The following is a 65,897-nucleotide window of genomic DNA, read 5'->3' as shown; positions in this document are numbered from 1 at the left end:
TGCAGGATCTGAAAATCCACTTGTGTGCAGAAAGTGGGAAATTATGTTCGGTGACAAATGAATACCAAAGCTCTGGCTGAGAGGACAACCCTGAATTTCTGGTATGTGGTAGAAGATGAGGGCAACTTGAGCTCCAGCCCAGCCCAGGTGGCTAATCCAGCCATGGTGTGTGGTCAGCAGCCCTGCTCTGCTGCAGGACTGAGCGCAGGAATACGGCTCCAATTATCAGAGCTATTTATGTGCACTTGCTTTTGGCAGTCCTGCTTTGGAATGCTGCTTGTAAAAGGTTTCATACTTTTCTCTTAAGCTTCTTAAAGGGCCATTGTGCATTCACAAACATCCATATCCATCTGGTAAGGAATGTCTCCCAACTCAATTAACACCACATCCACACCAATCGCTGCCATTCTGGAGTGTGATTCAGTATTCCAATTGTGCTTCCATATTAAGAGAGGAGGTTAGGAAAGACTGGGAAAACAGTACAAATTACAAGAAAAGCATAAAGAATAATAGTTTAAAAAGGATTTTAAAAATAATTCTTTTCACAATAGGCTTTTTGGACATTGGAATTTCTGAGTTTTAAGGAAGCAGCTACATTTTCTTCTTTCAGGCCTGATACCATAAGATTCAGAAGCAGGTAGGGCCCTTTAAAAGCAATAATATTTTCTTGAATAATTTCTGCTATGCTTAACAGCAAGTAAGATTTGCAAATACATATAATTTTTATTTTCATTCCTGTAATTCTACCGCTTTAAAATGTTTTCTTTATTGACATTTGCTGCTGTTGCTGTATATGGTATTTTGGTTATATAGCACTTCAATTTAACACTGAAGGTTTTTCTTTCCAAAAGTAACAAGACAGATGATATAAACAGGCCTGATGTCTTAAAAACATGATGACCGCTAAGAATGTATAGGGAGTGCAAAAGCAAAATCCAGAATTCCTGGAAAAACCAAAGACATTAGAAAGAGAGGGAAGAAGGCATCTGCCTGGCAGAAGAGAAGATCAGTTTCTAAAACATTTTTAAGTTAGAGGCAGATATGAGCTCTCCGAAGGATTTTTAAGGAAACAATACATAATAGTAAATGACACAAAAATTTCAAATGGTTTGAAGTGGGAAATGAAATTAAAGTGGGAATAAGGGGACAGAAAATAATAGATGCAACTTTCTGCTTGTAAGGCAACAGGGACAGAAATTTGTTTTTAGAGAAGGAATTCAGGAATAAGATGGAAGTGTGTTAGAGTTTATCTGAGCTGCAGGATTATTGATATTAGCAGAATGTTGCACAGCTGTTAGTGATAATTGAATTTGTTGGCTCTTCATGTTAGTATTTCTACCGATGGACTTCCGATCTTGGCCACAAAATATGACTTCACTTAAATCCTCTACAAAATTAGTTCAAGCCACTGTATAGTTTATTTTTAAATCAGAGTTCATGTAAGAAAAAAGTTCTCATTTATTATTTGGATTTTTTTTCCTCTGTAAAGACAGGGAATTGGCCATTTAAAATACAAGTTAGTAAGTAATTGGAATCACTAGCTGTTCATGGAACCTTCTCTATCAGGCTACTGTTGGCATTCCGATTGGATTCCATGTAAGCAAGTGATAGGGATGAAATGCAAGAGGCAAAGCAACATTTTGTCTATTTTAAGCATTTATTATATAATGAGATTCTTATTTTAATCATTGTCTTTTGGATTATAAATCACTATTTTCCTTTTTTGCTACAAGGGAATAAACTCCCAAGCAATGAAATATGGGTTAGGTTATTATGTCTTTTTAATTCACTGCCTGAATGATAGCACATAACCCGTCAGCTTGCTGGAAATCCTCGCCATTAAGTTGATTAATAAGGGAAATAATAAAGCAATAACTACTTTGATTTTGCACCATCCATATATTGTCACAAGATGGGAGAGTCATGCAGAAAAATGCATTGATAAACTGGTTTTACCTTGTTGGAGCATCAGTAAGATTGCTGAGGGGCTGCCACACCTGAGTTATAAAGGAAAGAGCAGGGTTTGCTCTGCCTGGGGAAGAGGAGGCAAAGGGAGGATCTTAATGCTGTCTTCAATTATCCCATGGGTAGTTGGATGGCAGATGGGAAAGATAAACTTTTTTTTCAGAGGTCCACAGCAAAAGAAGAAGAGGGAATAGATACAATCTGCAGCAAGGGCAATTATTCTAAGAGCAAAGGAAAAACCAGTCCTTTGCAGCATGGATGGCCAAACTAAAGGGAAATCCTCTTCAGTGCAGTGATTCAAAATACCACTGGACAAGCCCTGGGCAACCAAATGTACTTTTGGAGCTGTTTTAATTCGGAGCTTGGACCAGGTGATGTCCAGAGCTTCTGTCAGACAGAAATCATCCTGGCATTATCTGACCACATTACAACCCTAAACTCCATTAATGACTACTATAAAGTGTATTTAAAGTCCATTAATGAAGTTACAGAATCATACAATCATAGAAGGGTTATGGTTGGAAGGGACTTTAAAGATCATTCAGTTCTAACCCCTCTGTCATGGGCACAAGTACATGTTGCTTTTGCTGCTGATATCTGACCCTTGCCATCTTCTGACTTTAGAATACCCACTTACCATTTTCTCTCATCTGCAATGAAGAGAGTGACTAATCTGACACCTCTAAAAACACAGAGGAGGGTATTAAGAGATCTTTATAATTCAGGAAGGTGTGGAAAAGACTCATTTGACCTTCTTAATGCAGGGAGATGACAAAGAGAAAAAATATTTTTCTGTGATAGGAAAATAAAACTTGAGCTATCTCTCTACCTGAAAAAAGTCTGTTTTCAGGGTGCTACATTTTTCTTTTTTCTCTCCCTTTTTCCCTGATGCAAAGCATGCTGGTAAATCAGTCAGAATTCTCATGTGTCTTAGGAATGAAAAACACTGAGAAGCACTGGCATGTGTACATCAACATCCAAAAATATGTCCTCCCAGTGTATCTTGGAACCACGTGTGTGAGAAAGAGGGTGGCTCTCCTGAAAGCCCTGCATTCCTGCAGGAATACATGCCGGGGTCTGTGGGAGAGAAGGCAGCTGCCATCCCTTCTGCACTTTCTGCTCTGACTTCTGCAGGACACCATTTCAATTTTCAGTGCTGTTTTGCAGTCTGAACCTTGCCCCTTGTGAGACCTCAGAAGGTACAAAGTCAAAAAAAAAGCTGCTTCTCCTTTGGCTGACCATTCAAAAGTGTTGTTATTCTGCTACTGCACAAGTAAATAAAACAGCATGAAGAGATGAAGGCTAGAACATTATAATATATGTGCCATCAGCAGGATTTCTGAACAGTTTCAATATGTTCTCTGAAGCAGCAGAGGGACCTGGCAACAGCTGGAGGTGTATTTGCTGGTCATCAGAAATTTACACTGACATGTACTCCCTTCTAGGTATGATTTTCCTGGGGGAAGGGGACTTTGTATTATTTGGCAATAACCCTGCAGTATTCATTGGAGGAAAACTTGCTTCAGTATTGAGAAATATCAAACACTTGAGTTTTTTCCCTTCAAATATAATTTCTTTCTCTGTTGATATTTTTGTGATAATTATTCCCCTCCTCACTGATAGCTTATTATTATTTGCTTATGATTTCAGAGCAATAGTTTTAGTTTTGACCAGAATTTTACATCGGTCTCTGCTAAGAGCAAATAAAGCCACATTTTGTATAAGAGGTCTCTAACTTCAAGGACTTCCTTACTTCAATGAATAGTTCAATGCAACTTTTTGGAAACCTGGTGCCCTGCGAGGACTGAAGTGCTCAAACCCCTTTTGATTTCAGTTATTATATATAAATGTGAATATGCTGAAGAAATGTAAGCAGTAGGGAAGCAATGCAATGATATTTGAAGGTTTCTTACAGCACAATTTCTTAACATAAAACCAGTACAGAGGTGTTTCTGATTGTGCTGATGCAGAATAGCAGATATGGAAATCCTGTTTTGACAGTTCTTTCTAGCACAGTATTGTTCCTCCAGTATATGATTCCCTGCTCTAATTACTCCAGTCCAGAATTACTCAGTTTCCACATTTCCTTAAGAGACAGCTCAGTCTGTTAAATAACACCAGGATGGTTTTGCTCAGAGTCTGTTTCTGCACTCAGTTTTATCCAGTGATTGGTAGCCAACCTGAACAACTTTGCTTCTCTTGTTTTATTCTCTGTGTTTTGATATCACCAGTGCCTTACATGATCCTATTTATGGACCAGGACTACCTCACCTCTAATACTGATGTATTATTAGTTCATTGTGTGTGAAGGTAAAATTTTTGGGGTCCTTTCTACATGACTGTTGTACTGCATATTTTTATCCATTCTTCTGTCTTTCCTCTATCACCTTTCACATAATATCTTTTTATAGGATTCCGAGCATCCCAGTGGAAGCACATTCTGGATTGTTTTTCCTCTCAGTTACTTTATCTATCTTTTTTCTACATCAAATAATTTCTTGGTTTGTTTTTTTAATCATTCAGTTGCAAAGGCTTAAAGACACTTGTGCTATGCTGATGTGATGAGTAGCATTAGATACAGTCAGTCATGATGGAATAAAAGTGATGGGAACTGAGGTGATGGAGGAAATGGAGTAAATGATGCATTGTTTTACTACTATCAATAAGGTGTCAATGTTCAAGGAATTAGAGGGCTGATAGAATGCCAACTTCTGGATAAGAAATGAAACAAAAGCCATGACCAAAACCTGTTTGTGGTTATTCAAGTTTCCATGGCTCTATTCCAATACTAACATGCAATTTTGAAATCCTGACAAAATTCAAATTCACTTATTTACATTCTGCCTCCCCATATTTCCTATTATTGTATAACACATTCTTGTTACTTAATTGCTGTGCAATGTCCTGTGATGCTTAGCAGGTGCTGCTGCTTTTTTGGGCTTGGGAACGTGATCTAAATGAAATGTAAACCTGTAGTTCAGTGAGTCACCTGTCTCTCTAACCTTCGATTCCTTTTTATGTTGTTCATATTCATTCAGACTAATATTATTTTAGCGTTATATTCCTAAATTAATTTACATTCCCTTTTAACACTTACACATTTAGCCACAGGATAAAATTTGTCTCAAGTACTGTAATAAGGTCCTGGTGTATGGATATACAGATAGATCTATGAAAAAAGCTTCAAGCTTTTGATGCTTGGAAAAAAAATATAAAGAAAATAGGCACATTTAGTAATTTTCTTACTTCCTTGATCTAAGAAAATGAATCCCTCAGTTCTATGATTTAATCAAATAACTAAAGCAAGAATTTAACTGTAAATAAATCTTAAAATTAGAAATTTTTTCATGTTTCAAATGAACCTCTGGTCTTGTTTCTGTCAGCCAGAAACTTCATGTAATCACAACTTGGCATTTTAGGACTTCTCAAGTGTTTCTTAAGATCCTGTTTGGCTTTGTGTGAAAAGGTAGACCAGCACATATCCCATTTTGATTCCTGACTAAACCAAGACAGAAAACTCTAAGGAGAGATATCCTAAAGTGTGTCCTTTCAATGTAGGTGGGCAATAACTTTGAGCTAGATTTAGAAAGATTTAGGAGAAATTAAAGGGTATAAGTTCAAATATTAATTAGAAAAATTTCTCCATTCTGTTTAACATCACAGACACCTAAATTCTCCAAGTATCTTTGACTTCACAATAAACTCACAATTCTCTCTTTGCACACACCAACCCCCAGCTAAGGAGCTCATGACCTCTCCATGCTGTCTGCAGTGTCAGTGTCCAGAGGTGCTACCCCAGCTGTAGGCACACAGTCTGTCCAAAACCGGCACTTTGGAACCCAAACACAGCGCAATGTTGGCTGCTTGTCATATCAAAGTGCCACAAGTTTCTTTCTTCCCTTCTTACAAGGGAATCTAGGATTGTAGTGCTGTCCTAAGCCATGGGAAATTCAGTTGTTTGCGTATCATGAGTGGGTGGAAGTTGTATCTTTCAGAGTCTGTGAAAATGACCAGCTACTGCCAGCATTAAACGTTCTGCTGTGCTGGCTGGTGACAGCTGAAGCAGCATTGAGCTCTCTAGGTGCTCCAGTCCTTTCTTAGTTGACTGGGGAATTGTTTAGACTGTGAGATCTCAGGGCAGGAACCATCATCTGTGCTTTTAAATTGTCTAAATTTCGATGTTCTTGATATTTGTAGATGTCAGTGAGAAAAATTGAAGATGGTTGAACTTTTTGTGTTTATGTGTAATAAAGCAAGAAGAAAGATGCATTAGGAAATGGAGGGGAGTTCCCTCTTATTTTTTGCTCTAATGTTTTGAATAATTCCTTTTCTGCCTTTATTCTAGAATTTGATAGATGGCTTCAATGTGAATGCAAACCTTCTTATTCCCTAATGAAACAGTATTTAAAAAAAAGCTTTCAGCATCAGTGAGGTAGGAAAAAATGTTAAAATTCTGGTAGCATATGTTTAAGTGCTGAGTTTGACTGAAAAATTCCATTTCTTCTCAGCAAGGCTAACTCTGAACAAAATCTATGCTACCATCTTAATAAATGCATATTCTTCACTTGCACTTTCAAAAACAGTGTGGATGTGACAGAATTTTTCAAAGCTAAAAGAGCATTTTCAAAATTAAATACATTGGGTTTCTTTATGATAAATAACATCATGCAACCATAGCAATGTTGAGTGGTGTCATGAAATACAATCCATTTTGCTGCCTGCCAGTAAGCCTTACACAACTTTGCTTTTAAAAATAAAAGAGTAGAGGTTGTAATATTTATGATTTTTTAAATCAACAACTGTTCAGAAAAAGATTGTTACAGAAAAATTTCCTATTACCCTTGCATTTCACGAGGCCACTACCCCTTCTATCACTTATTAATACTATGGTGCCTAAAGGCTCCAATTAGGTATTAGAACAGTGATAACAGGCACTGTAAATGTGCAAGACAAATCTTCCCTAAGGGGCTATAATAAAATATTATTTTATAAAACCCAAGTAATTTCTTAAAATAGCTTTATAGCTATGGCAGACTATTACTAACTTTGGCCTAGATCCTGCAGTGAAGTTGTGCATTGTGAGTCTCCATCCAGTAAGTGAAGGCAAGGAACCTGCTCTTTTAGTAAAGGGCCATTAAAAATGGAAATTGCTGGTACAATACGGATTTCTTTTGTTCACTTGCAGCAAAAAAAAAAAAAAAGAAAAAAAAAAAAGAAAAAGAAAAAAACCCCCAACCAAACAAACACAAAACCCCAACAGGGTAGCTTGTAGTTAATGCTGAAAATCTACCCTAGAAGTTACTAGTCAGATCAGAAAATACTATTGAGAATGCTCCAAAGCCACCGAGTGCCATAGAGGACAGAGATGTACAAGTAGAAAAGTAACGCGCTCGTTGACCTGGACGATGAAGCGTCTTTGACTACTGATCAAACCTTTGCTTTAGGTCATGTTCACAGCATTATCTGAGGTGTCTGAAGCCAGCTAACCGTAGGGACCCTTCCCGGCGGCAGTGGCTGGACTGTCCTGTCTCTTGGTCCGCACTGACCCTTGCCCAAGTCCCGAAGCTCCTTTCCCACAGCCATAGGTGCGAACAGCACTGAGCACACGTGCTCCTCAAGAGCGGTAGCAAAGGTGGCTGTTTTCAAAACTACATTCCCGACCCACACGATTTTCCCAGCTCCCGATTTCCTGCCCTGTGCCCGGGCTGGCCGCGCCTCTCCGGTCTGCGGCGCGTCCTTGGCGCATCTGTCCGGTTTCCCCCGGGGCGCGGACCCCGGCCGGGGCGGGCAGCGCCGCGGGGCACCGAGCGCAGGTAGCGGCGCTCCGGGCGCTCCGGGGCCGCGGCTGCCGGGCCCGGGGGGGCGCGCCCGGTGAGCGAGGGCGGCGGGAGGGGGGGCCCGCTGAGCGCCGCGGGGTCCGCCCAGCGCCGCGGCCGCACGGGCTGCGGCAGGAAAGGAGCGGCGGCTCCTCGGAGAAAGGAGGAGGAGGAAGGGGGGGGTCCCTGGGAGCGGAGCCGGCCGCAGCGAGAGAGGCGGGGCGGGGTGGGCGCGGGAGGCGTGGAGGGGCCCGCGGAGCGGCGCGGACGGGCGCGTGCCATGCGCGGCGCGGCAGCCGGCGGCTCCCGCTCGCTGGCTCAGCATGCGCGGGCTGTGCCCCCGCCTCTGCCTGCTGGCCGCCGCGCTGGGGCTCTGCGGGGGCAGCAGGAACTGCCCCGACCTCATCGTGGACCGCTGCCTCTGCGCCGCCGAGCGCGCCAAGGGGCCCGGCCGCCCGGCCCTCCGCATCAAAGTGGTCTGCACCGGCGGAGACTTGGTGGAAACTTTGCAGCCCGCCGTGCTGCCCAACCGCACCGTGTCCCTGTGAGTACGGCCCGCGGGCGGCGCGCACCTGGCGCGGGCGGGGGGTGCCGGGGAGACGCGGGGCTCGAGGGGACCCCGCGCCCGCCGCTCCGGAGCCGCTGAACCGCTCCGTGCCCGCTGCGGCCCCGAGCCCGCTGTTAAAAAGTCTGCGCGAGTTTGGGGGTGTTTGTTTATTTATTTATTTAATTCTTTTCATGTTCAGTTGGGAAACTCCTGCTGGCGTTCGGGTCCAAGTGGGGGAGCTGGGCTCTCCCTGGTGTAAATTGCACGCTGCTGCGGGCGGCGGTGTGGGAAATGTCAGTGGCAGCAGAACTGATGGAGCTCTCTGCTGTACCTCTCCGGCGGCAACGGGACGGGCTCGCACCGTCCGGGCGATAAATGAATGGTATCGGTAATGCTGAACTGCCTCCTAGAGTGCTGTGTCATTAACTGGTTTTCCCTTTCTCTCTTGTCTCCTCTAAATAAAGTTTGGAATTTGATGTCTCCTTTTTTAAGATGAGTTTCTACACAACGGTATGAAACTCTCAAATCTCCCATATCGTTCAGAGTTGTCTGGTAATCTAAAATGATTCGGGGTATGGTGTTCGGTGGCTTTTTTTTTTTTAACAATGAATTAGGTTATGCTAGTTTGTTGCCTGTTGCACATAGCTAAACTTGAATAAATAGTATGTTGTAAGTAAGGTAGTAGAACTTTCTGTGATTGTATCCTCAAGTACAGCTGTATGTCCCTGTAATGCACCCAAGCAGTAATAGCTCTGTGACATTTACCCTTTAGATCACACGCATATCAACAGATCTTTTACTGTTGAATTTAGTTCTGTTGACAATTCCTGCTATGAACATCTCCACTGTTCAGTGCATTTTCTTTAAGTCAACACTTTCAGGAGGCAACTGGTAAAGATAGTAATTCATAACATCTGGGGAGCTTGTGCTTGTAAATGTACAGATGTGCTGTGTATGCTCCAGTTCAGTTTTAGCTATAACTGTTGAGTGACTTGATGCTGATTATCTGTATGCTGATTATTTATTTAGGAAACTTCTGCTTCTATACAAGAGACAATAATTGCACTTCCTCCTAAATTTTAATAGGCTGGTTTAGAATATTACATTACTTACCAACATAAGCTTTAACCTCAGTGATAAATTCACTGCTATTTCTATAGTTTGTATAACTGGCTATGGAGTTAGAGGTGGTACTCACCAGAATTATCAAATGTCAGCATCTTGGGGAGGCAGGAACTACTTTTTCCTCTTGGTTAAAGAGCTATAGAAACTCTCACACTCAGCATGTCTGCAAAGGTTTTTCCTCTTAAGCATTGACTTGCAGAGACTTATTTAGGTGTTTAAAAAACTTTTGCTGAGGTAAGTACCAGTCAAGGAATCCAGCTGACCATGAGATCAACAGAAGTATGTATTCACTGCAGTGAAAAGAAATTGAATTGGAAACAGAAGTGAGAAAAGATGAACAGGGGAGGTGGTGTGTTTGAAGTGGTAGGTGGGAGGATTTGCTCACTTACACGTATGATTTAAGGCACCAGTAGCAAACTTGATCCTATCAACTGAAACACATTCATTTCGGGTAACACTTGCTCAAAATTAATGAGAAAGATACTGTACTAGTTTTTTAAAACTTAATAGCAAATACCTCTTGACCTGAGAGCTGATTAGTTGGCCTTAGTTGATACAAAAGTATCATATTTTGCAGGTTTTTTTGTATTTCATATGAACAAGTATAGTACTCTGTATCACATAAACATATCTCTTTTCCTCATACAGTCTCTCATCTCATTTTTGAGAATTTTTTTTTTTTCTTTCTCAGAAGTAAATTTAAGGTTAAATATTGAAGGTAAAAAAGAAAAAAAAATAAAATCTGTATTAGAAGTTTTCAGTAGCTAGAACATGCCGGTGAAAATTTGATTGAATATGTCAAAGATTTTCCGGGTGAAATTGGTTTTTATGAATTAAGTTACACTTGTGGGATTTGGCCAGCTCTAGAAAATAATGATGATGAGCTCAAGTATTAGTGCTGTTATATTTGTTTTTGTAGCTGAATAAGAGATGCAGGCAGAAGAGAATATTCTGGTAGATGCTGCCTGCTTCCATTCAGTTTTATGGGCCCACAGAGAGAAAGAGAGCTTTAACATATGGAACATAACCTTTTGGATTGCTTTAACAATTAAGAAATATAGAGGTGAGTAAAAGAATATATGTTCAGATGCAATAATACTGTAATGAAACAATGTAATAAACATTTTGTGGGGTTTGGGGCAGATTATTCATTATATAGGGAGGCTGTTTCCCTAGTGCTATCATCTTTTGGAAGGCAAGATCAAAGCCAAACTCTGGTAACTGCTCTGCGGAGATGGAAGAGAATTACCTCTGCTTTTTTTCTTAAGCCATTCAGATACGTAACTTACATGCTCAGTAATGGTACTTATCAGCAAATTTAGAAGTTATGATTTGGTAGCTTAATTGAAACTTGAGTTTGGTGGCTTAGGTTCTTTCACCTAAGTGACTGTGGGTCTTGTCTGAGTTTGATAGTTTAGGCTCTATGGTGTATATGTACTGAACTATTGCTACTAGGAGTGCTTCTGACACAATCACACATGGTGACTGCAAACAAGTGTGAAGTCACTGAAGAAATGCTTATTCTTGACATGTTTGGACCAATTACTTTCAGATTATGAGGTGAGGAAGTCTGCAGAGTTTCTTTGAAATCATTGGAACACTAGAGCTATTCAGTTCTGTCTAAATGCTCCCGATGATAATCACACTAGAAATAAAATCAAAATATAAGCTGATAAAGCACCTATTGTCTCCTCTTTATTTTATATTAAAACCCAAACAAAACAAAAAACCCCCCTTGTTCTGGACTCTGTTTCACTGTCTTTATTTAGTATTTTACTGCTTTGGAAACAGGATTCATGAGCTTGATGTGGATCAAAAGTAAAAACTTAGCTGTAGCTTCACAAAGTATTTGCACGCATCTTGTTAAAAGAGATTCTAGTCCTTATGAATTTGCAACATGCATCTCTTGCTTTGTATTTTGGGACAGGGTGGAGAAGGGGAATTACCTTTTTTTTTTTTCCCATGAAGAATACAGCTGTTGATTCACTAATTTATGGGATCTACTCTCACCATTTCATTCTCAGTAGGCATTGAAGTGTGGACCCAACAGAAGGAGTCATATCACTTCAGCATAATGTAGTTTCTCATTTTAGACTCTGTGGTTGAATACTTGGGAATTATTGCATGAAACCAATATTTTACATTTTTTTTAATCAGTGTGGTCGGGTTGTTAAAATGCAACTCTAGGGAATGAGACTATTTGCAATCTTCTGTCTCTTCTGTGTTGATGGAAAAATTAGTTCTAAGCTTTTTGACTGAGTTGCTGAAATTTGGGCTATGTGGAGAAGTTGCTATGCTGCTTTTTACAATGTGAAACTTCTGCAGTTTGAAATTTTGGGAATTAGGAGATTGGATTCTCTACTGGACAGTATATTGGTAGGTTACTTGCAGACTTGTTTCTTTCATGTCAAGTGGTGTTAAAAACTTCATGCTTTTAATCTTGGAAGTTCTCAGTTCAATATGTATCACTTGGTATCACTGGGCAGAATATACTTTGAAGTTGTAAATGCCATCAGTTTCTGATAGTAGCATCACTGTTTTTTTCCTCCCTCAATTCAAAAGAAAGTCTAAGATGTATACCAATGGTTGATATTTTTACAAATTCTATCCACAGATACACCTATTGAAATGTGTAATTTTAAATTGTCATAATAGAAATGTAGAAAATTTATGGTAGCGTATGGCTTATATACATTCTTTATCATAGAGGATTCTTCATACGTTTTATGTCTAAGCTTTTCTTCTGACTTTGAATTGTCTCAAATTCCTCAGATTCTCAATTTCAGAGTAAGGCTACATGACTCCAATGGTAATCCATAGCCATAATATGTATGAAGGGTGTTCATCTTCAAAGCACTTCACAAACATTAAATACTCTCCTGAAAGCAGCATTGCCCCACTTTTCTCTGTCCCAAAATTACTTTTATGTCACATTCATTTATATCATGTCCACTGGAATTTTTTCAGAGTTATTATATTACTGTGTTTTTTTCATGTCTAGTCTGGTCTTTTACATGCCTATATTCAGTTTAGAATGTATCAATATGGTTTATTTGATATAAGCATCTTGTTTTAAAAATAGATCACAAAAATGTTATGTCCCAAAGAGTTCAGCGCTTAAGCTAGCCAAAGCAAACAAAGAGTTGAAGAAAGACTGAACAAAAAATAATATTCAGTAGTTTTATTTCCATGTCTTGAAACTCACATATTCTTCTTTATTGATTTGAGACCTAACATAGCATTGCTGATTTGTAAATAAGAGCATTGTTAAAGAAGGTAGGGTGATTCTTGTTATAAAGGTTTTTGCGAACGTTTTCACCTTGGTTAGTTTATTGTGTTCACTCAAAGTGGCAGGAAAAAAGAAAAAGGAGCAGGTTTCCTGCTTCATTATTTATATGTGTATACATATTTATAAATGCTTTCTCTGAAACTCTTAAATAAAGAAAAAGAAAAAAACAGTTTGTGGAAGAAACTCCTAATAGGGAAGCTTGCATAAAATACACCAAAACTTGGAAGGTCTGGGGCAGATGGTTAGGGAGAGGAAAGTATGGAGAAGAAAAAGGTTCTAGTGATGAAAAGTCTACAGATATTACTCAAATGTTAGTCTAATTCTCCCTGATAATATATTTTATAGATTAATCTAGAGTGGCCATATCATATTTTATTTTCTTTTTGTTTTTTTTCTGACAAGGATATACCTGCACCTGAAAAGTACTAGTAGTGTGACCACTTCCAAATGATGACTCTTTTGCATGAAACTGATCCATTTGGCATCACAGGAAATGGTAACCCAAGAGGAGTGTGAAAAAGATTCTACTGTGGAAAATAGAACTCTCATAGCAAATAATGTTCAAAATACAATAAATGCTACTTTAATAGTTACCATATACCATAACTTTTTAAAGGCACACGAGTCATCCTGAAGTTTCTTTCTCTATTATTATTAAACTGTAAAGGCTATGAGTTAAAACAGTGCCATACATCATCCTGGAGTGTAACGTTTTTTGAGGAAAGCAGTTTGTGTAAGAGGATGGGATAAGAATATCTGGAAACAGATAAAAATTATTTCACAGTATCGAACAGTTCATTAATTTGGTAATTTAATGTAGAAATCAAGTCCTGTTTTTGTTGCATACTAGGAAATTTGCAGTATTGTGGTCTTTCACTTAGTTTCATTCCAGAGGTAAAAATAAACTGGTGAGGATAGCCAGGGGGAAAGCAATGCATGTGGGAAGGGAGTTTTATCATGTAAATATATGATCTGATACCTATTGAGAAGTTCTAAATGAAGCTGAGGTTTTATGATACAGTGTAATTTGTCAGTTGTCTGGCTACTGACCTTGTTTGCCTTAAACAGGAAGTGATTTAATATATCTTATTGGCTCTCTTATAGTTTTTTTTTTTTGTATGTTCACCTAATATTCATAAGATAATTTAATTTTATTGATCCAAAGATATGTGCAACAGAAATTAGTTTCTGAAGTGTATGTATTTGCATCTTTTGCAGTGAGTTGGTGCCAGGGAGGTGATTTGTGTATATGGAATCTGCCTTTATATGAAGCTGCATGAGTTGCTAGCACTTGGGACCAAAGTACTGTCATCCCTTAAAATGGATTGTTCTTAAAAGATGTGAAAATGTGATGCCTTTTTTTTTTTTTGGTTGGTTTTTTTTTTTTAGTTTTGTTTTAAGGCATTCTGGAACATTTCTCAAAGTATTTTTTTTCTTTCCTTGTCCCCTTCTAAATATCCTGACAGTATAATAAAATATGAGGTGAGGTGAAGAGTGGGGAGTGGTGAAGTGGTTAGGAGAGAGGTGAAGGTGGGAAGGTCCAGAAAGAAGGAGTCTAAACAGTGTTATTAAAAGGAAATTCCAAAGGTTTAGAATTTTATGTATGTTGTCCTTTTTTTTGCATCCTCAGTGTTTTAAAATCACAAATATTTAAATGATAGATGCTTTATAACAACAGAATCACATTAACCCCCTGTGATGGTAGAAGCCCATTTATTACTTTGCTGTTAAAACAGACCCAGAAACTTTATGGGCAGAAATAGCCAAAGAAAAACGATGTTTTTGTGAAAAGTTTCTCCCTGTTTGAGACCCCCTTGTCATCACAAATTTTGCCACTTTGGATTCTGCCATGTTCCAGCTTATCCATCCCTGCTTTCCTCACTGATGTCTTTTGCCTTGGTTTTATAATACAGAGCTGCCATAAATCTGAAAGTTAAAGGGCAGAGTACCTTTACCTAGGCAGAACTTCTGCTCTGGCAGCCAACAGGAAACACCCATTTGTGTATCTGCACCTTATACCCTTTGTTCATGCACATCTGAGAGAGAGCCAGGGCTTTCACCCAGCTTGGTTTTCACTACTCAATAATATTGATGCATGTTTTCAATAATTGCTATTTATGCCATTTGATTTAGATTTTTGTGGAAAAATAGCCTATTGATTCTAAGCTTCCTCCCTTTCGATGTTTCTAATGGAATATCCAAACCCTCACAGCAATAAAAGCATACAAACCATGAAAAGTTTGAATATGTACTTATCCAGTCAACTGTGATTATTTTCTATCAGTTACAAGTTTGCTGTCTAGTTCTAGACTTGTCAAATATGATTTGGCTAAAGCCTCTGTATTATCTATGATATTAACATTTTTTCCTCTACTTTAGCAGTTATGTAATACAGGGAACACAGTTTAGGCTTTGTTCTTATTCTTGTGGCAACATGCCATTCTTCACCCTTCTCTTAAAATCAGTTCCAACTGTGTTTTCATGCCTGGGACTGATTTGAGACTATTCTGAAGTTATGGTTAATCATGAAAGCTCTGGTTTTGCAATTTCTGTTACAGTCTTGCAGAGTTGTTGACAGTTTCTTTTCTGTACTTAGCTGGATATCATCTTATCTGAACAGCAGTTTGTCAAATGCATAAACAGTTCTGCCAATAATACAAGCACACAGGAGTTTATGGGTGTTATGCTCACAGACCTGTAAGTCTGCAAAAAACTGAGATTGATTCCTAGATCATATAGAATCTGGATTTGTGGATAGCTGTGCAAAAATAAGCAAATTATTTTAAACTTGTATTTTATGCTTGCCTTTGCTGAGTGGCTATTCATCAAAACTCACAAAGATGGAAGGACACTGGTCTGTGTTTTCAGCATTTCTTTAGGCTTGGTACAACACACAATGAGGTTTAATGGATTTTCTATGTTATTAAGGTATCATTATGGCTTTCAAGTAACCTGGTAAGTCAAGGTCTCTAAATTATGAACATTTATGACTCTCCTTGTTTATTGATGATTTAATAGCAGTCAAGACAATGTCTCTTCATAAAACCTTTTTCTTTATGTTATGAGATTGCCTGTCCCAGAGAACTCATGTTTTGTAATCAAAAGTATTAATTGCAAGGGTAAAGGTTTTATGCATACTGTGGCTTGAGAAAAGAACAAACTGCATCATAGAATGGAAAATAAGGTTAAAACTAGTAATAACAAAATCAAGCCTGGAAAATGTGAAGAAAAACATAACGGAATAATTGAACATAACATTATTTTGTATTCATAGTTCCCTGGCAACATTTGCGTTTATATTTGCATTAGAAATTAATGTGCATGGTACCAATTTCTTTGAGAGAGGATGGGTGGAAGGAGATCATAATCTGTTGGTGAGCAACTTTATTACCATATTAGTTTTCATGGAATTCTCACAGCAAATATACTGAAGTGTCAGGTAAGATTTTTCTAATGGAATATGCTGGCACAATCTGGCACAACAGGAGACCTACAAGCATTTAAGAGAGAGGGAGAAGCAAAACAAAAGTATTATCAATTCTGAGGAATAAAATTTGCCAGCACTCCTAACTCCTGTGAACATGTGTCCTATCTGGGGAACTTTGCACTGCTAAGAAAAATGCTTAGTTCTTTTTTTTCCATGGTCCATCCTCTTTACTTTGTCCCATCTGTCGCATTCCCAGAATCTTTCAATTCTACACTTTACTTTTTAACTCCTGTTATTGCTGATACTTCTGCCTGTTTTTTCTTCTCATCTGCATCTTGGTTTTGTTCACTGATTATATGAATTGCAGACTGCCAGTGCATTTCCAAAAAAGTAAAGAACCCATCTGCCTCCTCATCATCTCTGCTCTTGGTTCTCTGCTGTGCTGCTGCACTTCTGTGCCAGTCTCTGCAATTTCACTGCCCTGTGCTGCAGCCTCTGCTTTCAGCTCACGGTCTCCACCACTTCTTTAGTCTTGCATGACTTCCCAGTTTCTTTTGCTTTTCTAAAACCGCTATTACATCTTCCCTCATCACCTTTGATCCTTGACTCATTTTACCCCTCTCTTCTGAACTCGTTGAGTGGAACTGAAATAAGCGAGGACATGGGTCCTTAGAGAGATCTGAATTAAGTCCTGGAGTTCAGCCGTGCCTGGAATTGGGGCCAGGCAGATGGAGTTGATCCTGTTAGACAACTTAGAAACAAGAAAAATCGTTTTATCTCTAACTCTCCCTCCTTAGATCTTATCATTAAAACTGCAGCTAGTGGAGTAGAGAGGTCTGAATGTGGTGGTGTCAAGCAGTGATTTTGTATTGACCCACCAGACATGCCACTGCTGATCAGAGGGAGCAGCCACAATGATCAAAGTTGTTTTCCATCCTCAGCATTGCATATTGTTTAGAAAGGAAAAGTCTAATTTCCAGTATTCTCTACTCCTTTGTGGCAACATTCAAACAGTATTGCAACTGCCTATGAAAAACTGTGAAATGTATGTTAAGATGAAATCTTAATGTTTGCTGCTACTCTCCATGCAGTTCTTGAGCCATGAAACTAAAGTTTACATTAGCAAATCTAAGCTTAAGGGGCTGTATCTGTTTATTCTATGACACAGCTAGTACAGCTAGTATTATTCACATCATTATCATAAATCTTTATCTTAAATTAGATCAGGTTAATGAACTGTTCTCTGCTATGGCTGAGAAATATGGCTATTTGTCAGCTGAGGTAACAGTTGACAAATATGTGCTAATTTTGGAAAAGACACATTTTTCTATCCATACTGCACAGGGGAAGCAATCAAAATGCACAAATGGAAACCTGCTCTCCACTGGAATAAAACAGTGTGTTAATCTCTCAGTAATTGATGTCATCATTATAAGGCTTTTTTATTGGGAAGGCATTCATGAATTCTGTTGTACCAACATTTTCATCATTAGAGTTTTGTTTTACTGGAGTTCCTGATGCACTCACACAGCATCTCACCTGTGTTAAACAGAAAATACCAAAATTTAGTCACATTATGCTTCAAGTAACTCTTCAAAGTACGGTATTAGAACTTGTAAAGGAATTTGGATCTCATGGTGCTTAGAAAACACAGCCAAGCTGTGGGAGTTACCACACCGGATATTCAGGTAGCTGTTAAACTGCTGGTGTGTGTGAGAATAGTATCTAAGATTTGTTTCCTAATTTGCTCTTTGCCTGGGCTATATCATGTAAGGGTCTTGTGGAGGGAAGTTCAAGACTTCCTTCCTCTAATGTTGGGGGACTGGTAAGAATATTGAGTCTGTCCAGTGGGCGCAGTAAGGCATCAGTTGTGGTTTTACAGGTTCTTTTTCTGTGAATCATGCTTTGCTTTGCTTTCCTTTCCTTTCCTTTCTTTACCACCAGTGTTGATAGGGTCACATAAAGGTTTTAGGGTTTGAGGACCTGTTTTTTGTAGACCCCAAGTATACCTGAGGAGGAGCAGAAGAGGACAACATTTGAGATATGAACATCAGAAAGTGACTTGATGTCAGTTGTAGATGTTTGGTATTTATTTTTATGTCCTAATGTGTACAAAACTAATGCCAACTGTTGTTCTTGTTAAATTAAAAGTTACCTGGCATGTTTGTATACTTGCTAGTCATTATAGAGCTCTAGCAGATATTCTGGTTCTAGTGTCTTTGCTTCTTTTTCTGTTTAAAATAAAGAGATTTGCAGAATAAGAGAAAGTAAATTTTCTAACACATTCCTTTGTCTTTCCTTTCTATTATAAAAGGATGACAAAAGAAATTCCTAAGACAAAATGTGGGGGAAAAAACATGTTTTATCATTTATTGTTGTACTATTCATAATTCTCTTCCCTTTCTGCACAATTAAAAGTTATAAATAACAATATAAAGAGTCAGCAATGTAGATTGATGAAGCAAAAAAATAACCTGGAGCGAAATAAATATAATAAATTATAATCTTCTGTATTTAGAGCAAATGAAGTTACTGCTGTAAAGTACTTCATGATTATTGATTATCATTATAAATTTGTTTCTAATTAGCTGTTATTTAAAAAACAATTCTAGCTAATTCATTTGTGCCAATATTTAATAACAAGTCCATTAGTGAATTGATGTATGAAATGACCTTCATAACAGCTTTACACAGTTGAACAGTAACTTGCTGACTAGGACAACATCTCTTTTTTAAATAAGTAATACAGCAGTATTGCTAATTGGATGAAATTGCTTCATATGAAAATACCCTCCATATATTTTCATATATTTTTAATAAGACTAAGGGAGTTTGTTGCCTGACTCCCTGTGTAATTAAATGCTGTTTGAGTTTTTGTTTCCTGTAGTTACCTTTGAAGAACTCAGGTCAACTCTTTTGGTGTTGTTATTGTGACTACTTTACAAATGGAATACTTGGTTACTAAGCTATTTGGTAATGAAGAGGGATTAGATGCCAAGCTTTAGTTTGGAAAAGATTAGAGCAAATAATTTTTTAATGCTGGCTTTCCAAAGTACTTCTTTAGCTGAAGCAGAGTGATTGTTTTAAACAAATAAAATCCCTCAAGTAATCATTTATTTAATAGCACTTAAGTCAAGTTGGTTTGGTTTTTTCCTCTGAAAGTTTCTGTCAAAATGGTGGCACTGAATTACATTTTGAGCCAGTCTTTCCATATGATTAACTAATCTATTAGCCTTTTTGGTTGGTTGGTGTTTCCTTTCTGAAATGGGAATAGGTAATAAAGCTTTGGAAGAAGCTTTAGTGGGAAGAACTGTGGCAGCTGAGTTTCCTGGCTGTTTTTGCCTGATGCTTTGCTGTTTTGTGTGAATTGTCCATTAATAATACTGTTCTTGAATAAGGGAAGATATGATAAATGGACTTTTAAAATGTTTATGGTTACACAGCTTTTCATTTTCTCCAGCCTGGACCATTAATAAAGATACATGTGGCTGTCCTGGACCAGGCTGAAGAGCCATGAATTATCCCAGTATATTGTCTCCGGACTAAAAATTTTTAAAGCAGGTGGCTACAGTAGAGTAATACCGTGATATTTTCCAAAAGAATCTTGTTGTCTGTATCACAGCTCAGAGTTGTAGTTCCTGTGCATTTGATTTACCAAAATGGATTGGTTTTCCACAGCCTGATCCTGCCCCCCTGCAGATCCCATGCCAGTTCCCTGCACTTGGAGCATCCCATGGCTACAAGTACCACAGCTCAACTGCCTGCTGGCAAGGAACCAGCCTGCTTTTGTTTATTTCCAAATTCTGGTTTGTTTCAGCCAGATCTGATATGGTTCTCAAACCTGGGAGAATGGACCAGGTTTGGTCTTCAGCAGGGGACTTTTTGTCTCTCTGCTTTTCTCTTATTATCTGTTAGTCACTCTCAGTAAGCTGAAAGGTAAGGGGGTGATGAAATGTCACAATGTAATTAAAGGTAGTTTATTCTACTAATAATATGCTTTCTTCTGTTTTCAACACTGTGAAGAGAGAACAGTGATAAAACTTCTTTCTATAACCAAATAATTATATTTAATTCAATCCATGGGAGAATGCATTGGTCTTCCAGGAAAAAGAAAAGAAACTCTATTCCTGCTCCTAAAATTTTGGATTAAGGAAAAATGAATAAAAGTTCAAAGTCAGCTTTCTCATTGGTTGGCCTGGTTTTCTTGTGTCAGATTGATAGATTTTCCTGTTTCCCTCTGTATTCCTGAACAATAAGCACATCTTCAATTTTCCTTGTGTGTTGAGGCCAGTATTTTGTGCTTTGTTTAGTTGTTGGCACTGCAGAAAGCAGAGAGGGAGATCGTCTGACCAAGAAAAAGCCTGCTAAATTGCAATAACACATTGCCAGTGAAAAAAGGTTTTGGAGGAGGTAAATGCCTTCAGAAGGTGTAGAGTGCTGGTCATTGGTCCTTTTTAATTTCATTTTTCAGCTGTTAACAACAAAACAAATTTCTTTGGTTATTGAGGCTGGCACTGTATTTGTTTAGAAAGACTGCAGCATGACTCTGCTGATTGATAACACGGAGTTATGCTTCACTTTTGACTTTCACTGTATTTATGGTTATTATATACTGAAAGAAATTGAGTAGATTTTGTTATTTACTGAATATCGGCCACAACACTATTTGTCTGGGACTGGAAGAAAATGAATGAAACTGGAAGTGGAAAAATTCTGATTTTGAGCCTGAATTTTTTGACTGGGTGGAAACAAAGGTAAAAACATTGATGATTTTATTTTATTCAGGGCTGTACTTCTTAGCCAGTCCCTCTGTAATGCTCCCTCCTTGGTACAGTCTCTCCCCATTATTTCTGTGGGACATGCAAGAGGCTGAGGCTGATCCTCTCTGAACATCTGGCCATAGAACCTGTGATTCATCCCTGTCTCTGGACTTTTACTCTTTTATTTTTTACTTTGTTCTGCACCATTTTCCTGATTTTGTGCTGTACTGCTGACTGTCTTGGCTGAGCTTTTTCGGGGAGAGGGGTTTTGGGGTTGTTTTTTAACTTGTAAATGATGGGAGCCACCTTCCAGTAACTGAGGAGTAGGAGAGTCTTCTCCTTGAGCCTTCAGCAGGAAAACCTTTGCCAGTTTTGACTATTCAGGGTGCCCACTGTCTGCCAGATTAACCCTGAAAAACAAGATGTTTATGGACAGATTTATCACATGCTTACACCCCATCAACTGAATGCTTTTTACAACAGGGTAAAGTGCTTAAAATTTAGATAATTTCCTCTGTGTATCAGTGTGCCTGCATGGTTTGGAGATTTACAGACTGCACAGAGGACATCCTGCCCAGTCATCAGAGGCAGATCTCTTCTGCCAAGGTCTTTGTACAGAGAAAAGAGAAATGTGCCTGTTGTGGACAGCGAGTGAGAGTTGAAGGCTGTCCTGCATCAGTGGAGGATGCTGTGGGGTCCTGAAGGGTTCTCCAACCCTGAGTGGTCATAGGGGATTGTGTGCTCACTTTGAGCTTGCTAGTATTGTGTTAAAGTAATATTTTTTGTCTGTTTTTGTGTTGTATTTAATAGCAGTTACTCTGCAGAAAAAGACATATAGATCACTGAACAAGTATTATTTTATTAGTTTTCCAGTGTTTAAATGAATGGGAGTGGAAATATTAGTTGATAACTTGAACTTATGAATATTCCATTAACTGTCCAAGTCTTTTCCTCCTCTGCTTTTGTGATCTTCTGTAAATTTAAGTGATCAGAAAGAAGAGTCCTATAAAATCCACATTTAAATTAACATTGATAAATGTTAAGTGAAAAGGGGTATTTGGAACCTTTAAACTTTGCTTACGCTTTGATTGGCTGTGAACGAGGCACTTGCCAGCTGCAGGAGTGATGCTCTGGAGGCTGGATACACCCTGTGAAAGAGGAAAACTCAGAGCAGTCAACATGCATGAGAGAATAAAACATCTTGTTCCCACTGTGTAAGCCCACAGTGGTGCACCTGCATCTCAGGTACTGATTCTGACACAGCTCTGATTCTTCCATCTCAAAATGGCATAACAGGACAAGGAAAGGTATAGAAATATGAAGAGTTGTGAGAAAGCTTTTGTGTGAGGAATGATAAATAGCTGAGGGGTTTTTATCCTGAAAACATCTAAAGTGTGTTAAAAGTAAATAAGGAACATTATTCACTGTTTTCCATATTATGGGACTGAAGAGGCGACAAATTATTGAAGTTTCATAAGAAATTAAAAGTAAATTAGCTGCAGAGCTTCTTGCTGTGGTTTTTGTATTCACATCTCTTCTCTTGACCACTGTTGGAGACAGGACAGAGTTCCTGGGCTCCTGTCTGAGCTGCTGCTGCTGGCTTGTTGCTGTGTTTATGCAGATGCAGATGGAGCACACCGAGTTCTCAGGTCAGGTGAAATGATTACAGCCTGGGGTGGCTCTGTGGAGTTACACGGATCACTTGGCGAGCTGGACTCGATAGATCAGCATTCATTTTTACATGGCCAAGAATGTTGTCATAGGTCCAGAATAAAGAAAATAGTTTGCACTTGCATGTTCCAGAAAACAGTTCCAAAATTGTGTCACTGAAAAGCAGTTAATTATAATGGTGCATAATCAGTTAAACATCTGTTCCTGGTGTGATATTACTGAAAGTGCAGTGATAACATCATCCTGGATCCAAAAGTGAGGAATAAAAAGCAGAATTAAGGAGTGTTACTTTTGATTGCTGCTACCAAGAAAAAGATGACCAGAAAAAGGTGTTACATTTTATGATTTAAGATCTACAAAATCTGTGCTGTATCCTTGAATGTGTTCTCATAAATCTGTTTTACTTGTTTGAGGAGTTTTTTGATCATTTTTCTGATCATCAGAAAAAAAAAGATGCCTGATGTTGAAGATATTTTAGTTTGGGAAATAATAATATACAGTTATTGAGAACTCAAACCAAATGAATTCAGAATAAGAATGCAAATGAAAATCTACATGAGAGCAATTAACCTTTGGAAGACATAGGAACTGTAATAGAAACTTTTTCCCTTCTTAAATTAAGACTGAATATTGTAAAACTTCAACAAGTTAGTGGTTTGACATGTTTATTACTGGGAGGGGTTCTTAGCTTTGTGATCACATTGTCTCTTCTGGGTATTAAAATAAATGACCTGGTGAAAATCTACTTCTAGTGTGTATTCACAGGTACTTATGTGAATACTACCAAACCCATGATTTCGTTGGCTTTGGTTATAGAAATACCAAGGCAATTTCTGCAGTGTTTCATTCTGTGTGGTAGAAGCTGCCAGTCCAGTGTAGTGCTTGTAAACATGTGACTCATTGTCTCTAACACAGAAGTAGAATCCTGCTAGTATCAAAACAGTGTTGTTGACTGTACAGTAGTACACTGTGTATTTGGAAGTACTCAACACTGGATAGTTTCCAAGTGTCTTTTGGCTTGACACTGGCAAACGTATTCACCAGGTGTACTTCATCTGTGAATAGTTCTGCTTTGAGTTCTGCCAAATACTCTGCCTCTAACTTAACTCTTGAGATGTCAAACCCAGTGATTTTAATGGTGTTTGTTTATTATTTGATGGTGCACAACTAATTCAGTTTCTCCATCAAATTTAATCCTTGCCACTTTACCTAAAACATACTGACCACAAAAAAAGATATTAGTATAAGAAGTTGCAGTTTAAAGATAATCACTGTGTCTGCATTCTTTTGTAATGAATTGTATTTCTACTTTCCCTGTCTGTTTCTGCCATTAGTTTTTTTTTATTGAGTGGTGGTTGTTGGTAAAGGGGATTCTACTAAGACCCAGTGTAGCTCTAAGTCAGTGTATAGCAGCTTTATTGCAGAGATGAAAGTCATGAAGAGCTTTGTGATTTGAATGTTACCATCCTTTGATCTTTAAGTTCCTCATTAAGTTTAATGTTTCAGTAGCTACTGTTTTGAAGGTCTTCTTCTGTACCTTGTATTTTAAATTTAAAAAAAAAAGCTATTTCTGTAATTTGGCACTGTTTCTTTCCTGTACTAGGAAATGTGACCTTTTAGCCGTATTAAAAAGATTTCCTCTTAGACTTTCTTAGTACTTTTAAAATAATTTATGCAACAATGAAAGTAGTATGTTATAATTTATAAACACAGGCTGAACAAGTTAGATGTCTGTTTTTTCCATATCACTTTCAATCAAGCTTACAACTCATTGGAGAGCCCGCAGTTACATCACATGTGTGCAAAATTAGTGTATTTTACTTATTGAAATGACAACTGTTTAAAAGAACATATAAATCACCCTGAAGATTCACTGGTAAATTCTAGTAAATTCTTATGTAGTCTAGAATTATTTTTGTATTATTGATGGATGATCTCTTGTGTAACAGGTATGAATATATACATTATATTATACCAGACTTCTAATGCCACAGGAGTAATCCAAGGTATTAAAGGAGAAATCTTAATGCTGGCAGTTCTTTAATCGCAAATGCTTTCTAGACAATTAAATTACTGCTGTTTCAATTTGTAAAGTAAAAATATAGGGAGGGGGTTTCATGATGCAGCTAGAGTTCAGCTTTCTGCTGTGTAGAACAGCTACTAATAATTTGGAATTAAATTGAGATATGATGCATATGCTGGGGAGAAAGGTTATGTTTAAAAATGAAAAAAATAATACCCCCACAAAACATTCATAACGCTTGAAGCCAGCAAGCTTTTTTCTCCTCTGTAACTTAAAACTGGCTTTCTAAGACAATGTGCAAACCATTATAAAAATATTCAAGAGCAAAATCTTTTGCCAGAATTCGGTAGCAGGATCTTGAAATGTTTTTATGGCGTCCATGCTGCAGGCATTAAAGGAGGCTGCTGCTACTCCCTTCCACTGTTCAGAGCTCTTCACTTCATGTGTAGTCTCTCCAGTTGCTCTCCTGACTCTCTAGCATTGGTAAAAATTATTGCTGCCACCCATTTCTGCAAACAGGTACCATTTTCACAGGAAAAACTTTTTAAAGTCACATCAGTTTATGGCACCATTAATGAGGTCTGTATGGAAAGGGCTTATGGTACTGCATTAGTGATCAAAGATTGCAAAAGTTCCTTAATACAGTATGTATTTATACAGCATTTTGATGGAGTATGTGTCCAAATGTTATTGTCAATAAATCTTTACTATAGCCAAGCTGAGAAAATACAAACTGACAATAGGAGCTGGCACATGAGTAGCAAAAGTTACACTTTGGGGATTTCTAATAAAATAAAAGGATATTGAATGACTTAAAACAAGCTTTTTCTGAATTTAATTCTTCCCAGGACACATCAATTGTATATTTAAACACTTACATTATGAGCCTGGTGAGAGTGATAGTTGCAGTTTCTGGCAGTTTTGTCAAGAACAGACAGTGCAGAACATGTTCTGTGTTCTTTCAAGGTGACTAAGATCTTACTTTACTTTAATGAATATAGAATGGGGAAACTTGCTCATACCAGTCTGACAGAAATACATCAATAGTTCCTTTTGTGCAAGATGATAGCACGTACTTGATTCATTTTAATCATGTTTAGGAGAGAGATAAATTCCCATTTTCTATAGTGAGAAATCAGCTCTTTGTAATTGGTTCAGCATTCAAGTCAAGATCCATTTTATAAAAGAATGTTCCTTGCTTTGCTATTTTTAAAGATAATCAAAATACAGTTTTTAAGTTTACTGTAAGAAATGTATAGTCTGTGACAAAAATGCAATAATTCAGTATTTGCTTTCTGGTTTGAGTACACAGTGTGCACATTGGCTTAATTTTAGCATTTACCAAAATCTGTAGTCTTATCTAAAGCTAAATTTATACTTCTATCTGTAGTATTTGTTATTCAGAAAGTGTAGTTGAAAGCAAGTGAAAATTTTATTTTATTTATGATACAAATGATAGATGTTGTACTTTGATAGCTAACTCTGAAATTTTTGGTTCTGTTAAGACACATGTTGATGTTGTTCATAAATAGCATTCAATATTTAGGAACAGTTAAAAATTCTTGCAAAACAAAACACCTTAGGGAGTCAGAATGTTGGTCCTCTAGACAAATATGTCTCTGATTTCAGTCATTTGAAATGTATGAATTTAGGTTGCAGGATTATTATTTTTGAGATGACAGGAAAAAAAAGAAAAAATGGAGCAGTGGTGATGCATGGCTTGTAGGAAAGCAGTAAACTGCTAAATATTGTACAGATTCAGATGACCATTGTCAATACAGTGGAACACCATCCTTCAGGTAAATACTGTATATCTCTTTAGTTGTCAGAGGTAGGGCTTAATGATAATCTGTACTTCCTTTCAATCTTACTGCATTTTCACATCTACCTGTCATGTCATTGCCATTTTCTCCCATTACAGTGGCACAAAGAAGAATGGTTGTTCTGGGTTTCTTGCATATGCTGTAATGGAAAAACCAAAGAATTACTTTTTATGTGTAAGAGGTCACAGATAATGTGGTAAAATGGCAGTAGCTCCTGATGATAAACAAAAGCATCCCTGCATTGTTTTTCCAGGCCTGACTGAATGGTGGGTCTGTGGGGCTTGTGGCAGAGATGTGAGAGGGTGGGGTTTGGGGAGGTCACTTGTCATGGGTTTTCAGTATTTCCAAGGCATTCCAGCCAAGTATGGAAGTGTTAAAAAAATTCAGCTAAGTACCTTTTGTTTGCCAGTATTGTGGGTAGTGCATTTTGAAGTCATTAAGGCATTTGAAAAGGGAGGAACAGGTTCTGTTTTCAAATTGCTTTACTTTGTATCTTGCAGTATTATTATTTGCTATTACTTCAGCTGATGACCAGGACATAGACTAAACATCTGTGTGGGTAACAAAGAACAGCAAAAAAAGAAACAGCTTCGTCACAGCTGTTATTAAGACCTTTGAAAACTTCTCAATTTCTGACTTTTTCTGATTCTTAGGACAGTTTCATTCACATTAGCTTGATTTACTACAGTGACTTTTAACATCATCTTATGTCAGATACGAGATATGTGGAGCATTTGAACTGAAAAATACAGTTTAAAAATCTTTCTATTAAAAAAAGAAATGATTGTGAGCAATATTATGTCATCAGATAATCCAAGTCTTGTACTGCTCCAGGTGAGAATTCAGGGGATGAGATTTGTCCATGTTTTCTTAAACCATGGGGACATGGTTTAAGACTCTCAGACTTGAGTTTCAAAAGTGAACTATTGCCTTTCAACCAGCCCTGTGGGGCCCCATTGAAGTAGGCCCTTTATCTTTAGGGTTAAACATTCTGAATGGATCAACTTCAAATGAATACATTAATTTTTTATGTTGTCAAAGCTGCTTTTCTTGCAAGGTTTCCTTAGCTTGGAAGAAGAGCTGATGTATTTGTTTCTAGAAGAATTATATTTTGTAGAAGATGGTAGGAAGGGAATTTTTTCCCATGTTTTTTCTTTTTCTGTTGGAGTGGCTCTAGTTGTAACCTAACACTTCTAGATGGATTTCTAGCTGTAGCTGGCAGCAGCCACAGTAAGTCTGGCCTACCACCTGCAACAAGGTGAGCCTAAAAGTAAACCAGGCAGCCACAGGGGTGCTTAGTAATTGTGCCTTAGAATATGTGTAACACACTTAGGGAAAAAGCTTGGGCACTGCTTTGCTTTTGTGAAGCTCCTATCCAGTTCATGTGCTTGTTGTTCTCAGCTTCAGAGGAGGCTGGGATCACATCCCATTTTAGTGAGGTTTTGGGACCTTCGTGATCAGCTTTGATGTCCATTCCTGCCTGTCTGAATCCAAGCTGGAAAAAGTTACTTCCTTCTCTGCATCAAGATGTTGATCTGGAGACAGAGGTTCTGATGAGGAAAATAAGCATAAGGGGAGTGACAGTGATGTCTTCAGATGGTGAGTTATGAATTAAAAATTACAGGTACAGTCCTCAGTGTCAGTTAAGGATAAGAATGTGATGGATGTGAACAAATATGCTCTGGTGATTCAAGTGTTTCTGCATGAAAAGTTGTCATTATTGTTTATTTATGAAGTACCATGAAGATGTGCTGGGTTTCATAAATGATCTGAGAGGTAGATGGGGAGGCCAAAGATGCTAAAATTATCAAGGCTTTTTAAGTACTGCTTCAGTTCTGCAGTTCTTACAGGAAAACTAAAATTATAACTTTTTTAGGTGGATTTATATGTGATAACTGTTGGATGGTCCTAGGTTTGCCTCTGTAATTTTATTTCATGAATAAGTTGATTGGTACAAGGTATTCAGAGGACTTGGAAAGAAATGCAGTAATATCAATTCTTCAAATACATGTTAATTACAGTAATAATATTTTGAAAGTCTGGAGACCAGAAAAAATTATTCCCAGAAGGAAACCAATAGTTCCAATGAATTAACCTTCAAAGAGAGATTCCAAGTATAAAGAAATAAGAAACCTCTTCTATGCTGATATATCGAAATTATCTTGAATTTTATTTTCATGTAGTTGTAGAACATGGATTTTAACTGTGTATGTTGGGAGAGAAGATAATTAAATGAAGAACATATTTTAAAATACTTTAGTGGCAGGGTAGTTTTTTTTACACACAAGTAATTACCATAAATCATTATTTTTGATATTTTTTATTAGATACTTATGCATTGAACCCAGAAAAAGTAACATTTTTATTTTATTTCTCAGGAGAGAAGAGGTAGGGCCAAATGTTATCTTTGGCAGGCATAAAGATAGTCAGAATTTTGTCCAATCTTTGCATTTTGTACTTGTATCTACTGAGTTTTGATGAAAAAATCACTGTTTGCCTGTTGGGCACTCCTGGAATAAATGCCACAATTTTTACTTTAATTTCCTTTAATAAACGTGTTTTGTAATGTAGCAATGTTTCTCATTGCAAAAACCAGCAACAACCATTTAAATAATTTTTCCTAATCAGTTAATTATGAAAGACCAAGCTTCTGTTTTTCCTTTTCCCTGCTTCTCAAATAATATTTGAATGAACCTGGGAAAATTCAATACTCTGAACTTTGGTGACTGAATATAGACATCATCCCCAGTAAGCAAAGAGGGAATAACATGGATACATCAACATAGAGAGCAAACAAATGCATTGACAGGATAGAATGAGCAGTAAACTTAAGAGGGGGGTTTTCGTGAAATTGGAATGAAGTTGAAGTGAAGGAAGTGAAATTTAAGTATGGCACTTGTACAACTTATGAAAAATACTCTTTTCAAAAGTGTTTACCACTGCAGTAAAATAAATAAAACCAAGTTTAATCCACTGAGACAGGGTTTTTTGATTGAAATAGAAACACCTTGACAAAGCAGTAAGTTTAGTTGATATGAAAACCAAATTGGTATACTTGTATAAACTATATCTGAAGGCAGAGAGTGACACTGTCAGAGCAGATAATATAATTCTTTAAAATGAAATTTGGAACAAGAAATGTGTAGGGGGATACAATTTAAGAAAATAAAGGTAGTCTAGAAAGTAATCTTACCCCTAAAGAGTTGCAGCTGGGCGAATTATCAAAGATTAGGAGCAGGTCTGACTTTACCAGGCCATAGCTCTAGCTGATAAGAAGAGTGTTATAAAAGAGTGGCTTGGTTGGTTGAGGGGAAACTGGAGTTAGTTGGCTACTGTGAGAAGAAGGAAGGGTTAGTGGCTGGAGGGGCTGCCTATGAGAAACATCAAGGAGGTATGAAACTCTTGCACTAAGGAGACAACAGTATGAAACATTTGCAATATAATGACAACAGAAATGTACAACTAGAACATGTGTTTTCACTGGAGTAGGTTAAAAGGGTTGCAGGTACATTAATTGATGCTTTGGAGTAAGAAGTTTACTGAGGACAGACTTTAAGCAATGTCTTTAAAGTCTGCAGTACTTAACGTGGTAGAGACAGACTTATCAATGTACAATATTATCATTAAGATAGTTTCTGTATTTGAATATTGGTTACTAGCAGAAGCAATCAGAAATGAATTTGAAATGTAAGGAAAATGCATGAGAACCCTTATGAATGCTGATAAAATGCTGCTGGTTTTGTTTGGATAATTTGCCAAGTGTAGACATATTAAACAAAGTTCATACCCTTTTTATTTATTGATGCCTGCCAGCTGCTGTTTATAATTCAACTTGTGCTTGGGACAATATATGCAGGGTAATATTTATTTTGATTTTTTTGGCAGGTTCAGGTCAGCTGCACATTTTGTTATTTTACTTTTTCCTTCCCTCCACTTCCCCTAAGTTAGGAACCATAGCTTCCTGTAATGTGGCTTTCGGATATTCTCTGAGGAAATTGAATTTCTGGATTCAAAAGCTGTCCATCTCAAGTTCAAGAGCTCTTCTTTCTTCATGAATGCATATTTATGAAACTATATAGCTTAGGAAAATTTTAATCAGCCTTATGAAAGTTCTTTCTCTTTAAACATAGTAGGAAATCTGAAAGAATTTAAAGATAAAGGTGCATTGTTGAAGTTTAGCAAACTATCTTAAAGTTTCATAATAACACTGTAGGATTTAGGAATTTAAATTCCTTTTATTATAGAATCAAAACCACCTGTAAGTATATAAAATACTTTGCCTGGTTTACAGACTTAACATTCCAAAGCAGTATGGCAAAGAGCTCTACCTTTATTTTGAGCTTATCAAACTATTAGGAGCTTGACAGCCCTCTCTGGGAACAGAGAGAATGTTGAGAAGAACCAAGTCCACTTTTAATGCAAACTTAGTGGGCTGTATTTTTTTTTTTAAGGTAGGCTGCGTGTTAGAAAGTAAAATATTGGAATTTTCACTTCTTTAAGTGATAATGCATTTGGGAATGAATGAGGCTAGTTGTGGTTTGTAGTTATTTTTGCTACTCGTTCTTTCTGAACTATGCAGCTGCAGAATTATGGAATATAAACTATGTGGCCAGAAAATTTTACTTGTCCTATGACTATTACATGCCTTGGCCTAATACAGCTTATAAAATCTGGTGGCAAACTTAAAGAAATATAAATAAACTAGTGTCGCATGTACTGTATAACCTTGTTGATACAGACGTCATTTAAGTAATATTCAAGTTAAATAAGAAATCTGTTAATCTTATTCCTGCATGCCTCTTAAAGGCCACAATAATTTTTTATATATTTTTTCAAAATTATGAAATAAATTGCTACCTAAAGCATGTAACTGCTGATTAGTCTGTGGTTAGCTGATGATTTACAGATGGGAGCGAGATGATCCAGATTGCAGGCCAAGGAGGTTTTTATAGTTCTGGTGTATCATTAGTACAAAATTGCAACCATGGATGCTTCAGAAGAAGGGTGATCAAGTAGTTAAAGTGAGGTACGTCTTGTAAGGTTACTACATCTGTTCTTTATTTGACTGTGGTGAGTATGGTGAAACTTGCTGGGGCATTCATTAAAACATCTGTCTCTTGGGCATCTCTGCAGAGAATGCTTCAATCTAAAAAGTGTGAGAACGTGATAAAAAGTGAATTCACTTTTATAATTTCAGTCTAATCCTGTTATTTGCCTTGGTGCCTCTGTCCTGGATCTTGTTTCCTTGCCCTCTTCTGGCTGTTGCCTGTAGTCCAGGACCTCACTTCCACATTTCACGTAGATGGTGGGAGAATTCCCTCAGGTGCTGAGCTTATCCTGATGATGGTTTCCAAAGCTTCTATGTAGATATTCTGCATTGGTAAAATGGATGCTCTGGGAATATTTTATCTCTGAGCAAAGAGTTTATTGTGGTGAGCAATTGTCTAGAAATGTGTAAAGAGATTTCTAAACTGATGTAGATTTCAGGGAGACTCTAGTATTAGATCAGTACAATTTAACATGGTTGAAAGTGTCGGGCTCAGGTATGAAGACAGTCTTGTATTTTTTAAACCTCTTTTAAAAGTACTCTTTTCAATCTGTAAATGTATGAAAGCATAAATAATACCTAAGATGAAAGAGGTGTTTAAAAAAAAAGCCAAGTACAATGTACAGAGCAGCCCTATGATAGCTGTTCTATACTCACATGCAAGAGAATGTTGTGACTTGCTTTAATAATGTCACCCGCTTTGTAAACCTATAAAACAGAGATGAGTTGAAGAAACTGTAACTCCAGGTTTGGCATTCTGAAAAGCACTAATTTTTATAGACAGAATCAGTGTTTCTGGTGAAATCTATAAGATGTTGCAGACACGTGTGTTGCTGGGTCAGGTGGTGTTAACTGCATCCTCAGTGGTTTTTATATTCTGTTGACATTCTCCAAATGAGGTTGGCAGTTGACTCTCACTGAGTTCAACTCCAAGTCATTTCAGGAAGTTGTTATGCATTAACTTTGCTATTTTATTAATATTATTCTCCTCCTCCCCTCTTTCTTCTCAGCTGAACTGAAACAGATGCTATAGCTGTGCAAGTATCTGATTTCAGGCTCTAGAGCCAGCAGTAGATCCTTAAAGTTCTGAAATTTGCTTTAGAAATAGCCTTTAAAAGGTTTACAAGAGTAACCATTTTATTTTGTAGTACAAGCTATAACTGGAAATGTGATTTCTTCTACTTTAAGATAAATTTGCAGTCACACAAACTGCAGTAACAATGATTTATCACAGCTGTAAAAGATTGGTGCAAGCTCAAAAACTTACCCAACAATGAATGTTTTCATGAGACTTATTGCCAAGGCAGGTACAGGGGAGGTTTTGTTTTTAATATCTCAGATGATTTAGTTGATCAGAGTGAGAGCAGAGTGGCAATTTTTAATTGACAGACTAAGTTGAGTCTTTCTGTCAGGCAGCATTAGGTGTGGAAGAAAGGTCAATGAATGCCACCACAGTTTTTCATTGCCCTTGGTAGCCAAGTATCTACATGAGAGTCAATGCCAGAATTTCACCAAGTGACAACTGATTTAACCCTTTCTTCACCAGTTTTGAATGCAGCTCTGTCACTGCTGTGACACTTGTTAAATGGAATGGCTGGGCTCAGTTGTCATCTTAATCTACAAGAATGGCTGTAAATTTTCAAAACTTCTGCCCTTCAAATATGTATGGAGATTATACGTAAAGAAATTTTGACAGTCAAAATCTTTCTTTCTAACCCAGGTACTTACAGCAGTCTGTAAAAGTGCCAAGGAGTCCAGCAATCTTTTTGATTTATTCTCTACACTGTAGAGGGAGCTGAGAGTACAGGAGACATCTGACATCTTGATGGAGTTCTGGAGATGTGTTCTGAGGCAGGAGTTGTTTGCTGATGCCTTTAAGTTTATGGTGAACTCTGTGGATCAGCAGCCAGACTTTTCTTGTACTGGATTTTAAGTCTTGGTACACTGAATCTGCTAAGTGGAAGTGATTTCAGGCTGTACAGCTTGACTTTGCAAAGTCAATACTCTGTGTGCCATATTCTAATTCTTTTAATCTTGTTTCATCAAATTGTGCCATTTTGTCCCTGAATTTCTATCAAATCATACTGGTTACAACTAGGAATGCCCCTTAAAAGCTTTATGTAATATTCCGTAGGATTTGGCAACATAAAGAAGCTCCTGGTTTTCCAAAGAGACCTGCAAAACCCTTATTCTCTGGCATTGACAATGTTATGCTCTGAGGTGTATCCTCTGAGACAATTCCTAAGTATATCTCTCACAAAGATGAGTGATTGTTTTTCATGTTCAGTGGTGGCATGCAGTGAACTCAGACTTTCTTTGGAGGTTTTCTGTCTCTCCCCAGAAGATCCCCTTCCTGTCCATTCCTGGGTATCCCTGGGAGGAGGAACCACTGCTTTCACTGCCCTTCTGCCCACACAGGTTTCATAGCTGAACTTAATGTTTTACCTGTGGAAAAGCATCCAGAGAGGTGAGGTAGTTGTGCTTTGCTGAGGCCCAACTGATTTAATGGAATCTGTGAAATGAATATATGCTTGTATGCTGGTTTTCATACTCAGTGATTTAATAAGAAGCTCAGTCTTAGGGGTGAAATTAACTTTGTCTAAATAATGCAGCTGGAGTTTTCTGAAGCTGTCTGAAGTTGACTCATGTATCTCAGCTAATTCTTGCTCACAGTTTTTGTTCTCCTGATATTTCTCAGCAATGCAATTCATATTCATCCCAAAGCTCAGGTTGAAATCAGGGAAGTGGGAGGGAGATTTGCTTCCTCAGGATTGTAGCCTGAGATGCCGGAAATTTGATTTTGTTGCCAACTCACCCAGAAGTCCAAAGCCACATGAATAATTCTATTTCTGGTACTTTGATTCACTTTCTGTGAAATAATAGTACTTAGAGAAATGGGTGTAATTTTAAGGGTAGAGAATACCCAGATGTGCTTTATAAAACAAAGAACATTAGATCTTTCAGTGGTAGGGACCTAATGAAGTTCATCTCATTTGTGCTTCTACTAGATCGCTCTGGATTCTGTCTGCTCATAAAGCCTGCGTGAAAGTTTAAATATTTTTTCCATTATCCCTTTGCTTCTGATCTAACTGTTCTCAATACCTATTTTATTTTGCACTGGAAGTAAAGGGAGCTTGAAATTCTGTGTTTATTCATGTCCTGTGCTATTATCAAGAAAGATTATTGCAAAATAAATACAGTCTTGGTTCCGTTCTGCTACAACCAGTGAGAGAAGGTTTTGCAATGAAAAATAACCTTTGAAACTTAGCATAATTCATAAAACAGTTTTCTATTTCAAATATCTGAAAATCTGTTCTCTTAGAAAAGGTTATAAAAATTCTATTAGCCAAGGAAGATACCTTTCAGAGTAAGAAACATATATTTATATATCCTCTAGTATGTGTGTTGTAGCAATAAAAGGACACAGAAGATACTGCCTTTTGCTTTTCTGCAGTTCCCTTTTGGTCTTGGCTATATGAAACTGCTTTAGGTAGTACTTCAACATTTAATAAAATTTTTTCAGTACATACAGGATGATAATGATCTTCAGATGCACATGTATCACAAAAGATAGCTGTTGTGTCATTCATTACTGTAGATGTAAGAAACATCAAAAGCAATTTAAAATTCCACTTATCTTGCCTCTGCTGAATCATAAGATAATGTCTGAGTGTCTGCACAGCAGTGTCTGAAAGGTAAGACATCCCCTCTCTAGGACTGGTTAGTCTGATGAAAGAAACATGTCTGAGTGGTATATCTCCAGCATCTATAACTCTGAAATGAAGTAAACTTATGGATGGAGACTTTTTAGATAGAAATGTGAAAATAGTATCTAGAAAACAGTTTTCCTCTTTATTTAGTATAGGATTCTTAAGGCATGCTTGAGTTGAGTATCAGATTATTCAGCAGCACCTATATAGCTTTTAGTTAAGAAGTGCTTCAGGGCTGACAGTCCGAATATTTTGCTGTGAAAAGAGCCCTCAGGGAGCCATGGACACTCAAAATGAAGCTGCTTGGTGAGATTCCCAAATTCTTACTCTCCTTCTGACTTGTTGGTACCTGGCAGGGGCTCTGGGTGAGCTTGAATGTCCTGTGCACGTGGGCTCAGTCACCAGCAGCCTTTTCCCCATCCTGTGTGCACTGGGGCTGTGCCAAGTCCTGCGGTGCCGCTTGGGGAACCCTCACCTCTTCCCTTCTCAAAATAGATGGCAATCCCAAAGGTTCACTGGGGACTCCAGAGGGGCAAAAGGAGGGTAAGTGCTGTGGCAGGGGATGTGGGGCTCCCTGCTCTGCCAGGCAAATCACTGCATTTTGGGACTCGAGGGTCTGCTACAGCAGAGGACTTAGCATGTCAGACTTTGAAGGAGTTTGAAGAAGTTTGCAGAAGTTGTGACTGATGGCTGGGGTTTTTGGGGAAAAAAAGGCCTGATTTTTAAAGGATTCCTCTAGTGTGCCTGGATGGTACCCTTGGGTCAGGTTTTTTTCTTCATTTGTTGTTGCTTTTGTGTCCGCAGTATCTAGAAACTTGTTTTAAAGAAAGTTGGCAACCAGACTTCTCAGAGATGGAGACGTTTGAAAAGTGCCAAATCCCTCAAAAACTAATTCCAGAGCTGTCATCTTGCAATAAGATGCATTTTATAGGTATAGAAACATTTTTGAAATGAAAGAAAAAGCAAATCAGAGCATGGCACATTAGACAATATTGCTGTAGGTAGACAACTGATGTGGATCTGTTAAGCTTCTCTTCAGGTATATTTTTCTTATGGGAGTGTGTGCTTATCATGCCATGAAATGCTTTAAGGTAATCTATTATTATACATAAATATTCAAATTGGTAAGACCAGAATCATACATAATTAAGACATTGAGCTATTCTCATTAATATTTTCCCTTGTCTATACTGAATATAATTGATTTTGTACTGAAGCATTCGGGTCAGATTGCTTGGCTTATGCGAAGGACTTGGCATGAAAATGTCTCTGTTTAGTCTAAAAGTTCCCAATACAAAGATTACAGTGAAGAGATATGTTTAAAATATGTGTTGGGATTTGTGTTGCCATCTTGAAATTGTTTATTTTTGGACATAAAATTCCTGCTTTTACCTAATCTTTAATACACAAAGCTTTCAGAAAACTTGGTAAAGAAGAACTTCTGATGCCTTCTAAATATTCTGTGGCATTTACTGGGGCCAATTTCTGGCACAGTTTCTATATTTCTCTGAGTGCCTTGCTAGTATTCTATAAGAACTTGGAGTCTAGTGAAGGGAATTAAACAAATTTTAGAGAAAGGGACCTAGCAAGCAAAGAATACCAAAGTTAGCTTCATTTAATACCAGAAACACAGCAGAAATAGGTATTTAAATGAAGTTTGAAGGAAAATTATGTTTGCTCTTAGTTTAGTCTTTCATAGTATGAGGGTGAAACTGATTGAAACATCATTGAAATATTCAGGTTGAATGTTGGAAATCTTATTTGATAATCCAGAGAGTGGATGTTGCAGTTAATTGTTTTGTAATCTGGTTAAGGGTTTTTTTTATCATCATCTGGCTGGCACTTGGTAGTCTTTAAGATCTGTTACACGGTTTCAGTCAAAATTCAGTAATAGTGTGAAATACTTGTACCAGCAACTTGCTGCCGTAAATTCTGTACATTAACCATCTCCTATGTCAACTCAGTGAGCACCAAGTAATGAATGTATGAGTAGTAAAGAAATAACAACTACATGTGTTGCATGAAGTGCAGTTATAAATGATGAAATGGCATTTCAATGGAGAAGGGACAGATGGGTGCCCATGCTGATTTTGGCTGTTACAAGAATTGTCTGTTGTGCCCTGTACTTTCTTTTGCTTTCTTGTCTTTGATGGATGATGGATCTTCCACATTGGTATACCCAACTGCCCATTACTGTAACAGAGGCTTACCCAAAGAATGAATGTCTAAGGTATTTACTTTAGGAATTATTTAAGGACAGAGTATTTTTTGTCTTTTTTCTTCAAGCAGGTTGTACTGATTTTCTAAAGAACAAAAATTATGTATTGCTTGTAGATCATTTTAGTATATAGCTTGTAATTATATGTGTACCAGAAAAGACAATCTTTATCTTACTTTTCTTTACTTGCTTTACTTCATGAGTATTCATAGCTATACTCTCTTCCCTAACCCTGCTTTTATTTCTTTTGTGCCTTTTATTTCTTCAATTCTTTCTGAAGACAGTCTCTGTTTTTAAAAAATAAATAAGTGTGACTGGTCTTACTTATCCTTTCATGCCATTTCAGGCATCCCTGAAAGGTGCTATCACTCTCATTATTTATTCAAGGATCTGAAGACACTTCTGAAAAAAGGAATAAATTATTCTGTCATCATTAGTTTAGGAAAACTTTTAAAACCTCTGAAAGAAATGAATTGGGAAACCATTATGAATAACTGAACTTCATTTAACATAGCTGTGATCATTTCAGGACGTGATTCCCCGCAAAGGCTCTGGGATTCCTTGTGGATATTGCTGCCAGAGTTTATTATTTTAAAAGTAATGCATTCAGCTACAGTTATTGTATAACTAAATGTTTTAGGAGCCATTTGGCAGAAATGCACACTGTGAGGTAGAGCTGAATATTTGCAATCGAGTATCAAACAAAAGGTGGTTGAGTGAGCTGAACGTTGACTGATGTGAAAGAAACAGATACAAAGCAAGGTAGGGAGAAGTGAGTTGTGTAATGGAAGTTGAATCAAATGATAGGTGTCTTTGTATTATTTATACCAGTGTTTTGAACAGTTGTGCTGAAAGCTTTATTTCAGAGATTGCAGCTATAGTTAAAATGGAAAGAACATCAAATATTGAACAACACAGCCTTAGGAAGATAATTTTAAGTACCTGAGCTGATAGATGCAGCATTTGAGACTGAGATTAAAAAAAGACAAATCACAACTGAGACCAGCATTGACCACTTTAGCTTGGAAGCTGGGAAGTGGATGGACTTGGAGATAATTGCTGTGTTACATTCATCACATGGGGTGAAAACTGCCTTCTCAAATGTCCTAGGAGAATTTTCTTAAAGCCCATTTTCTTAAGGTAACCACATTTCCCCTCTCCAGTGCAAAATCTCTGCGTGATAAGACACGAGGATGTTGCTTAGGCTTAAAATTAGTACTTTCAACCAAGAAGTGGAGTCTTCTGCTTACAATAATTAATTATTAATTGTCTAGTTAGGGACCCACGTTGAGTAAAGCAAAAGGAGTTTCTGGAGAAGCTCGAGGTCTGCATCCTCATGTTTGGAGTTTCTCAGTCTGACACTTACTGTGACAATTCTCTTGCATGAATGTCTGATCTGTCCAGTAAGTTTAGAGCAGAGGATCTCTGTGCTGTCTAAATTTCAAATTTTTAGGCATTGTTCAAACTGTTGTAGTCCATTTTTTAAGTGGTGCTCATGGCCAAAATAATCCACAACAGCTATTGTGGATTACACAATCTACAAAATTGTATTGTGGATTGCACAATTACACACAAGTGTCCCTATTTTACCACTCTGAGCAGTGCTCTCATCTACCTGGGTCTACTTTAGGCAGGAGATGGGCCTGGATGACATCAAGAGGTCCCTTCCAATCCAGATGCTTGGGACAATCAAATTATCTGTCATCCTGCATTTTCTCCCTCAAATGGACACTATCCCAAATCTGGTTTTTAAACCGTTTTGCAGACTTGAAGAATCTCCAAAAAGAACTATAAACTGGTATGATGGACTGGATGCATTGTATTGGGTTCACTTGCCCTCTGAATTAAATAAGAATAATCACTAAATGTTTAAAACTTTGGGCTGTCGCTCAGCTAGAGTGTGTATCAGTAGCTGTCTGAAGTGCCTTAGAAAAACTTTTTGTCACTCCTTATTAACAGCTAAAACTCTATTCCTCTCAGTCTTTGACACCAAATGGAAGGCTGGGGACCATTCTGACATGCAATCTTACTGGTTGAGGCAAAATAGAAAAAACAATTTAGATTTCCTAACCTAGCTCTTTAAATATATCCTTATGAGGAAAGATTTTCTTTTCAAATTCAGCAAGGAATTATTTAATGATGCCAGACCAAGTTTATTTTTTCAGGCTTTCAGTTTCAAATATATTACCCAAAGGATTTACAATGAGTTCTGTATTTCATTGAATTATCAGAAGGTGTACATTGTCATTTAAAAAAATATTACTGCAGATAGCTCTTTGGCAGAATACAATTACAGTCCCAGCAGAACTTATAAGTTAAGTTATAAACATTATAAAAACAACAAACCAATTTGTGGCAAAATCAAAATGAATTGCTACAATGGAAACTTTTCATTATTTTTCTGGATTTATAGTCAGCAATTGTTACTGCTTAACTGTTTTAGTAACTGAGAGACATGAGCATTTTGAAGACAGTTCTGAGCATAGTTTTCAGAAATAATACCAAAACTTTTTAATGCTCTTTTAGAAACACATAAAAGATTAGCAAAACTAGGGAAAGCTAAATGAGTGTTTCAGGATTTAAAAGAAGAGCAGCGAGCTGAATATGAGAAGTGCTGGAAAGATCTTACAAAGGAAACAAAAGGTAATATAAGAAGTGTAATAATAAAGGAATAGTGACTCAGGAAATTTTACTCTTTTTACAAAGTGACTTAGAAGTAAGTTATAGTAAAATCTGAATTAGGAAAGGTGACTTCTTTCTTATACAATTTTAAATTAAATGTTAATAATTTATTTGGTAGTCTTGTTAAAGTCCTTGAACTTAAAAATTCAGAATTTACTTACAGAACAAAGCCTCCTGACTGTATTGTATGTCGTATTTAAAACAGGTTTGGCCCACTTGTGGAGGTGTAAGGCATTCTGGGGTGCTTGTGATCAATTGGCTGAACAGTGGAGTGTCAGCCCAGGAGAGAGGAATGGTTATGCTGACCTTGCCATGATTCACCATGGTCAATCACTTGCAGAAACCATTTTGAAGTGGGGAACCTAAATGAACTTCATATTCCCACTGCAATGAGTGTAAAAATTCATGTCCTGTAGGATAAAGACATTTCTCAGCTCTTGTCTGTCTGGTTGGTGCTGAGTGTGCTGAAATGCTCAATCTGCACGTTGCTCCCGTGCATTGTTCTCCCAGCTTCTCTGCAACTCCTGGTGGTGTTTGCACTATTGCTGGTGGTGAATTTTATAAAAGTGTGAATGAGAAACAAACATAAGAATGTAATGTTCCCACAATGTCAACTGAGGTGAATGAAAGCCATGTCAAAAGCTAATCCTCCTGTAGTCAATCACTTCAGTAAATCCATTTGCGTATTGCACAGGCTTACTCAATGGAGAACTTTTAATTTTTAAAATATTCTATATGAATCTCATTTTTCTGACTTAAAATGGTTTTTAAATAGCTATTTATAGAAGGCTGTGCAGTGAGTCAAGGGCAAAACCAAGAACACCAGGGCATGCAGACCCATGCTGTCACCAGTTGGCTACATATGCTTTTAGAAATAGTGTTTTATTGCAAGGTGAGACAAAAGGATTTCCTGTTCATTGTAGAGAGAGCTTTGAATGATTCCTCTCTTTTTCCAAAGAAAATGTTGACAATAGGATCTTTGATCTTCAGAAGCTAATGCACATGACAAATTTAATTCATGTAAATAATTCTGCTAGACTCAGTAAGACCCATCACAGGAAGTTAAACATGCATAACTATGTCTCAAGTAAAGACCATGCACGTGGTAGGTATAGTGATATAGTCCTAAAGTTCACTTAGATAAAGTTCTCTCTTCAACAGATGTAGTGGAAGTGCTGTCTTATCAAAAGATCATGTGAGGTTTTTTAACTACCTTTTGCAAAAAATGACATGCACTCAAGTTCAAATCTTGTAAAAGCAAGATTTATCTAGACAGCTGAATAGTGTTAGAAGTGTCCATGTTGTAGTAAAATAGTAATGATTTATCACATTTTTTATATCCTCGTATTTTATGTTCAGTTCAGTATTATGTGATTTTAGGAAATATCACTGCATAATTCCAGTTTACTATTCCAGTGCTATATTGCTATTGTCAAACCTTTTTCTACAATCATCCATTCATGATGTAAGTTTTCCAGGTGCTGACTTTCTTGAATACAATTGATTAAACTTGTATTCTGTAGAATAGAATCCTGTATGACACCTCGGGTGTTGAGTGATCTTTAGAAATAACCTTTAGACCTCAAGGTCTTGTGGGAAAAAAAAGGTTTTACTTAATAGGATCATCTAGTTCAGAAATTATCTAATGCTTGACAAAAGTCATAAAATAGACAAGCACATTTCTTTTCACAAGTACTTGCAGTCCTATTAGTAATGCTTTGATTCCTACTGCTACTTGTCCTGTTCAGTTAATTAATATCATTCTGTAGTGGAGTGGGCTTGTTCAAAAGCTGAAAACTCTTTTAACTCCCCCGCTGTTAGGAAATCATATTAAAATTTCTATTTGAGAGTGACCTTGCTGCTTCCTTTTGTTGATACATTAGTACCACTAAACCAGTATTTGGGAGAGATGAGTTGTGTGTCCTGCTAGTGATGACAATATTTTGTTTTACTGTTTGAGTTGTGATGTTGCTTACAAAAAAAGGCTCTTGACTAAGACTTTACCTAATTAAATCAGTTGATGTGATAATTAATACAAGAATTCTCTGGGTTTGGTATTTTGAATGTGACCTAGCAGTTTCTTATATCATCGAAGAGGACTCTTGATGAAAAGCCACCAGTATGAACACCAAAGAAAAAAGAATAAGAGTTTTGCCTTATACTTTAAATTGCTGAAAGTGGGGCTATGGAACAGTGGTTTTCCACAAAGGCAATGCTCTGTTTTCATACTACAGTTTCTCCCACATTCCATTTAATTTATGACAGGCTATTAGTGTTAATTTGCACTTTTGGAAGGACTTCCATTTAAATAACTAATTACCTAAAAGGAAATTTTTTGATGCTTATGCTTTCTTTTGTTATCATCAAATAGTGTCAAGATCTGGAAGCTGCTGTAGTGCTGGTACTGTACAAATTAGAAGTATAATTAGCACACTGTTACTGCCTCTTTGACTGTAGCTGTTTGGGGGTTGTTCTACCATATGAACATGCTATGTACAATAGTAGGCACTTTTTGGAGTATTTTTCTGCTTTCACTACTGCTTGATATTGCTGCAAGTGAATGGGTTTAACACAAGCTGGTATACACAAAAGATAATGATGAAACCAGCTGGAATTGGAGATGCTGAGAGACTGGGTTTTATTACTTTCTACAGGATTTTTGTATGATTCTTTTTAAGAATGCTGACCACATGCTTTGTTTAGTTTGAAAAGACAATACAATGGGCCACAATTCCCTTCAGGAAGAGAGGTATCACTTTAGGCCATTATATGCATCTTTACTCGTCTGATAATTTAGCTTTATGCTCTTTTAAGTTTTGATGTTCTCAAAGTCAGAAAGAGAGGCAGATACTGAATTACTGTACACAGATAGTGATATATAATAAATCAATGAATACTCCCCAAATCTTTTCAACTTTTCCTTCCTTGTGTTTGGGTATCAGACTATGTAGATGTCCACCACACCCCATTCATCTCGTGAGCTGTCAGTAGTGTTTTCAGTCCTTTTTCTCTTTTCACTTGTTCAATCAGTTTTGTTATTGTTCTGTGACTTCCCTCCCAGTCTGTCTGTATAGTTCTAATGTTATCTGTTGAAGTCTTAGGTAATAGCTCAGTAGTTAGGCTGTGGTTTTCAGCTGGGAGAGGGGAAGAAAAAAGTGCAGTTAGTACCTGTATTTTATAATAGCTCCATGTATCTCTGTCTGTGTGGCACAAAAAGCAGGTATCCTTTTCAAAATCTATTTTTCTATTTCTGCCATGTTTAATGCCATCCTTATTTTGTTTCTGTGGTGCAGCTATCAATGAATTATGGATGTTGTGGGGAATAAACAATAGTTTGGTTTACCAAGAAGGATTTTAAAATGTTAAAGAATTTAGAAAAACCTTTAAATTTTCATTTTACACTGTAGGATTTCAATTCAAATTATTCCACTCTTATTCTGATAGAATAAAACTGAATTTCTGATAGAAATTAATTTTTCCCTACCAGTGTTACAGGGAATTTCACAGGATGTCTGCTCACACTCCCTTTGTATCTAACCACATACCACATGTAAAGAGAATGAACATCTCAAGCTTCAATATGTCAGCTGTTATCAGACTTCCATGAAAAATGATTAACTACTATTTGTACTTGAAGTATCTTTTATTTCAAAATAACAATTTAAGTTGCTTGATGTTAAGTTAGTATGTAAGAGAAACTTCAGAACTCAAACCACAATTTCTGAACAGAACCCCTACACAGTCGTTCCAGATGTACAGTCTTAGTGGACCAGGTTTTCTGTCTTTTTTCAAATTCTCATGGATGTCTGCCTAGCACACCTTTCTGCTTGAGAAGTGGAAAACTGAATAGGGATTAAGAGGAAGTGCACAGCAGGGGCAGGTGTGGCTGGGGGTCTGGGATGTGTTTCCTGTAGCACTTGAGTGTCCCTTCAGCTATGCTCAGTGAGTGGGGCTTAAAGGAAGGATTTGCTGATTTCCATTTTCTAGACATGGTCTATCAGTCTAGACACAGGCCTGGGTCAGGCTTGAGCTGTACCAGCTCTTGGGCTTCTCAGCAGAAAATCAGGTGAAAGTTGACATTTTACTGATTTTTCATGAAGTTTGGGTGGGAGTTTTTTGCTTGTGGTTTTTGTGTATTTTCCCCTGTGAGTATTATCAGAGGAAATACATGTTTTCATTAATGGGTCACACTTCCTTCTGTGTTCACTATGCATTTGGGAATAGCATCTCCATGCCTTGTCCTCCATGGATTTGGTTATTTGAGCTGTGCTTTCTCTGTGGGTGCATTGCTGTGTGAGCTCACAGGCTCTAGGCTTTACTGGGTGGGATGCAGCCCCATCCCACTGAAGAAGCCTCAGCTGTGGAATTTGTTTACTCTGTAATGTCATTGACTTTGGAGGCTTGCTAAAAGGATTCCTTTTCTCTGAGAGGTTATAGGAAGTTGAAGTTTGTTTGCATTATGATTGAGAGCTCTTTATTTGATGCTTTTTAAATACTATAGTACGTTCTCTAATGCTGGGCATTTTTTATACTTGAATGAGACTCTGTTGCACAATGTCATATCATCCTGTACTTTCTATGGTTTCACAAAACCAAAAATCACAGCATCATTTTAAGCAAACTGTGATTTGTGGCTTGTTTAATTCAAACGGAGGAATTGGAAAGAAAATCAGAGGAATTACTTTTATCCATTAGAACAATTTATTCTTTTAGATGTCTGTCCTGTAAAGGCAGGGGTGTTCAGGAGAAAGTGGAAGCAATGGCTCGTGGACTGTCCATGCTTCTCCATTGTCAGCATCTCCTTGGCATGATTTTGGTCCTGGTGTGTGGTGAGGTTGGTTGGTTTGCAGTGCAGGGTGAATGAAATTGTTCAGCCTGTGCTGCAGCCCTCCAGGGAAGTGCATTTGTGCCAGAAACTACGTGCATGGATCAGATGCTTTAGGATGTCAGTGCAAGTCGAGAGAAGGTGTTTGAATGATATCCCTTCAGGACAGGAGCAGTGCTGGAGGGCTCCACAGGGCCAGGAAAGGACAGACCTGGTGTTGAGTTAATATCTTCTGAACAGCCTCCCTGGGTAAACTGTCCCCCAGTGTCTTGGGAGAAGGAGTAGCAGGGACATAGAATTTCAGAGGGTCAACTGCAGTAACAAAATGGTTCATAACGTGTCTGATGAGCAGAGTGGTACTGACAAGTAAATTGCTCCCCAGCATTAGTTTAGTTGTATCCTGTCAGAGCTGGGACTGAAAGTACCTTGATTTGGATTTTCCGTTACTTGGGCTTAAATCATTAATATATTGTGTAAAGACAGTTTGCAAACTGCTTTAAAGTAAATGCTTATTAGAAGGCTTCTCTGGGAAACTTCTTCCTTAACAAAACAAAAAAAATAAACAAAAGGAAAAAACCCACTGCCATCACAAAAAAAAACCAACCCCCAAACCAACCAACCAATAAAAAACCCCCCAAAACCCAAACCAAAACAAAAAAACTACTTTAAGTGGATTTTTGTTTTGGAAAAGATGATAATTGAAATAAAGCGTGCTCATTTTTCATAGTGTTTCTTCTGCTGGAATAAAGTATTTAAAATGAGAGATTCTTAGCACATGGCTAGAAACTGATAATTATTTAAACCAGCTGCCTAGTTGCAGTGTATAGTGAGATTCATCACTGTGATTCACTAATGCATCAGAAAAAAATTCCCAAAAAGTGAAAATGCTATGGATAGATAAAATGTGAGAAGTGGGCGCATGGTGTTGGTTTATTTTTAAAAAATGCAGCCTCTATTTGAAGTTTGATTAGAATGAGTCAGTTTCTGTTAGATCTGACAATTATAAATTTGTTATTAGCTTTCCAAAATAAAATACATGAATAAAACTTTTTTAAAATGTGCTTATTCACCAAACCATTGCATCTGTAAGTATGGGAAAAGGATGCTTATCACTGCAAAATTTCTGCAGGTCTTTAATTAGAAGCATTTCCCTGTAAGGAGATGACTGTATTTGGGGGAAAAGAGAAACTTACCTGTTGTGGCCATACTTGACACATTGCATATCCAGTCTGTTACTTCTCTAAAGAAATAATGTACAAAAATTATTCAGTGTAATTTCAGCATCAAGAGTAAGAGCCACAATTTTTCCTGGCATTAATTATTTTAAAAGAGTTTTCATTTTCTGTAGTTTAGCCTCATTTTTCTGTTAGGATTTTGAACATTGTAACCAAAACTTTCCTCCCTTCCATCCTCATCCCCACAGCAAATGTTCTCAGAAGGGAAGGATGTTACAAGTTGCATTGAAAGTTTAGTAAGTGATTTATTATTGGATGAAAAATAATGGGATTTATGTTTGCCAGTGAAGTTGTTCATTTTATTCACAGAATTGATCTTCAGTGCAAACTAAATCCTTCTTGATAACAGCCTGTTGTGCATTCTTGTACATCACTAAAACTAATTAAAAACAGGTGGATTCTTCCCATGGAGCAGTACCACTCAGCTCAATGAAATGAAGTTAACTTGTATGGGTTGTCAGAGAGGATGTTGTTTTCCTTAGGGACTGTACTGGAATGTTAGGATTCTCTAAAGCTGCATTTCTGAACAGAAAAATAATCATATTTTTACTATGATACCCATATTACTTTGTTTATAAAACTTGAATTTAAGTTGGTGCTGTAGAGAAGAGGAAACCCTAAAGGAAACTTGATTTTTGAAACCTGATCTCTGTGTGAAAGTCTGAGTGAAACTCTGGTATAAAGATTTGAAGGGTTTCATTTAGGAACTCAAATCTACAGAGCTAAGTTTTGTTGGTGTTTTTTTTAAAACTTGTGGTGTCACATTTTTCAAGACACAGTTTATCTTTCACAAAAATGAATGAGATAGCAATATTGAAGAATCATGAGCTGTGTTTACTGAGTATTCCGTTTATGAACTAAATGATCTGCTTAATCTTGTGATTTATTGCTAGTTTGATAGTTCTCTTTAATAGGAGTTTGGCTTATGTGGGATAATGATGCTGGTTTCATTCTGTGTGTAGGGCTGTGCAGAACGGGACATGGAGGTAGGGTAGGAGACCACCTGATTTGTGCTGCATTTTCAGGGAGTGCCAGCAAAGTTCAGACTGGCCTCTTTTTCTGGGCAGAATGAATAGAAGGCTGGAAAAACAACTGTCACCATAAAATGTTTTTTCAAGACAGAATTACTTGTATCTAAGCCAGCTATGAGTTTTGAAATAACCTATCTTTGCAAATCACACTATGCAGAGTAGTCCAAATATAATCTTTGTATCTAATGTCATTGTTACAGACCTCAAAGATGGTCTCTCTGTAACAAGGCACATTAAAAAAAATGACCCAATATGAAGTGGACTCGTTTATGTTAGTCTTTACAAGCCTAGCGCTTGGCCAATTTTAATTTGGAGTCTTCATTTTTTCTTGACTAACTCCAGTTCTGTGCAGTCTCAGATGACAGGTTGAATAAAATAATAAAGTAATAGAAGACTGAAAATAAAAAACACTAGAGCATTTAATATATTTACATTTTCTAGTTTAGATAGTTTGAATTTTAAACAAGTCTTTCATCATGTCACTGCTGAAATGTATTCCTAAAATGGTAAAGAAGAGTTGGTAAATTAGATAAATATTATCATACATACAATTTTTAATCTGAGAAGTAGGAGGAGGAACTTGTGACGTGCGGAGTTTTAGTTGATGGAAATAAACTGTGTGTATAGTGGAGCATATTTAATTTTGGTTGCAAGCTGAGGGTTCTGTGTGCTTTCAGATGCATGGGTGTATGGATCATGGTTGTTGCCAAATTGCTACTTGTGGGTGCCACTGTCTGGTTCTGGGTGAGGAGTGATGCTGCTGCACTCATGCACTTACAAGCAGCATAGTGTAGGACAGGTCAGATCTGATCATCTCTCTTCTCCATGTAGATGGCCCACAGTGGGCCATCAACTCACATCAAAATATGCATTTATTTATGAATTTTAGATCTGCAGAAATCTCCAGATCTTACTAACATTGTGGTACTTTAACTTTGCTACATTAATACTTTTTCCCTGTGAGTCAGTGTTGTTACATTTGCACCTAGAGGTGGGATTTTATGTGGTTGGTTTGTTGGGACAAAGAACTTACTGTTCATATACAATGGCAAATGCGAAGAGCAAGACTATCTTGTCTTGAGTAACAGATTATTTTAAAACTTTGCTAAACAATAAAATTGATCAAAAAACCTCGAGTTTTCTACTTAAGAATATAAAACTTCTTTTGAAATTTTTTTTTTGGTCTTCTTTCTATCTTAATGCAAACTGCTTATCTTATTTTGAAATGTACTTTTGTGCACCAGAGAAGTATAATTTATTGTAAATGTTACATTAAAAGACTCATTTCTCAGGCAGTTAGAATTAGATTTCTTCAGAGACAAATGTTTTCTATGCACATTGCATAATCATTAGATTAAAAACCAATTTCTCCAGCTTCTAAAACAAACCGTTTCTTTTGCATATTGAAAAGTTTTTAAGGCGTAACATCTTCAGAATAAGTGCATGTTCATATTGTATTGCTTCTGAAGTAGCTGGGAACAGTGATGGAAAATCACTAAACTAGAAAGGATCACTTGTGAAATGCACAGTACCTTAACATAAAGAGGAAGAATAAACAACTTTTTCCATGGCCTGCATGCAGGGCCAGTTTGCAACTGTGTGATGGTGGTGGTGCTTGATGGGTCAGGCATAGCTTAACTACTGACTTTCTACTATGCAAAGGTTGCAACAGGAAAACATTTTTGGACTTGTCTGTTTTTGTCTCTCCTATAGAAAATGAAATACTTTGTATGTGAGCTATCCATGGTATGATGGCTCGTACCTCCCTGCTACAGCAGCCACTGCAAAGTGATTTTATTGTCCTCCAATCTACTGGAATAGTTTTTAACATGTCTTTTGCTTTACCAGCCTTTTTGCAGACCAACAAGTACCTCAGTGTTAATTTAGAATCTACTAGTGAAGTGTGGGCATTTAGCAGTGTTAGAATTTTCAAGCTGGAGTCAAAATTTGTTTCTTGACATACTTATTGACAGTGCTTTTATTTAATAAAGAAGAAAGCACGCACTTTGGGAAATGGTAGTCTTTATTTATGGCTAAGATGGGAAAATGCAAATGAAGTGGTGAATTTTGTGATTAGTATTTTACAGAGCAGTCACTTATTATAATTATATGTTTTAGATCAGTGGAATTATCATGTTCTATTAACCAGATTGTTTCCTGACTTCTTGTAGGATTCTGAGTAACAACAAGATCTTGGGGTTGAAGAATGGCTCTTTCTTTGGACTGAGATCCCTGGAGAGACTGTGAGTAACTGATCAGCCTTGCTCCACCTTCAATTCAAAGTCTTTGTACTTTAAATATAGAAACAAACATCAGATAAGAAAGTTGAGATGTTCTGAGCTGTATTGCACAGTAGAGTTTCTAGGCAGTCATCAGGTTAAGAAACAGCATAAAAATGAGTGCATGGGGATGGATGTGGAACATGCAGGAAAGCACCGCCATCAATTTGGAACTAAAATAAACATCCAGTCAAAGCCTTGTACTACACTATGTGCACTATCACAGCAAAGACTGCTATATGTAATGGTAACACTAATATACCTGACATGTAGTTTGGGTTATTTAACTCATTGGTCTCCAATATTTCTATTTTAGATCTATATAAGTTTAAATTTTTTCTATATTTTAATTATAATATCAACAACTTAGACAGCATTTATCACAGGAGCAAACAATGACTTTGATAAAGCTCCATGGCCATGTATTTCTAGCCAGTACTTGAAGGGGGAAGAGGAGCTCAGGGGCAGCTAATCAGTTAGGAAGAAAATATTTGGAAACTTCAATGGAAATAAATAAGTAGTAATAGCTACACTATAATAACACTACTTTCTGTATATATAGGTCAGTCATTGGAGAATAATTGTGAACAAGCCTAAACAACTATTTTTTATATCTATAGGCAACTTCTGGTACCAGTACATCCGAAATGAGTAATTATGTCATGCCTATCTTACAGTATCTCCTGCAGCTTAAGCTAAATTACCTTTATACTGCTTTGTAAGAGTAGCTTTGTTATGTAGAACTATTGATATAAAATTGTTGCTGCATTCATGAATGCATGAATGTATTCTGTGGAGTGTGAATATTTCCATATGCAAAGAAATGATGTATTAACATCAACCTTAGCTAATATTTTTACTCTGGATGTGTGTGATATGCATGCTGTTCATGGTTGTGGAACAAAGTGGGTAAGTATACAATACTGAGTTGAGTGTCCTAAATCTGGTTTAAAAATAAACAACTCATTTCAAGGTCTACAGCAATCCCTTTGAAGGATTTGGGTAAAGTGATTGTCAGAACACTTCTGCTGAGTAACATTACATTGTCTCTGCATACAGTTATAGTTGTGTCAAGTACTTTCATTAATGTATTAAATGATATGGAATATTAAGTAGTCTGGAATGGAGAGTGAGGTATTATTTACTAACTGGTTTAATATTAGGATTAACAGTGATATGAGGTTTGTAAAAAAGTCTACAAATATTTTAGACAAAACAAAAACAATTTAGAACACAGAATAGAATTACAAATTTATTGCAAGGGAAATTAGTAAATTAAATTCTCATGTAATGTAAGTAAATGCAATTAATGTAGTGTTTAGAACTAAAGGAAAACATTTCCTCTGAGGTTTTCTTAATGTTTAATTTACATTGGAGAATTATACTGAGCATGTAGTTTTAAGAATTTTATTAGTTAAATAGTGAGAGAAATACTTGAGCCTGAAAAGACATTAGAAACAAAACTAAGAGCAGTGAGAAAACAGAAGAATGCCTTAAGTGTGTAGCCTCGAGTACCATCACAATCCAAACCATTCTATTTTCCTGTATCGATTTTTCACAACAGTGCAGATAAAATGAATATCATCTTCTCTGTTTATAATTCTATTTGGCTATGGTGTAATACAAAATCCATGAGTGGTCCGTGAATTGAAGACTGGAATTCAAGTGATGACATTCTCATGATTCAGCTGCTCTGTTTCTGTTTCATTTGGGGCCACTCAGGCCCCATATGCTTCTTATCAATATCTGTGAAATCCCAGTTTCAGCTGCAGGGGCGAGAACAGCTGGAATAGTCTACTAGGAGGTGAGTGTGAATGAATTACAGCTGGATGAGTGCTCCTAGCTCTTGGACAAAGGTTTCCCCAGCTTTGCCTTTTGGACAGAACCTGATTCAGAGCAGTACTTCAGGTGCTCAAAATGGAGAACTGTGGCAGCAGCTGCTTTGATGTTTGTGACTTATCAAAACGGAGCAAGAAAGTCCAGGCAAACTATTATTTGCCTGAAAGGAAGGACTGTAGCAGGGAAATCCAGCTTCCCTTAAAATAATGTGAAGTTTATAAGATTAGGTGCTTAGGAACATGGGTGTGTTGGAGTTAAGAATTATTCACTTAATTTGGCTTTGCACTACTTGTGGTCCTGTTCAGAAGAAAAAGTAATGTGAGTGCCATAGAGGAAAGAATCATGCAAGTCAGTAATTTATTTTTCTATAGTTACCATGAGAACATGAGCTAGAAGAATGCAAGCTTACATGGAAGATGAAATCATTCAATGTCAAACTGGAAAAGAATAGAGAAGTAAATTTTCAGGTGGAATTGAATTACTTGTATATTCTGACTCTTCCCTGTTCTGGAGTGCTTAAACCCTCTTTTTGGGTAAAGAATGGTTTGAAGCACTACTCCAATAAGTAAGTGACAACTTTCCCCCTATTATTTTGTTTTTCAATGCATGTCACAACAGGAATTGGATTACAGAAGTGTCAGTCTTCTCAGGTTCTGGTGATCTCTCAAGAGCATGTTACACAAGTGAGGTCTCTCACTGAGCAGTTGTCTCAAAGTGGGACTCTCATTCTATCAAGCAAATCAAGAAAAGTTATTTACCCCTTAACTATCCATTCTAAGAGTAAGACAAAATTGATTTCTCTAAAACTAAGGCTATTGTAGAATTCTAATATTTTACATGGAATATTTTTTTTCAAAATGTTTTTCAGAAAATTGCAGTTTTTTTCCAACCATAACATAAGAATAACAAGGTTAGCATTTCAGATTTTCTCAGTGTTGCTGCTATAGGAAACCTGATACTAGGTTTTCAGATGATAGAGGCAACAAACCAGGGAAAAATGTTTAGGGAAACAGTTACTTCCTTTTTAATAATTTAAAGATAGTATTATATTTAATAATAATCCATTAATATTAAAAATGAAATGTAATAATGCCTATTAAAAATGGTGATCAAAAGGCATGTATGAAATGCTAATATTTTTACTGGACATTTTGTAAAAATGCTTTGAAAAACACTGACTCACAAAGGTGCACTTTCAGTTTTATGTATGTGTATGAACAGTGACTCATGAGCGATCTGTAGAGGTGGCAATACCTTTCCACAGTTACAGTTTTCTGAAATTAAGAAATTGCCATGTGCTGTTTTGGAAAAGTTGGCTCACAAATGTGACATGGCATCTGGATCATGAAGTGCCCCTGTGCCAATGAGCTTACACTGTAGAGACAAGAGGCATTTAGAAGTGAAGATCATAACTTAAATACTGTGAAAGAACAGAAGTTTTCTGTAGACTTTTATTTTATACAGATATTATATGCTGTCCAGTTATATGGTCCTTGAGTTGGAATAAATCAGAACTGTAGGAAAGACTATAAATAAGCTTTTTTTGAAGCAAGTGTGGTAAAAGAATTGTTTGTTAAAATATGAAGAGCTATGTGGAATTTAACCAGAGGAGATCTACAGGCCATAAATTTTTTTAAATGAGAATGCACACCTTGAACCCATTTCTGTGATATACCCTGTGGAGATGGCTGGCTTCACATTCAGGAGGCTGAGAATTCAGTTTGGGTCTGAAGCTGAGGGCAAAGACTTGACAGTTTGTAATGATTTCAGTTTCAGTGCCTTCCCTGTCTGCAGTCAGTGTTCTGCCTTCCCAGAACAGCAGGAGTTTTAACAGAGATTTAAATAAGTTTTACTTAGGCTCTAGGTACCATAAAAGAAAGGAAAATGAAGGAGTGAAGTAGCCCTTTCAAGTAAGTCTCAGCAATCTGACAACTCTTGTTTAGTGAAATATTTGGAGGGATCTGAACAACTGAATTGTCTGTGTAATTTGGTGGTGTAAATATTGCATAAATTGGAACAATATATTACATGGGAAAATCTGTGACAGTTTCCTTCTTTAAGAATTATTTTTATGTATTTATTTTTATTTTCTCAACATGGGGTTGAGCATGCTAATACCCAAAGAATCATAGGCTAGTGCAGGTTACCAAGCTACTTGCAGATGCCTTGTCATGGCAGTATGTGGTATGGATGCTGCTGTGAAGCATTGCCATCCCCCTCAGTGTGCAGCAGTGAGAGCACTAGTGCCAGCTGTGGCAAGGCTTTTATGTTTGAGGATATTTGGCCAGCCATAGTCCATGGGATGCTTCTGGGGACAAAGACTGAGGTGACTGGCCCAGGTGCTCCAGCCGTGCTGGACCTAAAGCCAAGATCCAGACTAGGAAAAGAAATCTTTTGCCCTCATCTTGGTACCACCTGGTGCAAAACAATATGTCCTGCAGCTGTTATCCACACTGCTGATTTTCTTACTTTGCACAGCAGCCACTGCCCCACAGTTGCCTGGACAGCCCTGCCCACGTTACCCCTCCCTGGGGCAGCCTGTGGTGGCTCCCCTGCCCTGGGCTCCTCCTGCTCTGGGGTTGATTGTGCACTTGGGATTTTTCAGAAGTGGGCGTATGAGGTTGCTCTCTCTCTCTCTCTTTCATAACCAAATGTACTTCTTCATTAGGTTTATAGGAGCATTATACCTCTGAGACTGTTGCTCCTTTGTCCCAGTGACTGAACCTCTAACGGGTTCAGAAGCTATTGGGAAGGAACCAGCAAATACAAATAAAGAAACATACACAAACAGACCCTGGTTGCATAAGCAGTTTCCTTGGGAAATCAGGATGAAAGATCACTAAGCAAGATTACACATATTTTTTCCCAGTTGAGCCAGAAGAAAAGCATGCCAGGCACTAATAAGCTGCAGTGACTCTTTTACAGAAACTTGCTTTGTTACATTTTCTAGACAAAGAAAAATAGTACTAAAGTACCTCTAAGAATTTAGCAGTGAGTTTATTTTTTGTTTTGATTTTATTTTTTAGCCCTATACCTGAGTCTTACTCTACCAGGCCTCACTTAGATTGTGTGTAGTTTTATTAAGTGCTGCTGTACAATCAAGTTCCAATCACATGTCAGTGCTGCACAGCCATGTGTTGTCCTCAGTTATTATCAGGCAAGATTGCCTAAAACTGCTTCCAATAGATTTCAGTGGGACATTCTGGAGCTATGTGTTGTGGTGTGCAACAGAAGTAATAACACACTAAGTTGAGGTATGAAAAGGAATAAAAAGACAAGCATAAAAAATTAGACCATAGAAAAAACTTGCTGTTAAGCAGTTGTTACAAAAATATATTTTCAATTTGTTTAGAAAATTTCAAGTGATGGAAGTGTAAAACATAAAGGTTTGACATTTTTAATGTGCAATTTACATTTTCTAAATTACTGTCCTCTTCACTTTTTCCCTGCCCATACATTTGAAATGTGCATGTGAATACACACAAAGAAACAGATGTTCTTCCTAGGTACTGGGAAGAATTGGAAATACGCTCGAAGAAACTGTTAACAATTTCACTTTCAACACATTGTGTATGACATCTTTAAAGTTAGAAACTTCATAGAGCAAATTTAGAATGTGTTCTTTTTTGGATTGTTGTAAAAATAGAAAAATACTCGTTATTATGAACTCACAATATTTCTGACTGACAGCCAGGATCCAGCTGTGCCATGTTTTTGGCTTTTTTACCCCTTGAAGATCTTGCAGCTGAGGAGTGTGCCCCTAACTTTGTGCAAGCATTTTTAGCAGAAAATAAATTTATAAGCTTGGTGACCTTAAATGCCACTGAGCTGTGTTTAGAGAAATGCTGTGATGGTATTCAAGGAAAGGGCAATCTAAAAATCTGTTTCTTAGGGCTGTTTGTTGTGTAAATAGTCATAGTATGAACGAAATGATTCCATTTTATAAGGTTGTTGTATTTGGAGAAATATTGAGAAAGAAAGCTCTCAAGCATCTGAAGTTGTCTTGCTACTTTTTCTTGCGTTTGAAATCCTGCATGGATTTAGTAAATTTTCTAGGTCCAGTTAATAATGATAGCAAACAAGTTATTTCTTTATTCCCAAGGAACAAAAGTACAGATCCTACAACCATTATTTTTTCTTGTTTAGTAATATGTCTGGGACACCTGAGGAATTCCAAGCAGTTTTACATGTAAAATTTTTTACTGTGTTGGCTTGTAATTGTTTACAAAAGCTCATTATGCTGCTTTACTCTTGGAAGTGATTGATCATATTCTGCTAGATGCAGAAGGATGGGAATAGTTATGGGGAAGGATTTTTCTCCAGGAGCAAGACTCTGCTTTGTGTCTGTACTCTAAAATATACTGAAGATAATTCATGTTCCTCTTGGCAGTCATTGAACTTTGAGTTACCCTTTTGGTTTCGGTGTCAGAGGAAGACTTTGTCTTTTTAATTATGATGATGCCAGTGTTTGCATGAGGCAGGAGAATTCCTTTTGTCAGTGCTAAACACGGCTAATGTAGCTGGCAGGTTGATGTTAATTGATAGATATGTTTGCCTGCACTATGGTCTGTACAAAGGCACTTGTAAATGCTGAGCTTAAAAAACAAAGTTCTGAAAATTCATGAATTACTGAAGTGAAGGTACCTGTTCATTCAGAGATGTGTCTATTACAGATAATTTGTTTGGAGGGTTGGAGATAGTCAGGAGATAAACAGCCTTCAGCTTTACAAATGCTGAAGGGAAAACAAACCCTGTGGATTTGGCACTGGACAGATGAGAAAGAGGAAAGAAAATAGTTATGCATATAATAATAATTTATCTCCTAAAATTAGAATAGTTTCCTGTGAACTGAATGGTTTTTAAGGCTCATCCTAGAACATGGAGAAAAGCAATTTCTACTGAGAAAATGAGTGTTAAGCTCATTTGTGAATTGGACAGTGAATTGGACTATATTCTTCAGAGTCTAATACGCACACCTCCTTAGCCATCTCATTTTTTCATTGGTATAAATGTCATGGTCAGCTGCTGTAAGCTTTTTTTTTGTTTGGTGTTTTTTTTTTTTTTTTTTTTTTTTTTTTTTTTTTCTGGGATTTTTATCATATCCTGTTTAAAACCAGATTCCTTACCCATCCTGGGACTCCTCCTGCATTTCCTTATGCCAGTCTGTCTTTGTGGTGGCTGCAGCGCAGGGATTTTGCCTCTCTTTGGTGCTTGGTTCTTTGTCATTGGGATAATTTTGGTCACGTAACTCAATAATGCCAGTGTCAGATATATTGTGGTACAGACAGAAGATACAGATGTTCACTTAATAAATGTGCTCTTTAAATATCTGACTTTAGGTATCTGTCAATGAAGATTGTAATGTGTTACTGATTTACTGAAAAATAATTAAATGTGTGTCAAAAAAAGTTTTTTTTCCATAAAATCAATTTATTTCTACAAAATATATTTTAAAATATTAAAATTATTTTATAGAAAATATTAATGGCATGGACTGGTGAGATTGGTATGAGACTGAAAGGAGATAGGAAAATGATCCTCATAGCACCAGAGTACCTTCAGTGCCTCACTGCCAGGGGTTTTTTTAGCATCAAACAAGAGTTGCTCATTAACATTTACAATATTTGAATTATATCTTGTAAATCACTCAAAACCACAAATTTAGTAATTGCAAATAAATTTAATGTTACAATGCAAAGTTTCCCTTATCACTTAATTAGCTAGAATTATCTAATTATTTCTAACTGACTATTTAAGTCAAAACAAGTTTTTACCCAACTGTATTTATTTGACAGATTTCATTTGTCATTATCTGATGACAAAGATAAGTTGTTATATTTTCGGCATTGCATTCAATTAAAAGTACAGCTTTTTAGCTTCTATGTCTTTTACTTGAAAACAATTCTTCTTAATCATAAAGGATTTTGTATAAATAGAGAATTTTATGCATACTGTAGCAAATGCATAATGGTTAGGTAATACAATATTTATATGTTGATGTTAAACAAGAGAGTATTTAGAAAGAAGAAAATCTGTGAACGAAAAGGCTTTTATTTGAGAAAATGATTGGAAATCAAGGACTGTTTCATTTTACTTTTTTAAAATTTTCATTCAATTTTTGTCTCATCACTTGATCTTTGTCTACCTCTCTTTTTATCTGTATTGCTTATTTAATATCGCAAAATCTAGTGATACTGAGAGATCTCAGCTTATCAGGAAAGAGAAAGCAAGAAAAAGTACATTGGTGTTTGTGTAATGCCAATTATTTTACATTTCTACCTTATGTGATGTCATTTATGTGCATTCCTGCCCTGAGTGGGAAGAAACCTTAATGGGCACAAATACAAAAGTGCAGATAGAGGTTACTGATGCTTGTTGAAAATACCTGCCCATAAGCAGGTAAAGACAGCAAGAGGCAACAGCAGACCTAAGGAACCTTGGAAAATGTCATGGATCTGGACTTGGAAAAGCCACTGTTGTTCCTCACTGTTGGTTGAAGGAGTACAGGTGAATTGCTTTTCAAAGTAAGTCTGATTTTGCTGCAGGCAGTGTTTTAATGAATTGCACAGGAGGAGAGTATCTAATTTGCTATCATTGCATAGAAATTTTGAGAAACCAGAGAAGGAGAAACATCAATGTCACAAGTCAAACTGGGCAAACTTAATTAAAAATTGCTTTTTCCTTTTAATTCTGTGGTCCTTAATGGATCTCTTTATTCTTTTCTATGACTAACAGTAAGTTACTCATTTAGTAGTGCAAAAACTGAGTTTTTTTTGACAATGGCCTCCCTAAAAGCAAATTAAAAGAAAAACCACCAACCAAAAAAACAACCTCCCCAAACTCTCTAAAGGCCAGAATCCATTATGTTCTAGTGTGGAGTATCAAAGAAAGATGTAGCATCCTATCAGGAATTGTAAAACTTTTGCTGTTCTTAATATGACTGTCAGAAACAGAGGAGTTAGAAATTAAAAGTAAAATTACATTACCCTCTTTCTAACAGGCTGTATGTACTGTAAGTCTTACAACCATGAAGTATCTATCAAAGTACTTGTAATGCAGTGTGACAGAAAGGTAATGCATTTTTTTTTTTCTATTCATTTGTTATTTACCAGTACAAAGTCACAATACAGACTATTAGATGTCACATACATTATATTTTACAGGATGAGACAACAGGAAAATAACCTGTATGTCTATTGCTGTAGAGTTGCTATGCTGTAATGTGCAAAAAACCCCAGTAATTTTAGAAAAATAGGATGTTTTCTTTGGGATATTACAATGCTGTTTAAAAATAGCAGTAATTAACTCTGAAAAACAGATTAGTAAATCAATTCCATTGTTCTTGGTACAAGGGTCCAGAACCAAGTGCGATTTTTCATCTTTTCTTTTTACCTTAAGCCTGTTTTTTGTTTGCCTCCTAAACTGCCACGTTTATTTGTCTGTTTCTGTGGTATATTTGTTTCCCCCTGGAAACAGCAGGGGCTCCCAGGCCATGTCTTTGCTCGTAATTCCGTGTCTGTAGTGAGGTCTGAGCTGCTCAGTGCTGCCTTCCCTCGCAGGTGCTGCTTGTGGGGTGACAGCCTTGTGTCACTCTGAATGCTGGCTGCTGAGATCACCTTCCTCTGCTCCTGACGTGGAACTGTGCTTTCAGCTGGGGCACAAAATTGCCAGCTGCTGGCACAGACATGGCATAGCCAGCAGCATTTAAGATGTCAGTGGTTTCCCAGGCTGCATCAATGGACTTTTGAGTGTAACTGTTTGCAAAACAGATTTCTGTTGGAAGTGTGAGCATGGCAAAATAAAAATGTTCAGCAGGGGACACAGCAGTTTCACAGGATCATTTGTATCATAGACACCAGTGTTTCATTTAAACTGCTTTATAGTCACAAAGTATGGAATCTTTTTTGATTGACAAAGCTGAACTATACCACTTGGAATGATGCAAGCTGTGTTTCTATAAAGAAACACAGAGTGGTTGAAACAGTAGGAAAAACAGAAATGTGGTTTTAGGGCAGTTTGTATGAAGTCAGAGGGAAGCATTCTGGGAAGCCAAGCTGATAAAAATTAGTGTTAGTTCATCAACAACTGAGCTAATCTTGTGAAGGGAGCTGTGAGGTGAATTGGTAGCTGAATCCTTTTATTCAATATGTGGTTTTGATTCCTCACCTGTAGGCTATTGGTGGAATAACCCTCTCAAACTTCAGAAAATACTGTATATTAATTGTATTCAGATGCAAAGTGGTCTTTAACGTGTTTACTGTCAAGAAGACCAAAAAGTTGTTTCACCTGGTAGTGTCCATATATAAAATGTGAGACACCTCAAGTTCTGTCTAGGGACATCTCAACATCATGGTGGTGTTGGATCCAAAGAGAAGCTCCAAACTCAATCCTTCCCTCCCAGAGAGTTTTCTGGGTCCTACTGATAGCTTTTCTTTTTGTGTCTCCACCTCTGACTTGGTACCAGTTGACAGACATTTCTCAATTGCTTACTTATAAGGACAAAACTCCCTGTGTATATAAGTTATTGTCTGCCAAAAGTGCATGTCTGTAGACGAGGCTGGGAGATCTCAGATGAAAACATGCCATTACTCATTCATATCATGCTAGTCTGTAAATGCTCCAAGGGTACCAATGACCCTGGGAGCTTGCTGCCCTCAGAACTTCTGGGGATGCCTGCAGAAAGCCCAGCTTGTTCTCTGGACGCTTGTGCTTCGCCAATAATCTCTGAGAAGGCAAAAAAAAAAAGGTGGAATTGAAAAGGAATGGAAAGAAGGGCTATGGTTTATGCCAGTTTAGTTTAAAGAAAAAAAAAATCTCCAAAATGAGTTGTCTGAAGTAGTTAGTAAAGCTGATGTAATATAACAGCTGTGGGCAGTTTTTCTCCCCACTTCTTAATATAGACAGAATTGATTAGTTGGGTGTAGTGTAGTGCTGCGTGTGTCAAGTAGGTACAAAATGGTTGTTCTCACGAGAAAATTGCATGCAGACTTAGCACATGATAAGCTGTCTTGTGTTAACACAAATTGCCTCGTTCTTGAAATGGAAAGTGACTGGGAGAGCTATAGAGGATGTTTGTATAGTCTGAGCTACGCACATATTCTGTGAAAAAAAATAAAGAATTACAAAATTCCACTATGTGCTGCTTTTGAAACTGTTTTGCTGAGGAGAATACAGAGAGAAACATTGTGCTGAAATAAAATGGATATTTTTGTTTGCTTGTTAACTTGAAAAAATGAAGTAAAATTGCTATGTGCAATGGTAATGAGATTCATCTGATAAAAATAAGTGGTTTAAGTTAAAAATAAGCCACTTGAGTTAGCATAATGCAAGAAACTTGTTGAAGCAGAAGTAAAATGTATTTAGGAAACTGCCAAAGGGGCAACTAGAATCTCTTAAAGTCAATTAATCTCCATCTATGAAAAATATGAAAGATATTAAATCAGGAAAAATGTTAGTTGTAGGTGCCTGTGAGAGCCAAATTTATTAAAAAGCATACTCTCAGCCATAACTGTAACACTTCTGCCATGATGCTGTAATTAATGGCAATGAAAGAAAGTTTTACAGCTAATGTATGTACGCAGACACATGGTACGTTTATTACTTTCACCAATTGTGTTTTACCTTTTTTTTTTTTTGTTTTTTGCATTCAGTATTCCCATTTGTTTGTTCATGCAAAGTAAGTTAATACTTTTTTAAAGACCTTAAAGACATGCTTTTCAGCTGAAAGGGCAGTTTAAAGTACATTGTGTTCAGAACAAAACGGTGTTTTATGTACTGTGTCAGCAGCTAAATTGAGAATTTGATGCTTTTTCCTTTTTGTGCCATTAATTACTTTTAGGTATTTCCCTGCCTCACCAGGGACAATTCTCCCATTTGAGTGAAGTTTAAATACTGTATTAAGCTTTCCTACTGTACAGAGTTATGTGAACTTACAAAAATATTTAGGAATGTAAGACCAGAATGGGTTGCAGCCAGCCTTAACTTCCAGGGATAAAAAGAAAATTTGTTCAGCTCTCCCTCTCATCATATACACCACAAATGAGCTGGTCTATTAACAGCTTTTCAGCTCTCCATTAAGAACACTGGAACTTCAGTTCAGTATAATGGCTCTAAAACTTAAAATGTGTCACAAAGGAAGAAATTGTAAGAGGCTACAGGTTGGGTTTTTTGCTTTTTCTTTTGCGTGTCTTTGCCACTGTAACCAATAAATCCTCATCAGCCATTCTGACAGTTCCCTTAGCCATGACTGTGCCAGCAAGGTACCCCAACACAGGCACTGGCTTTTCAGTACTGGACTAGAGCAGGTCACCAGTGTAAGCTATCCAATACACGCTCATTTAGCCTTTTTTAGCAAAACAGGAGGAGCAGGGGAAACTCCTGAAACCATGTTCTGCATCAAACCATAAATAAATAAATAAATAAATAAATGTTGCTGGTCCTGGACGATGCCTGGGGAGGATTCAGCTCTGGATATGCAAAAATTCATGTCACAATCTGCAGTTTCTAACTCTAGTAAGTTATATTCACGCATAAATGATATCAACTGAACAAATATTTTAAGGCTGCTCCAAATATTTATTTCTACTTTTTCTTACCTATGATCTAAATGTACTCATAGCTTATTTTTATCCATATGATTTTATAGTATTGTTATCCTTTAACTTATACTAATCCTTTTCTCTTTGTAGGTTTCACCATTTATAAACAGTGATGTAATACTCACTTTCCTCATCTAAGCAAGCCAAAAATATGATAATCTCTTAGTGACATCATGAAAATAACCATGAATTGTACATATCTTTAAAAAAAATTATGGGCACAATGCCTGAAGTATCTAAAAGTAAGATTATCTGCAAAGATTTATTTTATACGTAATGGCAATGCACTCTCTTTATAGTCTAAAAAATTGATTTTAATCCAGTTAATTGAATATTCAGATAAGTGCAATTTCAGCTTAGTTTAGCATTCAGAAATGATGTTCATGTTGTAAAACTGATACAGTTGAACATAGAAAAGACCCCTGTGCACCCCTTTACATGCAGTAAATAAATATCCTTGGGAAATTCACTGTGACTTTAGGGCTTTGGAGGTCTGTACAAAGCTGCTTTCTCTGCTCTTGCATAACAAGCCAGTGCTGACCAAATGGTTACTTAAAGAAGCCCAGTGAAAATTTAAAGCTTCCTGCTGAGGACATTGAATCTATTCCTGCTTTCCATCCTATTTTTATTTTTGTTGTCCCTGTTTTCAGGTTGAGTGCTGAATGGGTGGGGATGTTCCTTTTCTTTTTGCCCTCTTGAGAACTGAGAATTCAGTAAATTGAACTTTTTTTTTCTTTTTTTTCTAAGCTCAGTCATCTGAACACAGGGTAAAGTACAGACATTTTGTTAAAGGTCTTCTCTCCTGATTTCCTCGCATTCAGGTGTTTGCGTAGCAGTCTGTGATGATTACTTTGTATTTTATTTGTGTAAGTCAAATTAAATGTCTTTCACTTGGAACAGAAATGAGACATTTCACTCATTTTTCCCCATTGACTATGTTATTGCACAACAGCTGCTCCTTGGTTTCATAGAGCTATCCACTCGTGTATTCAGACTCTGTATTACTGTAAGATGAGAAAATTCATCTTAGCTAATAGCTCTGACATAGCTTCTCCTTCATTCATTATTTCCTACCTTTCTACTTGCCTTGCTCAAATCTTTGATAAGCAGTGACAATGAAAGGAAAAACATAGAACAAAAGAGTGTGAGTGTGAGTAGTGTGCAAGAGTGTGCCTGGGTGTGTGAGGGTGTGCAAGGGTGTGCCCAGGTGTGCAAGGGTGTGCCCATGTGTGCAAGAGTGTTCCTGCGTGTGCCCAGGTGTGCCCGAGTTCAATTTTAACAGGGAGTCCCTAGATTCAGATCTATGTCTATATGCACAGTGTTCTTGGAGTAAGTGCACAGATCTGTGACTTTCTTAGCAGAACTAACTCATGGTGTGTGATCTGAGTGCACATTAGGATGAAAAGATAGACTGTGGAAAAATGTATTAGGTATTAAAAAGGTTAATAATGTATAATGTGCATTTCTGTTAATTGATGTAGCCAATGTACAGTGTAATAGCTGCAAAGGAGCTGTTGTGGTGCATGCTGTGACGACATATTAAAACAATGCACAATAGTAATTTAAATTCTAATAAGTCCTTTAACATACAGAAGTATTGGATCCAAGAGTATATCTATGATTTCCCAAATCAAAGGGACGAGCTGTATGGTTTCATTTCTACAATATTAATACAAAAGAAATTAAGAGCCCAGCTACTTCTAGTGTATGGACTAAATGATGTGTATACATCATGTTTGGTGTCATGTAACCTGAGTTTGTTTTAGGTTAAAGAAGATTGAATAATCTTTGTGCTTTTAGTAGGAGCATCTAAGTAGCAGTTCCTGATAGTACAGTGCTGATAACTACTTTAAAGGGTCTTTGCTGATTAAAAAGCAGTTGTGCATGATTCTTTTAAGTAACTCTATATTTACTTGCCTGTGTAATCTAATGACTTTTGGTCCATTTCCCCCACAAATCTGTAAAAGCTTTTTCATATGACAATTCTTCAATAAAAGAATGAGGGTTTACTGCTCACGAAGATGAGCTAAGCCAAGTTTCATTTTCTTCAGCCCACCTAATGTCTCTCAGCAGCACTTGTGGCTCTGCTGTGCCTCCATGTTGTTACAGAGATGCTGTTCCCAATATTCATCTCTTTTTCACAGGAGCAGCCAATGTCTCTGGAGAAAATACAACATGCCACTGAGCAGCTATTTCATTAGCAGGCATTTTAGGGAAAAAAAAGAAATAGGTGCAGGCTGGGAAATGAAACTCAGCCTGATGCCTACAAAGAATGTAGAGGCATAATTTATGAAGGCTGTGTGCTGGACACATGGAGCTGAGCACACGCCAGCAGCAAGCGTGAACCTTCGGGGCTCTGGGCTCAGGCCAACTTACACAAAAGCTGGTACAGGTATGGCATTGTTGCTGCTCTGCTACAGCTCATGGAACTTGGCCTGTGCCAGCTTTCTTTTGCTAAATGAACCTGGGGAATTAATTTCTTTAAATACTTGGTGTGTCATAGTGAGGTTGAGGTTCAGTTGGCTAAAACCCTAGCATTTTTAATGAATTGTAGAGCATTAGCTGTGTGATTTCTATTTATTTATTGAAATACTTGCATGTTTTAGAGTTTTTGCATATGTTGCTGTAGTGTGCTGTTTTAAGCTACTAGTGATACACTATGGAGACCCATTGATTGCCCCATTTTCTTGGTATGTTAGTTGCATCTAAAAGCAGATGTGGATACTGTTTTCATTAACTGGGTTTAAAGAAAACTTACTATTTACAAAATTGCTGGAAGGATAAACAACATTTACACTATTTTGTGATCCTCAGGCAGATTTTCATGAATGCACATTTTCTGAATCCAAAGCTTTTCTAATGACCTATTAAGTAATTGTGTAGTTCAACATTTAAAAGATGATATATGAAAAACAAACCCTAATGAAGTGTGGTGAGCCAGCAAAAAGCAGACGGATCATGCACAGTATTACTGGTCTTGCAGAATGACTGAATGAACCTTTTATACTAGTTACAGATTTTGCTGTCAAACTTTAGTACTGGGCTAATGTTAGAAAAGTAAACTGTGAAGAGAGCTGCTGCTCACTTTCCTACTTCAATCAGGCTGGAGTGAAACTAGAAATGGTATTTCTCTTGTTTCAATATTGAGATATAGTAGATTTCTAACTTAGAACTACGCAAGTGCAACTGTTTATATCAAGTTGCTAGGATAAATTAGCATAAAAATTAACTGATAGATCAGAACAATGCTGGCAGTTTGGCAGTGTTGGTTCTACATGCAATTACCTTTCATTTCCATTGAATTTTCAGGCTCCTGTGTGAGACAAAGTATGGGTTCAAAGAAATTAAAAGAGAGAGCGCATGCACGAGTATGTATAATATCCGTGCCAATATGCCAGCAGTGAGCCTGAAGGAAAGCAGCCTCACTGCTCCACCACTCATGCAGAAAGTTAGCAGAACAGTCAATCAGCCAATTACCCAGCAAGCTATCTACATCCTCCAGTGCTAAAAGGCAAAGCAATTGGTTTTGTTCTTTACTGACCTTTCTCTTTTGCATGTCAGCTATTTTGTGTATTTTTTTTGTATGTTAAATTTGGGATTGTGTAAGCTTTATTTTTCTGGCTTATTTGCTTGTATCTTCCTAAACATATATTTATTTCATTTTATTATATTGCTGAAAACAAAGAATTTCTAGGTGCTAGTACTGTTATACTGAAGTGTACCCATAAGTACTTTAAAGTACTTTAAAGAAGACTTTATGCAATTACATTGAATGTGACTGCCTTGCTTCTTGGTTTTTCATCCTAACCACATCACAGGAAGGACTTCAGGGAACAGTCTAAGAAAAGAGTGATAGAAACAAAATATGAGGCACTGCTGCAGGTCTTTATCCTCTGTCCCCTCTTTGCTCTCTTCTCTCTCTCTTCTCTCTCTCTTCTCTCTCTCTTCTCTCTCTCTTCTCTCTCTCTTTCTCTCTCTCTTCTCTCT

The 65,897-nt window shown here is 37.1% G+C and overlaps 1 protein-coding gene across 1 annotated transcript; it reads left to right on the top strand.

The window, feature by feature from the left end:
• Positions 1 to 8,030: 8,030 nt before the first annotated feature.
• LOC139599054 (adhesion G protein-coupled receptor A2-like) lies at positions 8,031 to 65,358 on the top strand (the record flags this gene model as incomplete). Its single annotated transcript, XM_071446017.1, has 3 exons — positions 8,031 to 8,325; positions 49,366 to 49,437; positions 65,220 to 65,358. Coding segments are annotated over exons 1-3 (432 nt in total), but the record flags the coding sequence as incomplete, so codon positions are not given.
• Between the last annotated feature and the right edge of the window lie 539 nt (positions 65,359 to 65,897).

Source organism: Agelaius tricolor, unplaced genomic scaffold, assembly GCF_023055355.1.
Source record: "Agelaius tricolor isolate 1412-34295 unplaced genomic scaffold, bAgeTri1.0.p SCAF_22, whole genome shotgun sequence".
NCBI lineage: Eukaryota > Metazoa > Chordata > Aves > Passeriformes > Icteridae > Agelaius > Agelaius tricolor.
This window is presented reverse-complemented; position numbering and strand designations above follow the sequence as displayed.